Source organism: Cibotium barometz, chromosome 27 (genome assembly GCF_041138505.1).
Source record: "Cibotium barometz isolate CiBa-2024 chromosome 27, ASM4113850v1, whole genome shotgun sequence".
Taxonomy (NCBI): domain Eukaryota; kingdom Viridiplantae; phylum Streptophyta; class Polypodiopsida; order Cyatheales; family Cibotiaceae; genus Cibotium; species Cibotium barometz.
In genome coordinates this window covers 45,266,819-45,338,907 of record NC_141072.1, presented here as the reverse complement: position 1 = coordinate 45,338,907, position 72,089 = coordinate 45,266,819, and the positions used below count along the sequence as shown (strand labels likewise).

The 72,089-nt window shown below is 44.3% G+C and overlaps 1 protein-coding gene across 1 annotated transcript; it reads right to left on the bottom strand.

Moving 5' to 3' along the window:
• Positions 1-16,667: 16,667 nt before the first annotated feature.
• On the bottom strand, positions 16,668-54,039 carry LOC147623437 (beta-amylase-like). The gene is made up of 9 exons (XM_086821584.1): positions 53,670-54,039; positions 52,658-52,999; positions 52,363-52,467; positions 51,815-52,213; positions 51,459-51,623; positions 51,022-51,291; positions 18,048-18,257; positions 17,707-17,946; positions 16,668-17,178 (listed from the first exon to the last, which is right to left on the bottom strand). Exons 2-9 carry the CDS (start codon positions 52,964-52,966, stop codon positions 16,825-16,827), a joined length of 2,052 nt encoding a protein of 683 aa, XP_086677710.1. The 5' UTR covers positions 52,967-52,999; positions 53,670-54,039; the 3' UTR covers positions 16,668-16,824.
• Between the last annotated feature and the right edge of the window lie 18,050 nt (positions 54,040-72,089).

The window sequence follows — 72,089 nt, the reverse complement described above, 5'->3', positions numbered from 1 at the left end:
GGTGTTTTGTGTATGTGAGAAAGCACCCTAGAGGTGTGCAATCTCCCTCTCTCTCTCATGGAGTTTTTAGTGTGGTTTAATCCACCTTAATCTTATGCTTAATCTATGTCTATCACCATGATCAATCCTATTTTAGGATTGTTAACAGCTATGGTGATGGCGATGAGAATGGGAGGTTACATGGCTTATCTAGCCGAGAAGTGGCTATGGCTTAGCTAGCCAAGCAGTGGCTAAGGGACGAGTAGTGGCTATGGCGATGAGAATGCTTGGTTCCAAGGCTTAACTGGCCATGGCATTCAATCGTGTTGAGCAATGCTTATCTGGTCATGGCGTTCAATCGTGCTCAGATAAGCCTTGGAGCTAAGCATAACATGGCCAGATAAGCCTTGGAACCAAGCATAGCACACAACTATGATTTTTGGTTGTCATGAAGTAGAGGAGGTGATGGGAGGCATGTAGAACACAAAAATTGTGGGCAGATAGCAAGATTATGATGATTATAATGCCCTGTAGTACAGAACCGGCGTGTCGTGTAGGTCAAACCAATCTCCATAAGCTGGGTTCCATGGCTTATCTGGTCATGGCGTTCAAGCACACTAAAAGCGCGACTGAATGCCATGGCTAGATAAGCCTTGGAACCAAGCTTCTCTTGCTTTGCTACAAATGATAAACTCTTTGCTACACCAAGATTATTGCTGTTTCAAGCAGCACACATCCACCAGCAGCACTGTGCTTTTTGGTTGTCTCATGATGAAGCAGCGGAGGTGATGGAAGGCATGCATAACACATAAGAATTGTGGCCCCTATTAAGCACTTTCATGAGAGCATTAGAAGCTCCTTCACAAGGATTAAGTAGAATTGATAATGAGATTGTTGAAATATGCAAGTGAATGGGTGTGTGTGGGAACAAGCCCTTAGCAAGAGACTGTAAAAGGGAGTCTGTAATTAAGTGGGTAGCAGTGAAAAGGTGAGAAGAATCTACTGATGAGAGAATCAAGGGTAGCGTGAGTGAATATAGGGGTATGGAAAGATTCTAGGAAAAGGTGCCCCAAGATGTAGGGGAGGTGGCACAAATCAAGGAGAAATCAGTGGTGGGATTAGATGCTTGGCATCTTGTGGATGTAAAACCTATTAATTGAGACATTGGCCTAATGAGAGAAATTGTTAGTTTTTGAGTATCCATGCCTACATTAAGCTATTAGATTAATTGTGCTCTAATCTTATCTTAATCACCTTCTAATCACCTTCTAATCATGTTGATCTTTGTATTTGATCCACCATAGCCCACTCTTACTTGTATTTCAACTTGGTATCAGAGCTATAGTTTAGGATTCATCTAGTTTTTAAGCAATAAATTACCTTGCTAATCATGATTAGGAGTTAATCACATTTTTAAAGTCTTTTTCACCAACCTTTTTGCACCCCCAGCTGGTGGAGGGGCTTGATCTCCCTCCAGCCTCAACATTAGCCCAAGAGCTTTTAGCCACAGCTAGCCACAACCCCCATGCTTCAGCCCATCAAGTTAGCACGTCAAACCGCCGTCGGATTCAACAGAAATTTGCGAAATTGCCAGCGTCTTTTTTTCTGAGTAAAACTATAAAATTGCCTTCATGCCTTGGAATTGGAGCTATTGGAGCTAGCCCAAAGGGTTTTTGGGTGTGCTGAACATGCTGGTGATCTCAAATTTGAGAAATTTCTCAAGGAGAAGTGGCATCAAGCTCTGCATCAAATTTGCAAGTGACTTTGGTAAAATAGAGATTAAGCATTCAATGTTTAGTCAAATCTTTTGTTTCCTGCTTGATTCTCTACTAGAATAACAGCTATTGATACCCTTGAAAGGATCTGAGCTCATTTGAACTCTAAGGCACCAAATCTAGCCTCCCCGTACACTCTATTTTTGCACACAAAACATGGGATTATTTCACTAATCAATGATTAATTAACACTAATCACTGTATTTTGGTGCAATTGATGGTTCAAATTTACCATTGGGTATCTGATATAGATCTTTATCACTTTAGATTGCAATTTTGTGTTGCTAAGTGTCCATAGAGCCACCATCACACCTAGTGCCCCAACTCCATCCCCAAATCCAGTGCTAAAGCCCAATGTCATTCCATATGGAGGCACATGTTATAAGTGTGTATTCGAACATGCATCCACACCATCACTCACCCACACAATCCCTAAATATGAATCCAATAAAGAAGAAGATAAAACATACGAGCTACTCCAATCACAAGAGCAAGAAGACTAAAACTCAATTGTGAGAATAGTAGTATCCCTTTTCTCATTATTCAAAATGTCTTATATATAAGAGGGATCTGCTCGAGTTTTCTGCTGAGGAGGCCTTCTCGAGGTGGTAGCACTTTGGTAGCTAGGGTGTAGGGATCTCTTCCCATCCTTCGACAAATGTAGAGGACCATGCTGCTCCAAACTTGCTAGCCAGGTTTGTGCAGATGTTGTCGAGTTCATGATTTAAAAGGTCAACCTAATTCAGTGGCAGACCTTGCTTGAGGCAGGCAAGGAGGGAGAGGTTGCACTTGATGTACCTTTCTATCCATTCGAGGTTGGTTAGTATGGTAAGGACTCGAGCTTGGGTAAGCAGGTCAAGTCGAGTAATGTCCTCCCATTTGACTCCATCTTTGATGATTGGGTCCCTAATGATGTCCTTGACCATTCCTTGTGCTGCTCCGCTCAACTTCTAGTAGGGCTCTGTAGCTCGTAGGTGCAAGGCTTTATGCACCACATCAACTGTGAGGACCAAGGTCAAGTTAGCACTAGTAGCATCATAGACTATGCTAGTATTCAGGTGGGTGTCATATAGGAGGATATGAATCTAAAGCAAGTGCTGAGGTTTGGGCCCTAGGCTTGAAGAGATGCCAGCCCCTCTGAGTCCAAGTTTGTGTAGGTGTTCCATGACTTTTAGTCTCCTAGCAATCTAGTAGCACTGTGTGTGGTAGGTGAGCTTGTGCTTCACCTTCTTGTTGGACTAGATACAGCTGGGAATCATGTGGTCTCGTCGACTAGTAGCTCCACTCCCAGTGGGGAGAAGTCGGTGGTAGCTACCTCTGGAAATCCAAGAGCTTTGGTGGCCTTCCTCTTATTGGTAAGTGTGAGAAGCATAGTATCTGAAGAGGTTCCAGATGCCCCTGTGCTGTAGCAGTCACCATGAGAGGATTCAAAGGGTCGAAAGCTAGGGAAGATTTTGGATAAAATTGGCAAGAGTTTGGCTAGATCAAGAGTGAATAATTTATTCTAGTCTTAAAGTGACTCCTCTAATATACCTCCCACCTTTTTCCTTCTATTTGCATCCATTATGAGGTGGATTTAAGCTCCTCATTTTTTTAAAAGGTAAGCCATTTTTGAGTATGTCTACCTTAATTAGATTCCATCCTTTTTTGGAGAAAAAATTTAGTTTTTGTGTTTCTCATAACATGTCATTTCCTTCCATTTTTGTGCTTATATTCCTCATTTTCCTTAATTCTAAACATTAATAATCAATAAACCCCTAGTAGAAGAGATAGGTTTGAAGAAACTTGAAAGTGCAACGTGGGGGTTTTTACTTTTAAGTACCATTTTTTTGAGCTCAAAAATACCTTTGTGTTGGAAATAATCTATGTATATCAACCAGTGGTCTTCCAATATCTAAAAAGTGTGAGAAATATGGAATGTTTCTTACTAAGTGTATTATTTTCTTGTGGTTGAAAAATGTTCGAAAGCTATTTTCTCTTTGACTATATGTTTAATAGAGAGGATTATGTGCTTCCTTATCGCCATAGAGTGATGAATATTTGTTATCATTTCACCTAGGATGTCATTGTTATGGGCTACCACACCTCCCGAGAAGGAACTCTAACATTCATCATTGGAAGAAGCAATAGATCACAACTTACCAATGCTTCGAGCTCATGTCCCTTGAACAACACGAGAGCAGAATCTCATGACCCTCGAGCTATGGGATTTGTTAGGTCAACCAACACTTCTAGCTCATCCTGAAAGAATTCCATTCACACAAGACTTTGAACATGGGCGGGTACTTTGAACATACAATGTTTATTGAAACTAACCCCCTTACTTGCAAGTTTTTTGTGGTTGAGTATGTGTTCGAAGCAGATGTGATCTTTGGGCATAAATGGACTATTGGTGCCCAAGCACCATTGTGCTTTGCTAGCAATAGGGTCATCATGACGGTCAACGACACAGAGTTGACAATATAATACTGCATGGAAGAGGATCAAACCCTAATGAATTTCTATGACGCTGAACGCAAAAGGTTACAAGCCTCTTCCACAGAAGCCCCTCTACACAATGCAATCAACCGCTATCCCTAAAGAAGATCCCCAACCGAAACCATCTATCTCAAAGAAGGAACTCAAGGGAAAAGCCCCAGAGAAAATGCCTCTTCATCATCAACTAACCTCGCCAAAAGAGGGGGTTGCATGCTCAAAAGCATCCACATCAGTAAAACCACCACTTTGCAAGAGACTCAAACCTCATCATCAACAACACCCACCATGAGTCTCAAACCTATAGCCTCAACGCCAACCAATGTGAAGGAGGGCCCAAAACCTTCCACTTCTACCAAAAAGAAAAATCCACCAAGACAACACAGATCAAGATATCTTAATGGTATCAAAATGTGGATGGAGAAGCAGCTACTTGTAGCTCAAGGCTATTATAAAGGGGCCAATCAAATGTGGGTGCCTTGACAATCAAAGCCTCTTCCTCAATGCAACACTCAAAGGCCAAGGAAAAAGAAAGGTACTCCAAAACACCGTCTACAAAAGCCTATGTGAGTTCCTCAACAAACCCCAACATCTCAACAAGTGTGGGTACCAAAAAATTTATTGCAAGCACAAGGGTACTACCAAAGTAATACCAAAGCTTGGATTCCCAACCGCATCAAAAAGTCCCCTAAGCTTGTATAAAGAAACAAACCTCAGCACCAAAGGCATCAGCCACCAATTTAAGATGGGTGCTTGTGCACGTGTTTCAACAACAACGATACTATGATGGTAATCCCATCATATGGTTGCCAAAATCGAACAAAGTGAAGACAGCCTCGCTATCGAATTTAACCCCAAAAGCTTCACCTAAAGCTCAACAAGAATGGAGGCCCAAGCAACACAAGCAAGTCACTCAAACACTCTCATGGTAATCCCATCATATGGTTGCCAAAATCGAACAAAGTGAAGACAGCCTCGCTATCGAATTTAACCCCAAAAGCTTCACCTAAAGTTCAACAAGAATGGAGGCCCAAGCAACACAAGCAAGTCACTCAAACACTCTCATGCATTCAGCACCTATACAAGAGCTTGTGTGTTCATGCAACCTCAATGGTAACCAACCAACATCTTACCCTACCGCCTTAACAACATTTGAGCCAAAAATTCAAGAAAACTCACAATGCTCTTTTCACCCCTCCGGATGTGAAGTGTAAGTGTAGAAGCTACACGGTAGACATAAGAACCTATTCTCTCAAAAAGGAGAGTAGCCACAAGAACTTGTTGCTCGCAAGGTGGTAATTAAAAAAAAAGGGAGTCGCACATATGGCCTACCTAAAAGTGGTAGAATATCACAAACAACTCCCAAGCATCTTAAATAGACATTCCATTTTTGTTAAGCTTATAGCTTACTATTCTTTTGGATAAGTTAATGTAGTAGCTTCTCCATGAGTACATATCCATACTCATGCATTGGAGGACATTTGCACCAAAGCCTCACCCATCAAAAACTTTCCAGGTACATCTTTGTATGGGGTGCGAAATCCTGGTCAATGGTACAACCCATCGCCTAGAATTTTCCTTCAAATTACAAACCTCTCCAAACGACACTACCATCTTCACAAATTAATGATCTCCATTCCTTAGTGAAGATATCTATATTAGCCTCGCAAGTCGATGTAATTCTTTCAATCCTCGCCACAACAAGTGGCTACTTCAACACAGAGCAGTTCAATATAAGAGTCTATATGACTCACTTCTTGTACTTCATATATATCTGCTTCATAAGAGCACTTGAATATACATAAAAGCATAAAAAGCACATGGGAAGAAGCATGCAAGAACATGTCCTACTCAACAACATTTGACAAGAGTCCTGCCACACAAAGGGATACCATTGAAGGCCAATATATTCAAATGGTGAATGTCGCTTTAATAAATCAAATGAGGAATTGAGAAACACAATCTCGTTCTGACGATTGTCTACGTTCCTCCGGATCATTCCTTCTCTTCTTCTCCATTATTAACATATCTTAGGTTCCCCACTAACACAAATCACATGTAACCTTGCTTATGATTGCCAAAAACAAAGTGAGAAAGATCTATTGCCATTATCTTACATCAAGGACTCAAGGTAGATACACCAAAAGGTCATACATTTAAGATATGAAGCAATGGTGTCCAAATCTACAACTTGGACGGGCACCCGTAATGGTTTGACGGAATACTTATGGTAATTCTCGCTTCAAGAGCGTGTGGTAGCAAGTTAGGATGAAGTCCCAAGTGATGTCCTTCATGGATATATTATGAGAGTAATCATTGTAATAGCATTAGGCCTCTTATGAGCCTAAAGTGCCCGACCGGCCATAGTTTAAGTGAGTGTGAACACTTATGGCCATGTATATAAGTGAATATATCTCATAATACAATAGACTCTCCCATTGTGCAATAGAGTCTTTCTCTTGCTAATCTCTCTCTCTAATGCTGCATGTTAGTGAGTGTGTGTGAGTGATGTGAGGTGAGAGGAGAGACGAGAGTACCCATAGTGCAACGCGGCGGTGTGACAACGCTTGTGGGAGGCGTGGTGGAATTGTTTCTTAAGGAGTTGTAGAGCTTGGAGACCTCAAGGGTTGCGAGCTCGACCATTGGAAAGATCCTCATGACAGTTATAGTTCACTAGGTAATCTGGATGTGTTTCAAGGGGGGTTAGGGTAAGCCATAATAGTCATTTGTACAAATAAAACAAACATACACTTTCAACTAGATCAAAAGGATGGTTCTATGATAAAAAAGAAAGAAGTTATCATGTCACAATCATTAACAATGCAGTAGGATGATAGAGATAAAGATAAAGAAGCATAAACACACACAACAAAGCTGCTGAGATATTCTACATCCAAGGGCTAGCATTCAACATCATACAAATGTTGCCCTAAGAGGACCATCTCTTCATCATCCTCGTCAATCAACTTGGAATTTCCCTTGGTGGAGATTCAACGATAATAGAGTTGAATATATGTGATATGGTGTTTTTCGAAGTGAAGTTTGATGAATCACTCGTGCAAATGTGTGAAGCCATAATTAAAAGTATTACATGCACATTCACAACAATACATATTAAGGATATATAAACACAAATTAGAGTAAGATTAATTTGTGTAAATTGACTTAACGATTACTATATATAGAGACTCTAAGGTTTTGTGGATATATGAAGACTCTAAGGTTTTTACCAAACTGTGCACTATTGAAGCTATCACGACATTCAAGAACATGCATGATTTGAAAGGGAGTTAATGAAGTCTTAAACAAGGGAACGGTCTAACGTAAGTCAGAGTTTGACCTTATATATAGCATATCCCAATTTGGATTGAGCCAATTAAGTGTAAGAAATGGTTATGTAGCCAAGTTTGGAACCTTGTAATTAAGATTATTATCCCAACTCATAAACTCTCGATTGAGTAAAGCATCATTTAAAAAGGTCATGGAACTTAGAACCTTTAAGAAGTTGTGGGTAGTCTTAATTGATTTAAGAAAAAATTGGACTCACAAAAGGACCCTCTAAGGGACCAGCGTCGGAAATATGGTTGTAGGAATGCACACACACACACACACACACACACAATGGAGAAGCTCAAAGGAGCACACAATGATATGATAGATAGATAATGAATATGTGCTATGTACAAAGATGATAAGTATACCCCAAGATGGGTTTATACTAGCACGGGGAAAAAACCTTCTAAAGAGGGAAAAAGTGCCTCGGCTGGTCCTAGCGTGTTCACACACATCACTACCAAATATGGCTATAAATCCCCCCTGGGAGTGATGATGTGAACAAGGGGTGAACTGGAACTAGAAGTACATAGATGTTCCAGGCTGTATGAATTGTGAGATAGGGAGCCCAAACTAGTCCCCAAAGGGAAGTAAGTTTAAAGCTTTGCAAAGCTTCAAACTTCTATCGTGGGAGAGCCTTCATGAACAAATCTGCCAAGTTGTCTTGTGTTGGCACATAAGCCAAGATGATTTCCCCACAGCAGATCATCTCTCCCTGACATAATGATAGTGCACCTTAATGTGCTTTGTGCGAGCATGAAAAACTGGATTCCTCGCAAATTGCCGTAGCACTTTGACTGTCAATGAAGATGGTAGTGGCTCAGGACTTGCCACAATACCCAAATCAACAAATAAGGTACTTAAGCCAAATACACTTAATTGTAGTTGTAAATGCTGCCATCATGTACTCAGCTTCACAGCTAGAAGTGGCCACAGTGGGTTGTTTCTTGCTGAGCCGTGACATACATGAATCACCAAGGCGAAAGAAGAAACCAATCGTGTGTCATAACATCCACCCTAATCTGAGTCTATAAATGCATACAACTATGATTTACCCCCCTTGGCATAAAATAACCCAAAGTGGTTGGTGCCCTTTAGGTAATAGAACACCCTTTTGACAGATTGCCAATGGTTTGTACCTAGGCTATGCATAAATCTGCTCAATATTGAGACCACATACTGAATGTCAAGCATAGTGTCACACAAAAAGATAAGGCATGCAACAACTTCTTGATACAAGCTAGCATCAAAAGAGTCATCTGCATCTTCAAGACTTAGTTGTAAACCTAACTCCATAGGTGTAGCCATAGGTTTACAATCTTCAAGAATGAACCTCTTCAATAATGCATCTATGTATTTTCTTTGTAGCATAATGCCATCATTACGCTGCCAAAACTCAATGCCTAAATAATAGTGCAATGGTCCAAGATATGACATCTCAAAAGACTTCTCTAAATCAACTATACAAAAGCTAAAATACAATCATCATTAGGGCCTTTGAGCAGAATGTCATCAATGCATAACACGATGACTAATAAAACATCCTTAGCCCCCTTAATATAGAGGGTATTGTTAGTTGGGCTGTTGCGAAAACCCTATGCAACCAAGTATGCATGTATCTTTTTGTACCATGCTCTGGGAGCCTACTTAAGACCATATAAAGCTTTCTTCAATCAGCATACTTTTGATTCCTGACTTTTCTGAATAAAACCTTGAGGCTAAGATACATAGACATCCTCATGCAAATTTCCATTCAAGAAACCAGCTTTGATATCCATTTGACGTACATTCTAACCTTTACGTGTTGCAAATGCAATGAGAGTCCTCATGGTAGTCATACAACATGTAGGTGCAAAGGTTTCACCATAGTCAATGCCTTTCTCTTGTAAATAACCCTTTGCAAGCCTAGCTTTGTATTGCTCATCAACACTGCCATTTGCTTTACATTTAAGCTTGTAAACCCATTTTGTACCAATGGCCTTCTTGCCAAGAGGCAAGTCTACCAAATCCCATGTATCATTTTTGAGTATCGAATCATACTTAGATTGCATAGCACTCATCCAATTTTTAGATTCATTTGCTTCATCAAAGGAGACAGGTTCCTCTTCATCACATAAATTGGCAATAAGAGCATAACCTTCATCAACATCAGATGCATGATGAGAACCTACACGAGCCATTTTGGCATACTTTTTGACTCCACAATTTTCCTTCTTTCCTCATCAATTGCATCATCCACATTTGCCTCATCAATGGGCTGATCAGTGGGTTGAAAAACATGCTGATTTGTAACCTGTGTGGGTTGATTTTCAGCATTTCTTGGATTACCCAATTGCTCTATATCAATGCATCCTACATTGAGCAATGGAAGGAGAGTGTCGAATATGTTATGCGAACATACATTTTGCTGTTTTTTACATGAAAGAAAGGGCTGAATTGCATCTTCCACAAATACAACATCTCTACTCACAAGAATCCGCTTGGTAGCATGATGATAGAGATGGTAACCCTTACTTTTCGAGTTGTATCCCACAAAAATACATTTAACAGCCTTATCATCGAGCTTGTTGCAAAGTTGCTCAGGTGTAAGTGCATAAGCAAGATAACACAAAATGCATAAGTGAGCCACAGAGGGCTTTCTGCCATTCCAAGCTTCAAAAGGAATAATTATATGCAAAGCCTTTGTAGGACACCTATTCAAAACATATGTTACACAATGACTACTTCTAGCCAGAGACCATGAGGTAACTCTTGACTTTTGACCATACAAAGTGCCACATGAGAGACTTGTTTTTACGTTTAGCTACACTATTTTGATGGTGCTAGTAAGCACATTCCTTCTCATTGCAGTTTATTCTCATCACTTGAATCCGTTCCATAGGGAAACATTGTAACATGTGCAAACAACTCCTCATATCTTATAAAAGAAGTTGGTGAAATTGTTCTCATTGCTGCAAATGGTGGAACAATCATGCTTTTAGATGTATTATATGTACCAAGGTTCAAGAATAACTTACTATTTGTCTCTGCCATTACTAAGGCTGGCTTAGTGGTTCAGTTTGAGGATGACAGATGTATTTTTCATGATTGCAGTGAGGGAAAGACAATTGTTGCTTCTGGTACTTTGTCACATGGCCTTTATAGGTTAGATGCATATGAAAGACAAAGGCATGTTGCATGTACATTTTCTACCCACCATAAAGGCAATGGGTGATGCTAAGCTAAAGCATGCACGCCTTGGTCACTTGAACTTGAGCAATTTGTTGCGTTTGTATAGCCATGACATGGTGTCTAAGCTGCCACATCCTGAAGCCCCCATCAAACATGTTTGTGAGGGCTGTATTCTTTGAAAAATGTAGCGGGCATCATTTTCCAAAGATGGTTCAGCTAGAATTGTCCAAAAATTGCAGCTTATACACAGTAATATATGTGGTTGTAGGAGGACACCATCTATTGGGGGTTACCTCTATTTTCCAAAGATGGTTCAGCTAGAGTTGTCCAAAAATTACAGCTTATACACAGTGATATATGTGGTTGTAGGAGGACACCATCTATTGGGGGTTACCTCTATTTTGTCACATTCATTGATGATTATTCTAGACATCCTGTCAAAATACCCGACATGTACATCTGTAAAACAACCATGCAAACATCCTTATGCAAAGGGTCATAACTACATTCCACAATGAAAGCCCAATCATCATGTGTATAGTTTGTAATTTTTTTTGTTTTCTATATTGGATGATGCATTAGCTATTATAGCCATATCTGAGTCTTTCTTTTTTTCCTTCTAGCCATATCTGAGTCTTTCTTTTTTTCCTTCTTTGTTTCCGGCACTCATTAATGTAGTGACCAGGTTTCCTGCAACAATTGCATTTGTCCTTTTTTTTTTTGGCTTGTTGCCTCCCTTGTCTACAGGCTTGCTCAATGACTCTGATTTTGGCTTATAACTACCCTAAGGAAAGGATTTACCTTTGTCTCTTTGTTGACTAGCAGCAAAAGTCGGATCTCTTGTACGCATGACAGTTTTGTTTTGCCTAGATTGCTCTTCTTGCAAGATCATAGAAACCACCACCTCAAACTTCAAGGCATTTGGATAGCCTTTCATCATGAGTCTAATGGTAGAAGCAAAACCTTGATACAAGTTCGATAACACACAGTAGGCACCAATGAATTGTCATGATATATTTCATCACAACACTGGCCAACTGTTCCTTAAAATCCTTGATTTTTGTAAGGAAACTATCCATGGAGTCTCCCTCATCCATATGCTTTGACTCTAATTGTTTGCATATATAGGCAATACGTGCTTACATACCTGGTACAATGAGACAGGTTCACCCCAATCATGTTTAGCAGTCCTGCATGACTGAATGTGAGGAATGATACTCCTCTTAAATGAAAAGGCAAGCAACGCATATGCTTACCCATCTCTTCCATACCCTTTTTTTGTTCATGCATAGGAGGTATGATATGCTGTGTTAATACACCATTTGAAACTGAGTCTGTGTCTGCAGATGTGTCTTTTGCATCATGTTCATTAAAAGAACCAAGACATTTCTCAATGCTGGACCACAACATTCCATAGCCCTTTGGCACATCATATAGGACCATAATGGGTAGTTGGTCTTGTCAAGCTTCCGAAATACATCATTGTTTGCCATTTTTGATAATACCCAAGCAAGTAATCACACAACTTGCAAAGTGCTAAGTGCTCTTTGATGCAACCAAGATGGCTGCTATTAACAAGGTCACTAACAATGGAGACCTACAAATTGTATGAAAGAAATGCACAGTATAGTGAGTAGAAATTTTACTCATAAGATGCAGCGATCGATGTCACTGAAGTGAAGCCCATAGATTCTTTCTTGTGTATCTGCACACCCGTCTGAAGTAGATATGACAAAACTACTCCAGAATTCGATGAAGAATAGTGCAAATCCAGTCCCCAAAGATGTCTGCAAACCAAAAACTATGCGAACGGCCCCCAAAACGCGCCCGAAATGAAAATATGACCGAAATTTTTTAGCACAAATTACTCCACACTTCATTGTCCTCTATATTCTCCTAGAAGGGCTTCTTGATCCGATTCAAGAAGAAAGGCGACTCGGGGTGAAGGGTAGGCAGCAAGACAGGGGTGAGGAGCGTATGCTCTCATACCAAATGTTGGGTTGCAAGACTGCGCGCGCGTGCGCGCATGCACACACACACACACACACACACAGTGGAGAAGCTCAAGGGAGCACACAATGAAATAATAGATAGATAATGAATGTGTGTTGCACAAAGATGATAAATATACCCCAAGGTGGGTGTATACTAGCACGGGGAAAAAACCTCCTAAAGAGGGAAAAAGTACCTCGACTGGTCCTAGTGTGTTCACACACATTACCAAATATGGCTATAGCCAGGGCTTTCTCTCTTTGTCTAAAATCAAGTGAATCAGAGTATTCTCTAGCTTTCCCTCTGTCTAAAATCAAGTGAATCACAATATTCTCTCTCTTCTTTTAGAATCCACTATCCCTTTCCAAAACAGAGACCAATCTCATCAAAATCTAAAAAGCTTAAAATTATTTTATTTTAACCACAAACATTTATTGTACTCTCAAAGTTACTCTTCTAATGTATCTCCTTCCTTTTTCCTTCCATTTGCATCCACTATGAGGTGGATTTAAGCTCCTTATTTTTTTTAAAGGTAATCTATTTGAGATTTTTCTATATTGAATCTTTTTTTCTTTGACTCACTATTCCTCCATTGTATTTTTAAGTCTTTTTTGTAAGTTTTTTTCATTGCTTTTGAGAGTTTCTAGCTTTTCTAGATTCTCTATCTTTTTTTGAGAAAAAAAATTAGTTTTTTGTGCTTCTCATAATATATCATTCCTTCCTTTTTTTTCCGTATATTTCTCATTTTCTAAGTTAATGAAGTCTTAAACAAGGGAATTGTCCAACATAAGTCAAAGTTTAATCTTATATATAGCACAATTTGGATTGAGCCAATAAAGCATAAGGAATGGTTATGTAGCCAAGTTTGGAATCTTGTAATTAAGATCCAACATAAGTCAGAGTTTGACCTTGTAGATAGCACAATTTGGATTGAGCCAATTAAGCATAAGGAATGGTTATGTAGTGAAGTTTAGAACCATGTTAATTAAGATTGTTATCCCAACTCATAAAGTCCTAGTTGAGTAAAGCATCATTTAAAAAGGTCATGGAACTTAGAGCCTTTAAGAAGTTGTGGATAATCTTAAGTGATTTAGGAAAAAATTGGACTCACAAAGGGCCCTCTAATGAAGAGTAAATCAAAGTATTCTCTCTCTTCTTTTAGAGTGCACTGTCCCTTTTCAAAATAGAAACCAATGTCATCAAAATCTAAAAAGCTTAAAACTATTTTATTTCAACCACATAAATTTATTCTTCTCTCAAAGTGACTCCTCTAATCTACCTCCTACCTTTTTCCTTCCATTTGAATCTATTTTATGAGGTGGATTAAAGCTCGTCATTTTTTTAAAGGTAAGGCATCTGAGATTTTTCTATCTTGTCTTTTTTTTCTTTGACCCACTAATCCTCCATTGTATTTTTAAAGTCTTTTTTAAGTTTTTTTCATTGCTTTTTGGTATTTCTACCTTAATCAGATTCCCTCCTTTTTTGGAGGAAAGAAATGGTTTTTTGTGTAATCCTCATAGCATATCATTTCCTTTCATTTTTGTGCTTATATTCCTCATTCTTTTCATTCATTTTGAGTATTTCTACCTTGAAAAATTCCCCTCCTTTTTTGGGGAGAAAAAAAATTGGTTTTTGGTGTTTCTATAACATATGATTTCCTTCCATTTTGTGCTTATATTTCTCATTTTCCTCAATTCTAAGCATTGGTTGAGATATCTTCATAATTGACAAGCCTCTAGTAGAAGAGATGGGTTTGAAGAAACTTTAAAGTGCAACGTGGGATTTTTTACTTTTAAGTACCATTTTTGGAGCTAAAAAATCCATCTTTGTGTGGAAACAATCTATGTACATCAACCAATGGTCGTAAAGTGTGGAAACAATCTATGTACATCAACCAATGGTCGTCAATATCTCAAGAGTGAGAGAAATAACGTTGAATTATTTTATATACGTGGTATGTTTCTTACTAAGTGTATTATTTTCTTGTGGTTAAAAAATATTCGAAAGTTGTTTTCTCTTTGTTGACAATATGTTTTAATAGAGAGGGTTATGTGCTTCCTTATTGACATATAGTGAGAATATTTGTTTTCATTTCACCTAGGATATCATTTGTACAAAGAAAAAAGATATACACTTTCAACTAGATCTAAAGTATGGTTTTATGAGAAGTAAACATGGCACGATACGTAACATTGTAGTATGTTCATCTTTGGTTAGAGAGTGCAATATACTCAATATACCCCCTCACTTATCAGCCTCCTTAGTTTTTGAGATTAAGAAGTTTTGTTAAATATGTTTGTGAGGACCATATTGGTTCATTGGGATACACTAGAAGGCTTTTTGATTAGTTGTACAGTTTCAAAGTTTATTGCAAAATAGTGATAAAGGGATTAGATCACTTGCATAAGAGCACATGAAGCTCTCAAACTCATTAAACACAAAGGAAACAAATTGCAATAATTTGATAGACATAGTCCCATGAGGTGCAAGTTCAAAATGCCCAATTGTCTACCAACATTGATAATGTGGAGAAAAAGCATAATAAGTTGCAAAGCAAAATTGAATCATTACATATCATTGAGGCCTCATGAGCATATGAAACAGAGGAAGCCAATTGAAAGACGTGTCATTAGAGGTGGTCAATGGAAGTATCAAATTAAAGCGTGCATGGCATTTATGATTCTTCTTGGTACATAATTACATGAATAAATATGGTAAGAATAGTATATTTTTATCTCAAGAACATTAAGCAAATGTTCATGACTTCAAGCAATAATATGGATTGCTCAATTGGGAGCCAAAAGACATGGTAAATCTCCCCTCCAATGCCCTTAGATGCTAAGATAACTAGTTGTTGTGTAAAGTGTTGTAAGTTGTAAGAGATCTCAACAATGAAATGTGAATAAGCCAAGAATAGGAACCAAGAAAAGATTAAACAAATTCAATATATAAGTAAGTGTCGTAAGTTGTACGAGATCTCAACAATGGAAAGTGAATAAGCCAAGAATAGGACCCAAGAAAAGATCAAACAAATTCAATAAGATTTTGAATGGGAGCTTAAGGTGGTTGCAAAGTATCTCAACAATGTGGATAAGCCAAGAATAGGAACCAAGGGAAAAATCACAAAAATCCAATAAATAAATAAGATTTTGCATTAGGTTGGACATTTTAACATCTTGAAGGTTTTAATTTTAAAATCAATGATTTGATAAAACCATTCAATTTCCATAGTACAAGTAACCTATTTGCTTTGCCTTTTTTAATCACATCACTCCATGTTGTTTATGTTATCTTCACAACCTCTTCAACAACTGCTTGTATACATTTGGCTTGCCCTTCCTAGATATGACTTAATTAGACTCTAGCTTCTAGCTAGTGACTCACTTGGCTACCAATATTATCTGGTTATCATTTTTCACTTCCATCTCTACAATGAAGCATTAAACCATTGCTTTGTCAGGGGGGGAGAGAGAGATTTACATAGAAGCAAGATAGTCCATATTCGATCTAATTCAAGTGGCAACAGCAAGGAAAGGACTTCCTTTTTCATGTAACATATAGATGATGTTTGGAATATCCTGTGAAACATAACTCTTAGTAACCCCACACAAGATATGTATCCATTGCCTTCACAAGATTAGAAGAGTTTAAGCCCAATAAAGGGAACCCCCATCGTGTGTGTGTGTGTGTGTGTGTGTGTGAGAGAGAGAGAGAGAGAGAGAGAGAGAGAGAGAGAGAGAGAGAAAATATACCCATTTCTGCACCGTAGTGCAAAGAATGGGACTTGAACTAGGGATCTCTCAATTACAAACCCAATGCATTAACCACTCTGTATGTGTGCGTGCGCGAGCACGCGCATGTGTGTGTGCGCGCGCGTGTGTGTGTGTGTGTGTGTGTGAGAGAGAGAGAGAGAGAGAGAGAGAGAGAGAGAGTCCCTTGAACTTGGAAATCAATCAATGTATATCATTTCATTGTGTGTTGTCAAAAAATGGTGGCTGCTGCTAGAGCGATGCTTCAACCATTTATGTACATGATGGCCAGTGTGGCATGTGTAAAAAAATACATATTACAGCCATAAACATATACGAGGAGTGTAAACCTAGAGAGAGAACCCGGGAAAATCATCATTGCTGGTAGGATCATCCATCAGAGTGGCATTATCAACTTCTTGTGTGAATTGGCTGGTGGGCCTCGAATCCCTCCATAGCCATGCTACTAAATTGAAAGGAAATGGTACAGAAACATCTTCCACTTGGGCCCCCAAACCCCCTCCTGGTGCATCCTGAGAGAAAAAAGGTTCTCTTTTTTCCTTTGGGGCAAGTGGCACATGATACTGATCCAGTGGCACCGAGGCCACAGGTACAGCTGGCTCCTCCTGAAAAGTATCTAGAGGTTTTGAGCGTTTAAGAGGTACTCTCGGATGGAAAAAATTCTCGGGTTCTGGGTGATAATCCTGGAAACATCACACACTGAATAATAAGCTTCATCCTCTCACTTGCCAGGCACTTGCTGCAGATTCATAAGCATAGTTTGGATCCCCCACCCCAATATTGTCTGCATGTGCATGTGCATATGTGTTCCGGCAAATACGTTCAGAAATTCAAAAGAAAAATGTGCTATGAATGCGTGGATGTGGTAATATTATATGTGCACAATCTCATGCTTGGACCAATTTAACAAGTGCATGCGTATGTGTGTGTGTTTGCTGAAACACACACACAAAAATGTTAGTGTGAAGGCATCAATGCAGAAATTTTGCATGTGCCCATGTGCGTGTGAATGCATCATCTTCACACTCAGCAGGCACACTCTGTAGATTGCAGAGCACAGTTTAGATCCCTGGGCCCAATCATGGCGCAGCACTGTCACATGTGCATGCATATGCAAATGCCTACGTGTTATCTTTCTACACACTCATTCCAAGGTAGAATGAAATTGCAACCATCGTTTAATGATACGAAGGCATCTTGCAGATACATACCAGACCAGCATGCATTCGCCGTACAAACAAGATAAATTCCCTCCAGTTATTTTCTTGCATCAGGTCCTGACCAAGCCTCAGATAGGTAAAAGAGTAAACCCTTCTCTTGGGAGGACTCTCTTTACTAATACCATCTGGCCTTGCGTTCCGCAAAATCTGGTCAAAGGCCGCCCGATCAAAACGTGGCAATGCATTCTCACAAGACACTTCAATCCCTTGCTTCCATCCAGCATTCAAAACCTGCAGGTCATACAAATGTGATTAATCATTAGCCTATCATGCTCATAACAATACATTAAAAATGATGATGATAAAATGCCTCTGTGACTTCTGTACTCTACCTGTCTCACAAGACCCTCAGGTCCACACCTGGCTGCCCAATAATGCTCCTCATCACGCATCTCAATACATGTGAAATTCAGATTGGCTCTGTGCCGTGCAAGCATCTTTGTGATAGGCTTGTATCCATCTCTTTCTCGAAGATTATAATATCCGGCAGCAAGCTCAGCAGCATGGTTTCTAGAGTTATACCACCAGTGGATACCTGCTATCTGCCATGCATACACGTTTCACATCTGAATTCACCATCAACGATGGTATATTGACACTGTGCAAGAAAGCTACAGAGTTGGGGCCTTCAAATGCAGAGTAAACGTGTGCGTGCATACACAATGTGTGTGTGTGTGTGTCAGAGGGGGGGGGTCCGTTTTGAAATACGATATGGGAAGGGAACTACAAACATTGTGGCAAATGCCTTGAACCTATTGGATATTTCAGAGTCTAGTAAGTGTCCAGTGGTGTGCAAACACTTTAGGTGTGAACACCCTCTTATTAAGAGAACATAAGATAGGGCCTTGGTGCCTATATAAAGCATTGTACATGGTGGAAGTATTATCATAATACAATCATTCTTGTGCTGTGCAACAACTCTCTCTCTTGTGTGTTATCAACTCTCTCTCTCTCTCTCTCTCTCTCTTTTCCACCCATCCATCTCTATGCACCAAGTCACCATGGCTTGATCTCTCCATCCCTTCTTCTGCTCACACTTTCTCATGGCTGAAACCATGTTCACCTACATGGTAACAGAGCCACCTTTGCTATGTTTCATGTGCCATCATCACTCCTTGTGCAGCACCAGCTGGTCGGAGGCAGCTGCCATTCCCAAAACACAAGCATCTACAATCAGTCCATACTAGCAAACCCTCATAGCTGTCTCCGACCAGCACCAGCCGGTCGGAGGCAGCTTCCATTCCCAACACACAAGCATCTACAATCAGTCCATACTAGCAAACCCTCATAGCTAGATAATGCAGCCTTCCATCCACTATTGGTCACCACCTATGTTGCCGCCACCTCTGCCTGCTGCATTTTTTTCTGAACTGTGTGTTTTCTTGCTGCTGCCATCATCTTTGCTGCATTTTTCTCCTATGCTATGCATTTCTCATCAGTGCAGCCATCTCTCACCATGAGGGACCCCTCAGCCATAAATGCAAGCTACTGAGAGGCCTATTGCAGTTGACAGCGGCTATGAAGCAAAACCCAGGTCTAACCAGCCTGTAGAAGCATAAACACACATCACAAAAAGCTGTCCAACAGATGCTACATCAGAGGGCCAGCATTCAGCATACAAACGCCGCCCTAACAGGATCATCTCTTCATCATCCTCATCAGTCAGCTTGCAAAGTCACATCAACTTCAGAAGATTTGGAGATTACCACACACGTGGTAAAATCAAAGCTCTCGTTCATCAGGTTTGCAGATTTTTTTTTAATTTTTCAATAAATGGAATTTGGGGATTTCACATAAATGCTGATTAAATCCTCAAATCATAGGCATTGCCTCAGCAAAAAATTGAGGCTTTCCCCAAATTTGGAAAAAACGAAAAAATTGAAGCTCTGGAAGCCACAAGAAATTGGTGCTTTCCACCAAAAATTAGGGCAAAGTTGGCCTAGTTACAACTTCCACCCCATTTGAGAATTTGGGAGTTTTCTCAAATGTTGAGAAAATCATCAAATTGAAGACCCTACACCGACAAATTTTTGGGGCTTTTTCACAAGAAAGCCGCCTTCATCAAATTGATCATGCTACATCAACAAAAATTTGGGGATTCCTCATTACAACTTCCAAATCGAGCGTCAACGGGTACTTTGCCTTGGCCCTTGAGCCTAAAACGATAGCCCAAGTGTCAACCACTTGGCAATAGCATCAAAATAAGATCTTCATTGACATTGCACTAGTGTGGGGAGTTTTTCAAACTTCCAAAATCATCTTCTAGTTATGTACGAGTCATGGGTTCTTTGCTCGGGAAGTCTCCCAAAATCTGAACATTTTGTAGTCATGGGTTCTCTGCCCGGGAAGTCCCCCAAAATCTGAATATTTTGGATGTCTTTTTGTAAGCCTTGTTTCTATAAAAGGCTTGGTTACTTTTTATCATACTTTCCCTACTTAGAGCCATGGGGTTTTGTCTATGAATAGACTGATGTAGGCATTATGTATGGTCAAGCTCTTGTATCAGGCCCGACATGAAGTGTCGGCATCATTGCGTTCTTTTGTATCAATAATTGCAGTCTAAGAGCCCAAATCATCTTACTGAAGGTGTCTCTCTTAGATGGCACTCCTTCACTCCGACGGGGGGTTTGTTGGATATTTCAGAGTCTAATAAGTGTCCAATGGTGGTGTGTGAACACTTTAGGTGTGCTCTTATTAAGAGAACATAAGATAGGGCCTTGGTGACTATATAAAGCATTGTACGTGGTGGAACTATTATCATAATACAATGATTCTTGTGCTGTGCAACCTCTCTCTCGTGTGTGCTATCACATCTCTCTCTCTCTCTCTCTTCCACCCATCCATCTCTATGCACCAAGTCAGCATGGCTTGATCTCTCCATCTCTCTTCCACCCATCCATCTCTATGCACCAAGTCACCATGGCTTGATCTCTCCATCTCTTCTTCCACTCACTCTCTCACGGCTGAAACCATGTTCACCTGCGGAGCCCTGGCTTTGTGAATATGCCAAGTTTCACAAAAATTTACCCTCGTATTTACCATTTGCTCAAGTCTTTTGTAGAGATGATTGATCTTTTGGAGACATGGCTCGAGTCCAAGGGGCAGCCCCAAGAGGGTAAAATGACTCACTTCTAGGTGGAGAAGAAAAGGATCAATATACAATTCGGAATGGATTATTATTCCAAAAGGAAAAAACTTGTGTCCTAGATGTTCAATATGTAATTAAAAAATCACTTGTCAAAAGTCATGACAAGCATTGCTTGACAAGAGTTCAACTAATGTTGAACTTGCTCAAAATGGCCAACAAAGCTAACAAATGTAGAGCAATATGTGTTTGGTTGTCAGCAATGCCAAGTCAATAAGGCAGAAAATTTGAAATAGGGAAGGTTGTTGCATCCATTAGAAATCCCTCGGAAGAAGTGGCAAAGTATTTCCATGAATTGCATTCTTGGGCTGAAAACTTACTGATGACGGTTGACTTAGGATTTCCAAACATAAGGATGAGGTAGACCAAACATCAGCAGAATAATCAAGCGGACTGAAGACAACTATGAAGCTACTTCGGAAGCCTTTATGCACATCCAGATCTGCTGAGGAAGATATAAGACTAAAGGTTGAATGCTGAAGAAGACTTTGGGATGCCTCGGACTGAAGCACAATGAAAGTAGGGACGTATCTCAATCCTCGCCCCACCGCAACAAGTCCATAGCAGCCCCACTCAGCAGCTACACTCTTGCGCGTCCAACTGTACCGGCATTGAAGTCTTGATGTGGCATGCTAAAGCATCATTGATCAAAACCCCCTTTTTTGGAAACCCTAATTTTTTCCGGACATTATCTATAAGGGATTAGATACTGGCATAGAAAACTCTCCTCTGTTAAGACCTTTATAGCGTATCATGGCTACCTACATGCTCATTGAAAAGTTCAATGGGGAAAGTTTCCACACTTGGCAGACTAAGCTAAAGTTTAGTCTCATGAGGGAGGGCCTGTGGCCTTTCATTGAAGGGGAAGAGAAGATAATCGAGAATGAAGATGCAGCTCAGAAAGCATGGCTTAGAGATCAAAGAGCCTTTGGTCTCATAGCCCTTGGTCTCTTTGATAATTTTATGCACCATGTTGTAGATCTCCCAACCTCCAAAGAAGCCTATGAGAAGTTGGACGAGCTTTTTGTGGCTCAAGCAAAGAACTCCAAAGTTTCTTTGCAAATAGAGTTCTATGGTCTTATGGTGCAACCACATGAGAGCTTTAATGCTCATGTGAACAGGATGAAGTCCTCAGTGAAGCATCTTGCAGGTCTAAAGGTACAAGTGGAAGATGATGTGGCCCTTGCAGTACTCATAAAGTCCATGCCAAAAGAGCTTTCCGGGAACCTCATCACCACACTGAAGAACCTGCCAAATATTACCTTGAAAGAGGTCATAGCCTCCTTCAAGGAAAAAGAAAGGAAGATTAAGAACAAAGCGGAGGGGGACAGCTCCTTCACAAAGAAGAACTTCAAAAGTATAAAGTGTTCCCTTTGTGGTAGAAACAATCATGCAGAGCAGGATTGCTATTTAAATACGCCTTGCAAACATTGTGGGAAAAAAAACCACAATGAGAAGAATTCACAAGAAAGCACTGACCAGTCTTCATACTCTGCAAAGTTTGTATCTTCTTTGTAGGTTTCTTCTTCCTGTGTGACGGCTTGACTACCATTGTACTCTACTCCAAGTACATAACCAAATACAACTTCTAGTGAAACTATGTCATAGACGTAGATTTATCCAAATGAAGTGTGTACTAGGATAACGCTTGAGGGGGAATGTTGGAGAACAAGCCTTATCCAAGTACAAAAGAATAAAGATGTGTGAATAGCCTCTATAAGGGCTACATGTGTATGTGCGTGTGAACCCACTCTTAGAGTGGTTTATATACCTATAATGACTTAAACAATGATGTCATACAAGAGAGGCCCTAACTTCTAAGCCAATAAAATCATTGTACTAGATTGAAGTAAAATACAAGTCACATCATTGAGTCGTGCAATCTCTCTCTCTTTGAGTACTGTCTTTCTCTCGCTAACTCTCTCTCTCTCTCTCTCTCTCTCTCTCTCTCTCTCTTCTCTCTGTTCCTCATCAAATTTCATAGCCATGTTTGTCTTCAAGTCTCCATATCTCTCCATTATGCATGGCTGCCAAGTAGTCTGCCAATATATGTGGGTACTCGTGGAAGAACTCCTTGTCAAGCCAAATGGCTTCGTGAGTGCCTCGGCCCTTGAACTTGGTATAGAACTCTCTAACATAGACACAAGAAACGCCGTTCCCTGTGGTTTGGAACAGCAGAATGCTATTTCCCTTTCATATGGAACGCTAGAACGGCTCGGAACGGGTGCTAACGTGGCATGGCCTAGGGAACGGTTCTTGCCATTTCATGAATGGCGTTCCCGTTTCTTGAACGACGACCTGGCATGCAACAACCGTCTTGCTGCAACTTAAGGTACCTAATATAGTACCTAAGGGCATTGCAAGGGCCAAGATAGCCAAGGGGAAAACTTCAATCAAGGTGAAAAATGTAGTCAAGATTCTATCTTTATTTTCTAATTTACATCATTCTAATAAAGCAAATACACTATTCATGGCGGGGACCCTACAGAGGGTATTTGTGACCCAATAATGTGTCCTCTTCTCCCTCCCTCCCTCCCTCCCTCCTTCCCCCTCTCTCTCTCTCTCTTTTTTTTTTTCTCCCCTCCCTCCCTCCCTCCCTACCCCCCCCCCCCCCTCTCTCTCTCTCTCTCTCTCTCTCTCTCTCTCTCTCTCTCTCTCTCTCTCTCTCTCTTTTCTACACATCTACTTCAGTTTTGTGCATTATATTCGTCCGTGAAAGATTTCTGAATTCTGAGCATTGAAGTTACCGATTCGACCATGAAGCTTCCGCATGTTACATTGGTATCAGAGCCTTCTTCAAGTGTGAAGATTTAGCCAGAAAAACCAGAAAAAAAGAAAGAAAAGTTTTTTCTCGCTTGTGTGGTTGGTTTCTAGACTCCGATGGACCACCCCTTTTGGTGTGACTCTTGTCCCTTGAAGGACGGTTGGTTTTCAGTCTCCGGAAGCCTCCAGAAGTCTCGAGACCGCACACATAGTGGATGGTCAGATTGCCCTCCGAAAAGGAAGTGCATTTTCATGCTATGGCGATCCACGTCGATGAGAGAGAACGACAACCTTGGGAACAAAGTGCACCAGGCAGTCCTTCTAGGGCGGTAGGCATGGGTGTACAGGAGATGTTCTAGCAGATGATGCGAGCAATCGCAGAACAGGGTACCAAATTGAAAGAGTAGAAGGCGCAGATCTTGGCCCTAAAAGAGCACACCATTCTCCAGCTCCTATTTTTCCATCTCCTATCTTTTGAAAGGGTACGACCACAACCGAGTTCAATGCTCAAGTTGTAGATGCGAGCAATGGAGATTCGACAGATGGAAGATCATGCGGCAGTAGCCCGTGCTGTTGCACATGACGACGCCAGGCGACGTGTGAAACACAAAAGATACCTTGCGGCTTTGGATGCAAGAATGACACCAGTAGCTTCCTCGAGTCTTTTCTTGAGAAAATGAACTTTAGTAAGTATAACGGTAAACTCAACCCCCCAACTCTTTAGTCCTGGTTACATCAGTTTGAAGCTTATTTTGCCGCAATTAGAAAAAGTGATACTGACAGAGTGATCTTGGCTAGTTGGTACTTGGAAGGTGAGGCCATTCCTTGGTGGACCCAATGGACTCATGCCCACACCAGATTAGGTATGGCGGCTTATGTTTGGGGGACGAGTTTGTCCTCGACCTTACGCGGCGGTTTCTACCGCCTCACTACCTTGAGCAACTTGAAGATGAGTTTAGGAGAGCGCGTCAAAATGCACAACCAATCCTTCAGTTTGCCAATAAAATTTCAAACTTATGTTTGCAGTTGGGCTTATCTGACAAGGACAATAAAGGTTATGGCCTTGACACGCAAATCCAGTGGGAGGTGCATAAGTTTAGGCCAGCCACCTTCGAAGGCGCACTCTTGCTTGCGCAGAGTGCCGAAATGAAGCACATGTTGTGAAAAATGGGAGAGACAAAGCTAAAACTGAAACTGAAATGAGAGCAAGACTAAAAGGAAACACAAATCTTAGACATACCTTGAGATGAGTGTAGACAAGACACAAGATTGATGCTTTCATTGATGTGACACCTACAATATATAGGTGAGAAGTACAAGATTGAGTAGACTGACTTATGGGATAAATGTAGAGGTGCCACATGGCACTAGACTCAAGACACAAAGACTCAACTGAAACTAGACTAGAGAAATAGTACACCTAGTGTGCACTTATTTCCAACACCCTCCTTAAGTGGACACTAGGAGGAAGACAAAAAGACAAGACTATGACATGACAAAAGATAAAACCAAGACAGAGAGACTAGACAAGGATTGAGAGACAAGCTAGAAGACAAGATGGACAAGACTAGAAGACAGACATAAAGACTGATAGACTGAGAGACAAGACATGAGAGACAAAAGATCCTGAGACACCCCTCCTCAAGTGATATCCTCATATGGGTCCACAAGGGTAGGGACAAGAGTGGATCATAGACAGACAGAGAGAGAGACAATCAGCCAGTAGAGTGGTCCCACAGAGAGAGAGAATGTCAGATAGACATGAGAGAGACTGACAAATAGAAGATAAATGGGGACATAGACAAAAAAATGCCAAGATAATGTGGGTAGCTAATCCACAAAAGAGAGACATATAGACTGATAGACAGAGTGTCAGAGACATGTGACTGTAAGATCACACAAGATAGACACATAGACAGAGAGACTGACTGATTGTAGATAGACAGAGAGATGGACCTAGATAGATAATCCCTCCTCAAGGTCAATCCTCCTGCTAGAGTGGGTAATGCAGGGGTGCCTCTTGGATAGGGACTAAGATAAGTCCATGTAGACAAATAGACATGATATTACCCCATGATCTACATCATTGGTGATCAATGGTGGTAGATAGCATGAAAGCATAGACAAATATGAGAGAGATGGGAAGGTCTTACCATATTTGGCAGTGTCTAATCCCGTACATGAGAGACAGATAGATGAAGGGAAGGTCTTACCACTTGCTGAAATGCAAGGGCAGTGTCTAATCCCGTACAAGATAGAGAAGTAAATGAAATTCAGTATTGAGATTTTTATTTTTTATTTTTTATTTTTTTATTTTTTTTATTTTTCAAGAGATAGAGAGTAGACTGAAATAGAACACAACATACACTTGATTGCTGATTTAAATTTGCTGCTGCAGGTCTGGCTGGTCCAATGGACAGCTAACCCACATGTGAAGATGGAGAGGAAATGGGTAATAACAAAGGGGAAAATGCCTTTTGCACAGATGTTGCAAATCAGGTCCAAAATCAGCATTGGAGTTTACCTTCACAAAAGGAGGTGTCGAGCTGATGTCGAGAAGACCAGAGATCCAAAAATGGCGAGTTGTTGCATGAGTTGAATATCCAGGAGGTCCACGACTTGAGAAGACATGTCAACCAGGAGAGACTCCAGCTATGGAGGGTGAAAAACATCCATTGTGGTGAATGGATAAGAGAGAGAGAAAGAAAGAAAGAAAGAAAGATTTTATTAACGTCTTCCAAAAGACCGAACTCGGCCTATGAGACAAATCGGAGTACCTGTATGGGGTATCCTCTGTCATCCCAACAAAATGAAAAAGAGACAATCTCAAATGAAAGAGACAATGGTTGCAGCACGTACAATGATAATAGATTGATGATGGACAGGAGTAAGCGGGGTGCGAGCAGGTGAGCAGTAGGCACGAAGAGGTGGGTGACCTGCTGCAGCAGCAAGTCGATGAGACAGACAACAAGCAAAGGTGGCAGTGACTAGGTGGGCAGCGTTGCAGCAAAGCGACGCAGCATTGTGATAGGTACAGGTGGGCTGCAGTGGCGCTAAAAGATTTGATGGCAGCAGACGTGCCTTTATTTTGGTCAGCGGAAAGAATAAAAAACACACAGTGGTTTCAGTGGCGAGGCAGTGATGAAGCAGTTCAGAAAATGGAAAGAAAAATGCAGCATAGTAGCACTGCTCTGATACCATGTTGTGAAAAATGGGAGAGACAAAGCTAAAACTGAAACTGAAATGAGAGCAAGACTAAAAGGAAACACAAAGCTTAGACATACCTTGAGATGAGTGTAGACAAGACACAAGATTGATGCTTTCATTGATGTGACACCTACAATATATAGGTGAGAAGTACAAGATTGAGTAGACTGACTTATGGGATAAATGTAGAGGTGCCACATGGCACTAGACTCAAGACACAAAGACTCAACTGAAACTAGACTAGAGAAATAGTACACCTAGTGTGCACTTATTTCCAACAGCACAATGGCGGGCAACTCCCAAGGCAACTGCCTCGGGGGAAAAGGCTAGAACCAGACGAGGTCTTCCCCAGGACAGAGCACGGGAGCCTCTAGCTCCAAGAACTCGAACAATGCGCCCAAGCTTACTCCAGACCAAAAAGTTCAGGCAGGCAAGACCGGTGGCAAATTGAGTGCTAAGAAGATAGCTCAGTGCAAGGAGGGTAGGTGCTTCTTTTGTTATACAAAAGGACACACTTCTAGGGAGTGCACTAAGAAGATTACCACTCCACAGACAACCACCCCAACCTCCATGGTGAGCCCAGCTCCCACACAAACCCCAATGTGACTATCCCTAGCTCTTCGGATCCTAGTACTTCGGTTGGTGCAATCATTATCCGGGAGCTTGAAGATAAGCACAAGGGCACCCAAGACTAGGAGTATGAGCGCAATGAATTGCTCGAGACCTTTGGCTACATAGGTAACCAGAGAGTCGTTGTCTTGTTTGACAGCGGCACAGAGGATGTGGTCACGCAACAGGCCGCTTAGCGAGCCCGTTTCGTCTTGACTTCGGTGGACAAGAAAGTAGAGGGTTTCCTTGCCCCTCTTGTAGGAGGGGCAGACATAATTTTGGGAATTTAGTAGTTTCACAAGTTCCAGCCAGATATCGATTGGGACAGGCACACTTTTGAGATTAGTCAGAATGTGTCCAAAGCCCCAGTGACGATTAAGTGTGAGCTAGGAATCCCGAACTTTCCTCTCATAAGCCATTTACAAGCTAAACGAGCAATCTGGAAAGGCGCACACTGTGCGATGATTTACATCCAGACTGCCCAGACGGTGGCCAGTACTTTAGAGAAGTACTAGGTTCTCCATGACAAGTTCCAGAAGATTTTTCTGTTAGCACATTCATCCCCAGGTTTCGCCCATATTTGGTGTCCCTTTTGGTCCCTTTTCAAGGCCCTTGATTGTGGGCTGGCCACCCCTTTTATTATATATTTTTCCTAGCCTGGATGTATTTTCCCTAGTCTGCCAGCTACATCATCTCCAGTCGGCCAGTTTATCATGTCCAGTCGGCCAACCCCTCTTGCCTATAAATAGGTGGACTGGCCTGTCACTTTTCCAACTTGCCTAGTCTTTCTTTTGCTCCCTCACTTATGAGACACTTTCTGTCTCTTGCTTGGGACTGTATCACTTCAGCGTATTCAGCATAGTTGCTCCATATCTCTCTCTCTTGCACTCTCTGCTCAGCACGCTCTAGTGCTTATTTGCTTCTGCTCTATGCACTCATTCATGGTATCAGAGCTCCCGGCTTAGCGATTCCCTCTGGTGCCCCAGATTGTGCCCTATCTACAACCCCTTCACCTCTACGTTTTTCTCAGATTTGCAGCCCTCTGGATGCTGCGTTTTCTGGACAGTTGCTCCATATCTCTCTCTCTCTCTCTTGCACTCTCTGCTTAGCACACTCTAGTGCTTATGTGCTTCCGCTCTGTGCACTCATTCACTTTCTTCGGGACAATCTCCCTCCCCAGCTCCCGCCGTCTAGACCGGAGGACCACAGAATAGACCTCCTACTAGGCGCACATCCCCCGAGCAAGTTTCCATACCGCCTTTCCAAGGCAATGGAATCGGAGTTGGACCGCCAACTCTATTGCAATTTCGCTTCATACGTCCCAGTGTGTCGCCATTTGCAGCATCGATCCTGTTTGTCAAGAAAAGGATGGATCTTCTCGATTGTGTGTCGATTGTCGTGCACTCAATAAGTTGACTATCAAGAGTAAGTTCTCGATGCCTCGAATAGATTATATTCTCGAGAGGCTGAATGGGATCAAGGTGTTCTCGAAACTGGACTTGAAGAGTGGGTACCACTAGGTGAGGATTGTTGAGGGAGACAAGATAGCCTTCCGTACGGAACGGGCCCAGCCAAGAAAACGATTAATTCATCTCATAATTCACAAGGGATTGCTTCATTCCGGTTTTTTGATCCTGGAAAAAACTTTTTGATTGGCTCGCTGAAGCTCCCGCCCCTCCCTGCTCGCGCTACCTACACACCTGCGCCCCTCCGCCTTCCTGCCTGCTCGCCCCCTCACGCCCCCCTCATCCCTCGCGCCTCCCCCTTGCCCCCCCGCCTGCCTTCGCTTCTGCGCCCCCCTCCCTCGCTGCACTGCCCGCCGCCCCTCCTCGCCTTCGCGCCCCCCCCCCCCCCCCCCTCTTCTCACGCACCTCCCCTCTGCAGCGCCCCGACCCCCCCCTCCACCAGCTCTTTCTCCCCCCCCACCCCTCTTGTGCGCAGCTCCCCCCCCCGGGCTACTCCTTCGCCGCTTCGCCCCCCCCTACTTTTTCTTTCTGATTTCCGCCCCCAGGGGGGTTTTTCCTTTTTTTCTCCGGCCTTCATCTTCCGCCTCTCTGTGTGCAGCTCGGTTCTTGCAGGATCTCCGCTTTCGCCTCGCCATAGCTTCAGACTCTGATGGAGGCTCCTCCCGCCCCGCCTCAGAGGGACTCCCCCGCAGCCCCCTCGCCCGCCCCTGAGGACACCCCCATCAGGCTTTCTCTTTCGCCAGAAGAGGAAGCGAGCCTCACCGCAGAGGTGGACGCCTCCAAGCTCATTCCACCATCTGCCGTATAGTCGGCACTCGCCCCAGCAGAGGGGAGATCCGGGATCTTCTCCAGGCCCGCCTTCTTGCAGATGTTGGCAAGATCCTGGACGTACAGTTACTGGGCCGTGGACATTACTAGATCGAGTTCGAGACTGCCCAGAGCGTGGCCAAGGTCCTAGCCATGAGTCCCCTTGACATCAGGGGTGCTCGGGCTTTCTTCAGACCTTGGCAGCACAGCTTTGACCCAGCAACGGCGGCTGAGCAGGGAGAGCGCCTTTTCCATGTTACAGTTTGCTTCCCTGGACTCCGCCGGGAGTATCTTCCACTCCTCTCGAGGCTAGGAGCATTGGTGGGCTCGGTACTAGAGACTGGCCCCACAGCAGCTTCAGTGGTGGCCAGAGCAGCTGGGCTACCGTCGGTCAGAGTTTTGGTGTCTGACATCTCCTCCCTTCCTAAGGTCATTCAGCTACCTAGGATAGGGGGGGGATGGATTGATCAGAGAGTGGAGTTTTTGGGGCTCCCGAACCAGTGCTTCATTTGCAGGCAGGTCGGTCATCTGGCCAAGGCTTGCCCTCGCAGGAGACCCCGACCCTCACCACAGCAGCAGGCCCCTGATGGCCCGCCCACAAATGCGGCTCGGCAGGCAGCCTCCGGGCCACCTGCTCAGGCCACAGAGACCTCGGAGTGGCAGCCTGGACAGCGGCGCCGTCGAGGGAGACAGTGAAACCGATCCCGTCAAGTGGGAAAGACTCAGTTGGACACCTACACGTTTAATAGCACAACTTTAAAACCACAAATATGAAATGGACAACTTAAAACAACTTGAAATTTAAATGAACAGAAATGGAAAGATGGACACCAGCACTGGGGCCGGAACGGGCCGACCCCCCCCTCAATATATGATATATTTATTGGGAGTATTTAAAGAATACAATGCTCCATGGGTTCTGAGAACCAGATAATGTCCATGTACATATGAAAACAGTACTAAACGAATAGCTCGAATTTCGATGTAGAAGCTCGAAGCAGATTGACCACTAGTGTGGTCCAATCGCTACGGTCCTGTGCTTTCACTGGACTCCGCGGAGAGCACCACACTGGTGTTCCGAGACCACGCACAGACAGGCGCTCTCGTACTAACGCCTGGCTCTCCCGATCTCAGCACCTTTGGACCGAGGTTCGCCCATATAGCTTGGACAACCCGGCACCGAACGGGTGTAGGCCGAGCGGGACGAATCTTTTACCAGATTTAAACATTAAATGCTTTACTCAAATCTGAAAATCACTTACTTGTAGTTGGTTGATAGAAGACCAAGACTTGTGGAATGATGAAGCCACTCAGGTGATGCGAAGTCTTCCTTGTAGAACACCCGTGGAGTGATGTACCGCCACAAAGGACACAGCCGCCTCTTGCCTGGTTGCTTCAAGTGGGGACAGCCGCCAGTTATCACAGCCGCCTAATGTAGCACCAACTTGTAAAAGAGGAAGACGACTGGTTGCAGTAGTGAGCACAGCCGTCAGTATGAAAAGGTGGCGCAGCAGTCTGGAGGTAACGGCCGCCTGCAGAAGGAAAGGCAGCGTAGCCTTGCTAGAGATAGAACACACAGCCGCCTGTAAATGGGCAGCCGTCAGCCTGTGGTGCAGTCGCCTGTAGAGATGAGCAGCCGCCTGTGGAGAGCAGCAGCATAGGCAGTCTCCTGCAGGTTTCAACGCAGCCACCAGCAGCAGGGTTCAGCCGCCTCTAGAGGGGCAGGCGCAACAGTAAGGAGATGGGTGGCCACCTGCTGTGCAGTTCGCAGCCAGCCGCCTGGGGACAGGTTCGTGCAGATTATAGGAGCCGCCTGCAGCAAGCTAGTCGCCAGCCGAAAGAGCAGCCAGCGCCGGTTGATGAAATTCACCCCGCCAGATAGATGCGATGGGATTAACGCTTGAAGGGGAGATTTCTTTTTAATAAAATTTCATGTGGAGTTAACCTTAGTGTTGTCCTCGCTTGCATGTGGGGGATTAGTGGGGGTAGGTGACCATGCCCACCCCCACACTCACTTAAAAGTGAGGCTCCCCACCTTGGCCCCAAAGTGGGTGCCCAAAGGGGGTGCCCACTTTTAAATAAGTGTGAACCCCTAACCTTATAAATCAAAGGGTTAGAATTTAAAACATTAAAACAACATGTACCATATACTTACCACTTGTTCACATGCACTGAAACTCGTCAGAATACAGGGCAGACTTCACGACTCACTGGCAGGCGTCCCCGCTCAGCAAGTAACACGTCAGGCAGGCAAACACACAAATACATGTCATGCGAAAACAGTTTCAAGCATGCAAAATATGTGTGCATGTGCAAAAAGTAACATGGACATATCTCCCGTTCATGGAACATGTACAAAATATCTGTCGGCACAAAACTGGCACGACATAAAACATAAAAACCTGGTCTTCCTATGGAGTGACAGTCCCATAGGTAAGACACAGTTCCAGGCACGAGTTTCCCTAGGTGTGACAGTCCCATAGGTAAAACACGGCACGAATACTGGCTCTTCCATGGCGTGACAGTCCCATGGATCGAACACAGTCCAGGTCATACACGGGTGGCACTGATCTGGCTCCCGTCCATACGACACCATCCTGCTAACACACGGGTGGCACCAGTCTGGCTCCCGTCCATGTCAGCAAAATACTGGTCTCTTCACACGAGACACTGGCCTGGCCTCAAGTGAACGAGACGCAAAAAGTGGAGATGGACCAAATGGTCGGCCAATTGGTGACATCCCCCCGGGCTTCTAAAGAGTTGACCTCAACTTAAAAGCCTCAAGATATGCCTGCAACAATTGCGGATAATCTGCAAAGTAATCTTCATTTACCCATTTGGCATCAATAGGCAAATAATTCTTAAACTTCACAAGGTATCTCCTGGAAAGCTTTCCTGCAGGTAGCTTTCTCTCCTTGTGAAAAACAATCTGTTCTGGCTGGAGGATCTCCTCAAGCTCTTCAATTTCTGGCGGATCTTCTGTGACAGGCTCATTAGGATCTGGCTCCACATATTTCCGAAATAGACTCACATGAAAAGCATTGTGAATCTTCCAATGACTAGGTAGAGCAAGCCTGTAGGACACTTCATTGATTTTGTGAATCACCTTGAAGGGTCCATAATAGCGAGGAGAAAGCTTAGGATATGATCCTTCTCGTCCTGGCCTCTTCCGAAGCCTAGCCTTCTCAAATTTCAGCAATACCCAATCACCTTCTTTGACTTCCATGTCCCTTCTATGCTTGTCAGCAGCCATTTTATGCTTATCCTGAGATCTTGCAATGGCTGTCCGCACCTGACCAAAGGCAACATCTAAGTCACGAACATATTCATCAGCTGCAAAAATTTCATCCTTTGTTCGAAGGATGGGTGGCAATACCACTCTGCCATAAATAATCTCAAACGGAGCCTTTCCTGTGGAAGCATGGATTGTATTGTTGTAGGCAAACTCAACAAGTGGAAGATACTTCTCCCATGCACTCTTCTGATCTGCCACATAACACTTCAATAAATCCAACACAGCTGAATTCGCAGCTTCACTTTGGCCATCCGTTTGGGGATGATAAGCTGATGAAAACTCAAGCTTAGTACCCATATTATCAAACAAAGCCCTCCAAAATAGGCTAGTAGTCCTGGGATCTCTATCCCCAACAATGGATTTAGGCATACCATGATGCTTGAAGATATTAGCAAGAAAAAGCTTTACCATATGATCAGCTTTAATGGTTTTCTTGACGGGCAAGAAGTGAGCTTGCTTGCTAAACCTGTCCACAATAGTCCAAATAGCATCATTCCCATGCTGGGATCTAGGCAAATCCATAATAAAATCCATCGTGATACTTTCCCAAGGTTGCGAGGGAATAGGCAATGGCTGAAGCAAACCTGGAGGCTTTTGCCTGTCAAATTTCACCTTTTGGCAAGTGATACATGCACGCACATAAGCCTCAATGTCTTTACGCATGCTTGGCCAAAAGAAATACCTCTGAATCATGCGAGTAGTAGGCATAATACCTCTATGACCAGCATAAGGTGGAGCGTGACATTCGTCCATAACCTTTGGACGCAAATCCTTCACCACACATAGGCAATTATCCTTCATGAGATAACCCTCGTTGATAACATAAGAGGCATGTGAATGACCAGCCATCAAATCAGTCCATACATGGCAAAAATCAGCATCCAAATGATACAAATCTCTCATAGCAGATAGATCTCCATGAGAGGCCACTGAGACTGCAGCAATATAAGGCCTCCTAGATAGTGCATCGGCCACTACATTTTTCTTTCCTGGAGTATGCACAATCTGAAAATGAAACATGGAAAGAAAATTCGCCATTCTCATTTGCTTCTCTGAAAGCTTGGTTTGAGATAGAAAGTATCTCAAGCTTTGATGATCTGTCTTGACTACAAATTCAGCCCCAAGAAGATAATGTTTCCAAATCTTTAAGGCGTGAATTACAGCCAAGAGCTCTTTCTCATAGATATCCATATGAAGCTCAGCATCATGCAAACGACGGCTCTCGTATGCAACTGCATGCCCTTCTTGATTTAGGACAGCTCCTATGCAATCACCACAAGCATCACATTCAACCACGAATGACTTGTGCAAGTCAGGAACAATCAATACTGGACCACATATGATCGCATTCTTGAGCTGCAAGAAAGCATCCTGTTCCTTTGAAGTCCATTTGAAAACAGTTTTCTTCTTCGTGAGATCATGTAGAGGAGTGGCAATCATAGCAAAATGCCTTATGAAACGCCTGTAGTACGAACATAATCCCAGAAAACTACGTACTTGATGTACGTTTTGCAATTCGGGCCAATTCCGAATAGTCTCTATCTTTGCAGGATCCATTGTAACTCCATCTTTGGATACAATATGTCCCAGATAATGAATCTCTGAAAGGAAAAACTCACTTTTCTTGGCATTGACGAAAAGTTTATGCTTCCGCAACTCTTCGAACACTGTGACCAAATGAGTTCTGTGTTCCTGCTCATTCTTTGAGAAAACCAAGATATCATCAAAGAAGACTCCTGTAAACTTGCGATGGGATCGGAATATCCTATCCATCATACGATTAAAAGTAGCAGGAGCGTTGGTGAGACCAAAAGGCATTACCAAGAATTCATATAATCCGAAGGCTGTCCTGAATGCAGTCTTATGGACATCTTGTGGCACCACGCGTATCTGGTGATAACCACTCTTCAAATCAAGTCTGCTAAAGCAAGCTGAGCCATCAAGCTTATCCAAGATATCATCAATACGTGGAATTGGAAATCTATTCTTGATGGTAAGCTTGTTCAAAGCTCTATAGTCCACACACATACGGAATGATCCGTCCTTCTTTTGAACAAGAAGTACAGGAGAGCAGTAAGGTGAGGAACTGGGCTGAACCAAACCTTTCTCTAAAAGCTCGTTTACCTGCTTCATAATTTCTTCTTGTTGTGCAGCACTTACTCGGTATGCGGGTTTGTTAGGTGGAGAACTACCTGGAACAAGATCTATGCGATGATCTTCGGGCCTTTGGGGAGGTAATTCACCTGGCAACGAGTCAGCAAAACAGTCGTTGAATGCATTAAGAAAATTCAGCCTATCATTAGACATAGCATCCACATTTTGTTGATTTGGCACAAGACTATCACGCACAAAAACCAAGTACGCAGAAAGACTCTTTTTCATTGCTTTATTAATTTGGATGTGTGATACAACTGGGATGGAATCCCCTTCTTTGCCAGCATCAATAAAATGCATGCGGCCTTTATGCATAAAAGAAATCATATTAGACTTGTAGTCTTTGCGGGGCTCAAGCCTATGATGCCACGGCTTGCCCAACAATACATCACATCCATTCAGAGGAGCAACTAAGAAATGCTCATTGTCAAGGTAGCCCTGTATATGAATACGCAACTTCCCAATCAAAGGGGTAACCTGCACCTCTTTGCCAATAAATGCAGCTTCAGCTTCAATCTGAGGTCCCATGTTTTCAACCTCAATTCCCAATGCAGCTGCCATTTGCATAGAGATGAAATTGTCAGTTGCACAGTCATCAAACATGAAGAGTGCGGGCTGATCCTTGATTTGCCCCCAAGCCTTGCAAACCATACGTTCTTTTGCATCATGACCTGTATTACCTTGCACATCAAGAACTGCATGAACATTTGCTTTGGTGTGCTTGTCCTCGTGCTTTGGTTTGCGATCTGGGCATTGCCGAAACATGTGGTCTTTGCTACCACAAGAAAAGCATTTTCCATCCTTAGCATATTGCTCTCTTTGCTCCGGGGTTAATCCAAATTTGTTCTTTCTTGGGCCCTGTTCTTTATTTTCAGCTTTACCACCCTTGTAGGACTCCCGGAAGTTCTTTTTAGATGGCTGTCCGCCCTTTTGCTGATTTGGGACAGCCTTGTCCTTCGCCTTGGAACCTCCTTGATCCTGCTTGATCTTGAGCACCAATTGCTCTGTAGCAAGGGCAGAAGCTGTGAGTTGTTGCAACGTATGTTTTGGGTGCAATTCAATACCCGATCTATAAGCAGGTTGCAATCCAGAACGAAACTTCCTCTTTCTTTCATCCTCTGTGATTAGCATGAAGGGAGTCACTTCCAGCAACACTTTCCAAAATTTATTAACATACTGTTGCACACTCTCATTATCTTTTTGTTCCAGCCTATCCCACTTTTGAGTGAGAGTTTGCTCTGCATTGGGTGGCAAGAACTGAGCATAAAATCTATCTTTGAATTCCTTCCAAGTAGAGATGGGATCCTTGGTGATCTTTTCGGTGATCCACCAATGGGCAGCAGTGCCTTTCAGAAACATGCTAGCATGGCGCACCTTTGACTTTTCTGTAAAGTCCTCATCGCTAAAAGCAATGTCGAACTGTGCCACAAACGCTAACACCTTAGAAGCATCATGTTCACCATGAAAGACATCAAATTTGACAGATTTATCACCTGCTTTGAACTCCTTGAGCTTCCTGGTATGAGGCTCATGGTCCTCTCTTTTTCTTTTCCCCTTATCCAACGGGGTAGCCCTGTCTGCATGGGCTCCATGGGCCGTCATAGAAGCTTCATGGGGCACGGTGGCATGTGCTCCACGAACTCGAAGCTCAGATGCATGTGACTTACCTGCATATGGCATGGTCTCTCCATGAGACAACTCAGAAGGCAAAATTTTTCTGGAAGTAGTCCTGTCACCATGAGATACATATCTTGCATGCATGTGACTCTCATGCCCTCCATGAGCACTGGCATACACAAATCTATCAGGCTTAGTGCCTTGTGGAGAGGATGCATGACGAGAGGTGACAGTCACCTCTTCCTTTTGCATAAAAGATTTCAGCCTCTGGGATGCGGGATCTCCATGCTTCAAACGAGGTGGATTTCTGAATTTTAGCTCTCCGTCATCCCCCTCTTTGATATCACCTTTACGAAGGAGATAGGCAAGTGCCAACTCCCTTGGTTTCTTGCCCACTTCACGAGCCATTGATTCAAAGGTTACATCAACCATAGCATCAGCCTTCCTGGCTTCAATAGCACTTTGTAGATGTGGATCTTCATGCAAAAACTTCAATTCTTGCTCTTGAGCCTGCAAAAGTTTTCTCATATGTTCCATTTCAGCTTTCATAGCATCAGGGTCTTGTTCAAGCATAACTGTCTTCCCTGGAGACAGTTGACCCTTGGATTCACTATCAAGAACCCTTTCAAGGGGCTTGTGCCTACCACGCAGGGCATCAGACCCACGAGAAGCACTAGAGGGACCCCTCGAATTTGGTACTTCCAAAGGGTTGCCTTGGCTGTCCATTGTGTTCAAAGTTTGCTAAAAGCGGGATGTCCAGTACACAGGTTCGTTTCCCCACTAGGAAGAGGGAAACAACCGTGCTCTGATACCAATGAAACCGATCCCGTCAAGTGGGAAAGACTCAGTTGGACACCTACACGTTTAATAGCACAACTTTAAAACCACAAATATGAAATGGACAACTTAAAACAACTTGAAATTTAAATGAACAGAAATGGAAAGATGGACACCAGCACTGGGGCCGGAACGGGCCGACCCCCCCCTCAATATATGATATATTTATTGGGAGTATTTAAAGAATACAATGCTCCATGGGTTCTGAGAACCAGATAATGTCTATGTACATATGAAAACAGTACTAAACGAATAGCTCGAATTTCGATGTAGAAGCTCGAAGCAGATTGACCACTAGTGTGGTCCAATCGCTACGGTCCTGTGCTTTCACTGGACTCCGCGGAGAGCACCACACTGGTGTTCCGAGACCACGCACAGACAGGCGCTCTCGTACTAACGCCTGGCTCTCCCGATCTCAGCACCTTTGGACCGAGGTTCGCCCATATAGCTTGGACAACCCGGCACCGAACGGGTGTAGGCCGAGCGGGACGAATCTTTTACCAGATTTAAACATTAAATGCTTTACTCAAATCTGAAAATCACTTACTTGTAGTTGGTTGATAGAAGACCAAGACTTGTGGAATGATGAAGCCACTCAGGTGATGCGAAGTCTTCCTTGTAGAACACCCGTGGAGTGATGTACCGCCACAAAGGACACAGCCGCCTCTTGCCTGGTTGCTTCAAGTGGGGACAGCCGCCTAATGTAGCACCAACTTGTAAAAGAGGAAGACGACTGGTTGCAGTAGTGAGCACAGCCGTCAGTATGAAAAGGTGGCGCAGCAGTCTGGAGGTAACGGCCGCCTGCAGAAGGAAAGGCAGCGTAGCCTTGCTAGAGATAGAACACACAGCCGCCTGTAAATGGGCAGCCGTCAGCCTGTGGTGCAGTCGCCTGTAGAGATGAGCAGCCGCCTGTGGAGAGCAGCAGCATAGGCAGTCTCCTGCAGGTTTCAACGCAGCCACCAGCAGCAGGGTTCAGCCGCCTCTAGAGGGGCAGGCGCAACAGTAAGGAGATGGGTGGCCACCTGCTGTGCAGTTCGCAGCCAGCCGCCTGGGGACAGGTTCGTGCAGATTATAGGAGCCGCCTGCAGCAAGCTAGTCGCCAGCCGAAAGAGCAGCCAGCGCCGGTTGATGAAATTCACCCCGCCAGATAGATGCGATGGGATTAACGCTTGAAGGGGAGATTTCTTTTTAATAAAATTTCATGTGGAGTTAACCTTAGTGTTGTCCTCGCTTGCATGTGGGGGATTAGTGGGGGTAGGTGACCATGCCCACCCCCACACTCACTTAAAAGTGAGGCTCCCCACCTTGGCCCCAAAGTGGGTGCCCAAAGGGGGTGCCCACTTTTAAATAAGTGTGAACCCCTAACCTTATAAATCAAAGGGTTAGAATTTAAAACATTAAAACAACATGTACCATATACTTACCACTTGTTCACATGCACTGAAACTCGTCAGAATACAGGGCAGACTTCACGACTCACTGGCAGGCGTCCCCGCTCAGCAAGTAACACGTCAGGCAGGCAAACACACAAATACATGTCATGCGAAAACAGTTTCAAGCATGCAAAATATGTGTGCATGTGCAAAAAGTAACATGGACATATCTCCCGTTCATGGAACATGTACAAAATATCTGTCGGCACAAAACTGGCACGACATAAAACATAAAAACCTGGTCTTCCTATGGAGTGACAGTCCCATAGGTAAGACACAGTTCCAGGCACGAGTTTCCCTAGGTGTGACAGTCCCATAGGTAAAACACGGCACGAATACTGGCTCTTCCATGGCGTGACAGTCCCATGGATCGAACACAGTCCAGGTCATACACGGGTGGCACTGATCTGGCTCCCGTCCATACGACACCATCCTGCTAACACACGGGTGGCACCAGTCTGGCTCCCGTCCATGTCAGCAAAATACTGGCCTCTTCACACGAGACACTGGCCTGGCCTCAAGTGAACGAGACGCAAAAAGTGGAGATGGACCAAATGGTCGGCCAATTGGTGACAGACAGCCACAGCAGCACGCCCAGAGACCGCTGCAGCAGCAGCCACAGTCTCAGCATCACTGGGTTCCTGTGAGGAACAGCTTTGCTCCCCTCCAGGAGGAGACCCCTGCGACGACTGAGGACCAGGAGATGCCAGAACCCCCTCCTTCACCCCCCCACCCCCGTCCCCTCCCACCGCCTCGCTTCCACCTTCGCCTCCGCCCGTCCCCGCTCCGGTCTCGGCAACGGCTCCCTCTCCACCCCCCTCGCCCCCCCTCCTCCCCCCCCCCCTCCTCCCCCCCCGCCCGCCTCACCTTCCCGGGAGGCCCTGGCAGTCCCCTGGCATTCACCTGCAGTCCGGAGAGCGCTGAGCACCGACCTCGCTCGAGCACCACCGAGGAGACCTACCATGCCGATTCGGGCTTCACGGATATCATCTATCCGCAGTCGGCTGAGTCACCTTGGCATTAGACAGCGCTCGGAGGCTTTTGATTACGCTTTCACATGGCTTTTTCGAGCAGAGGGCCCCCATGAGCCAGCACCCATCCGAGTTCATGTAGTGATACCTCCGGCCCGCGGGGAGGAGGCACTTGATTCAGCGGTGGCCTTCTCGTTCCCTCTATGTGGCCCATGCGACCGGGAGTGGACTCTAGAGCTCGCTCTTAGCACTTTGAAGACTCAGGCAGTTGAGTTTTCTCATCATGTGAGCGATCTGGAGGTGACAGATGTGATAGGCCGACTATGGGAGTTGGCTCATTTTTTCTTGGATCCCGGGAGTGTGGATGCCTCAGGGATTCATCATTTGGTCGTTCGCATAGTGGCAGACTGAGCACGCGACCCTGGATATGTATGTATACACGAGGTTACTCTGTCAGAGCGGGAGGCAGTCGCCATGGGCCACAGCCACTGGCACCTGATCCGTGATTCTTGCAGTACACTGGGTGGGCAGATTCGCAGCCGCTCGGATGGGGACTACTCTCCATCCAAGCCGTTTGCGAAGGCCCGCCGTACGGCTGAGACAGCATCCACCTCAGCAGGCCATCCATGAGGATCATCTCATGGAATGTGCAGGGCCTTGGCGGAGCACATTTTATACGCTATCGTGGATGCTTGAGGCAGGAGCTTCAGAGATGCCTGGTTGGTGGCAGCATTGATATTTTGATGATGCAGGAGCACCACTTGGGTGAGAGCAGGATCCGGAGATATGGTTCGGTGATGCCTGGTAGATGGGACACCTTTTGGTCTGCAGGGTTTGGTCCTTTGGGTGGACAGGGAGGAGTATGCATGGTCATTGCAGATGTATGGTGGCAGGCCATTGTGGATCGTGGGATCATTGTGCCTGGTAGAGCACAGTATGTCATTCTGAGGATACATGATGAGCTATTGGGCGTGCTCAATGTCTATGCGCCCAACCATGCTAGTGCCAGAGCAGAGTTCTGGACCCAGGTTACGGATGCATTGCCAGAGGCCGCACATTGGTGTGTCGGGGGAGACTTAAACATGCTTGAGGACCCGGCCGATAGGGTGGGAGGCAGTCATGTTACAGTGCACGGCACGGAGCTTGCAGCTTGGGACCGGTTTTGCATGTCACTAAGGATCACTGATGCATGGCAGCATGGGGCCTTCTCCCGCTCTCAGGACAGTCTTAGTTTCTCTCGGTCGGATCGCCGGCAGGGAGGGACTAATCTATCACGGATTGATCGCTTTTATGTGGGCGACTGGTTAGGGGAGCGAGGGGGCTCCGTCGGCATCCTCGCTGGCACCTCATTTTCAGATCATGCGCCAGTTATCTTGACATTGGAGGAGAGGACACGGGAGCCCAGCTTGCAGTTGAGGATCCCAGAGAGGGTACTTACAGATCCCAGTCTCGCTGAGGACATTGAGAGGATTTGGCATGATAGTCAATGCTCTGACCAGGATGCAGCAGGCCAGTGTGCCCAGGGACTCATCGAGCTTAGCTCTTTTTTGCACGCTGCAGCTTTGACACGGCTGGGAGAGATTCGCGAGCGAGAGCATCGGCTAAGACGCAGCCTTGCTTCGCTTCAGCGCCTTCAGGAGCAGCAGCCTGCATGTGAGTGGGTGGCGTCCCAGCTGAGCCAGGCACGCCAGGAGGTTAGAGAGGCAGAGGAGCAGAGACATGAGTTTTACTATCGTCGTCAGGCCTCTCAGTGGACGCAGCTTGGTGATAGAGTGACTGGGGAGTTTTTTGAGATCACTGGACCCCGCCATGCTCGAGAAGAAGTCCGTCAGCTTGGTAGGCCGAATGGATCGGTAGCTACTGAGCCCGGGGAGATCAGAGCCATTGCCACTGCATTCTATAGAGACCTGCTTTCAGCGGAGCCAGCCACTGAGGATCGGGATGCTTGCAGACAGACTGTGTGGGCCCATGTGCAGAGGGATCGTATGCGTACAGTTCTTGGTGTGCCTCTTTCAAAGATTGAGCTTGCCGAGGCCTTGAGGGTCCTGCCGCGACATAGTTGCCCAGGGGAGGACGGACTAACGCCGGCCTTTTTTATGCGCTATTGGGACCTTTTGGGGCCATGCCTCCGCAGGGGCTTTCAGTATGTTTTGGACACTGGGGTGATGCCATAGAGCTTTTCAGAGGGCTTGATCTTTCTTATCCCCAAGGGGGAGGGAGTATCCGATGATATTCGGCATTGGAGACCTATTACGATCCTCAATACTGTCTACAAGGTCTTAGCCAAGGCCTTGAGTTTGAGGATCCAGCCCTTCCTGGGGGAGTTGATTCATGCTACCCAGACAAGATTCGTCAAGGAGCGCAGTATCCTTGACAACATCTTTACTTTTTGGGAGGCGACCGCCCGAGCTAGATTTCTTGGTGAGGACTTGGTCGTGATGCTTCTCGATTTTGAGAAGGCATACGATAGAGTTGATTGGGGTTTCTTAGAGGGCACCATGCTTCGCCTGGGCTTTGAGCCAGGCTGGATTAGAGAGGTGGCGGCTTTGTATTCCACAGCTCGTAGCCAGGTGTTGATTGCAGGAGGATGGGGGCCGAGTTTTGAGCTGACCAGATCAGTCCGCCAGGGGTGTCCCCTCGCCCCTTTTCTTTTTCTCTTCTTTGCGGAGGCTATGAGCATGTATTTGACGGCAGAGGAGGTTGGTTTGAGAGGACTCCAACTCCCAGTCCGGGGGGAGGACCTGCTTGATGCTGAGTTTGCTGATGACACGGGCTTATTTTTGCATGGCCAAGAGGCCAATCTTCTTCGGGCAGAGCAGTCGCTCCAGGTTTTTAGTGCAGCTTCGGGAGCACTAATCAATTGGCGCAAGACAGTGGCCTTTTGGATCAGCAGCGCTCCCACTCCGGCATGGAGCCCGGACCCCGGTTTTAGATGGATTCCTCCTGGCACAGCAGTGCGGTATTTGGGATGCCAGATTGGACTAGATTTGTCAACTGAGCAGCAGATTGCCCCGCTTCTTCTGAGCATTCGGAAGAAGCTTTTGTATTGGAGTACAGCTCGACTATCCTTGGCTGGGAGGGTGGTGGTGGCAAATCAGGTGCTGTTAGCGACCATGTGGTACATTACGTCTTGTTGGATCTTTTCGAGCTCTTGTATCAGCCAGGTGCAGAGGCTGATCAGGAACTTTCTTTGGTCTGGGCGGGACGGTCAGCCAGCCCGGGCAAAGGTTGCATGGGCAGTTATTACACTTCCGCTGGCTCAGGGAGGCTTGGGCATTATAGATCCAGTCAATCAGAGTAGAGCCTTATTGGGGAAGCTTATTGTTCGAGGGCTGCTTCCAGGCACAGAGCCGTGGAAAGAGCTTCTCTTGCAGCGGCTGCTGCAGGCTCGGGCTCCCCCAACAGGGGGCACTTGGGCACCAGAGATTCGCTGGATCTTCATAGAGATGAGGAGGACAGGCCTCAGTAGAGGATGGGAGGACAGATTTGCTGAGCATCCTGAGAGCTTGGGAGCTGCTGAGACCGGGGCTCTCTCAGCGTGTTGAGGAGCGGGCCAGACAGCCGCTCATCTGGAGCCCAGCTGTTCGCACAGAGCAGCTCCAAAACTACGTGCTGGGCCTGCCAACCTTTAGCGGCAGGCCCAGCACGTAGTTTTGGAGACTGGCAGGCCTTCTGCAGTCTCCCAGAGGAGATCCAGGTGGAGAGGCTGAGTCACTTCAGAGGGGGGTTGATTATGAGGGATGATATTCAGGAGGCACTCACAGAGGAGTGGTTCACGCCTTTCGAGCTAGTGGCCCCACGGTGGATGGGAGCCTTTACACAGTTGGAGATCCTGATTGCTGTCAGAGCTTGCATTGAGGATGGCTCTACTATGAGATTCAGGATGAGGGCAGACTTCAGAGAGTGGAGGTGGAGTCACCTTTGGTTGCAGAGTGCACCTTTCAGAGGATACGGGTAGTGGCCGCCGCTTCTCGAAAGTGGCATATTGACCCCGACCCTGCAGATGTGCTCCCGGATTGGCGTATATGGGCATATGCAGCGCGTCCCTTGGCCCGGCTACAGTGGGACCCTGGGGAGTACGAGTGGCATGATCCTTATGCATCCCTTGAGGCCACAGAGATCACCTTTTTCCAGTATATTGTTCGGCTGGGGCGGCATATTTTGACGGCGAGGAGGATGGTATCTCCAGCTGTAGCGGGGCACTGGCGGCTACAAGGACTCTCACAGGAGTTCCTGGAGGATTTTTGGGCTCCGCTCTGGGCTAGTCGACAGGCCCGCAGGATCTCGACTTTCGAGTGGCTGGTCGCCCACAGGGGCTCAGCAGTTGGCACCTGGCTTGTTTACAGCGGTCTTCCGGCGGCCTGCGTCCGATGCGGCCACCCTATGGAGACACAGAGACATTGCCTATGGGATTGCCCTCAGGCGCAGCAGATTTGGCTGCGGATGCTACGTATTTTGGCCCCCCTCTCTCCAGAGGGTATGTTTACGTGGGGTGCCACTGCTTGGTCGACTTCGTCAGGGCCTGCTATGGGCTATGAGATGGAGCAGGACAGTCAGGCCATCAGATTCATTAGGGGCCAGCCTCACCTAGTTCCGTCACCGGATTTCTCGTCCGCCAGCTGGACACAGGAGAGGGATTTACGATGGGAGCTCCTCAGCAGCCTCACCATCTGGTTCACCTGGAGGGAAGGTGTTTCACGGCCTTTGAGGGGAGACTGGAGCCACCAACAGAGACTGTACGGGGGATTTGGCAGGAGTTGATCCACACCCTGCGAGGACAGTATGACCGCATCCGGGGCGACTCAGATGAGGCGATCTTGCGGCGCCAGGCCTTTCACACCACCTGGCGCAGCGGCCCCTTCTATACCTTACACACGGGATCCCCCCGTTGGCATTACAGGCCACCTGTTTGGCTGTTCCCCCCTCCTATTGTATGATTTAGCCCCTCAATCCTTTGTACTGATGCTTGTATTTTGCAGCACCTAGGGAGAGTCTCCCGGGCTGCCTTGCTGTATTCACTGCTCTGTTTCTCTTATGAGCAGGAGAGATCTTTTGTAGCCCTATGGGCATTTTTATATAACTAATGAAAGGATCTTTTCTCGGGAAAAAAAAAGAAAAAAAAAGGGATTGCTTCATTCCAAGGGCCAGGATAGCCAAGGGGAAAAGCTTCAATCAAGGTGAAAAGTGCAGGTCAAGATTATGCCTTTATTTTCTGACTTACATTATTCTAATAAAGCAAATACACCATTCGTGGTGGGGGCCCTACCGAGGGTATTTGGGACCCAATACTGTGTCCTCTTCTCTCTCTCTCTCTCTCTCTCTCTCTCTCTCTCTCTCTATTTTCTACACATCTACTTTAGTTTTGTGTGTTATATTCGTCGTGAAAGATTGCTGAATTCTGCGCATTGAAGTTACCGATTTGACCACGAAGCTTCCGCATGTTACACATCTTGCCTGCCTCTCGAGTCTCAGCATTCGTGCTTGTGACTGGTCCTTGCAGATTGCATTTTATTTCTTTAGTCTAGTGACTAGTCTCTCTCTTTGTTCCTCCTCATCACTTTCATCTTCTTCTCCTTAAATCATCAATTATTCAATGGAACCTAGAACTTTAGGCAGCAAGCGGTCCAAGAAGCAAGCTACTTGGTCATGGTGGCAAGAGGTGGATTGTGATGAGACATATGCAAGTGGAGGTGCCAAGAAATGGAAGTGCCTACAGGTATTGCAAGCAAGCAAAGACAAGAGGTGCCAATCATGTGCGGCAACTACTTGGTCAGCTCTACAGTCAAAGGGTTTCGTTGATGTCCACCCTTCTTCAGATTCAGATGATGATGCAGTGCAGATGGACATGGGCCATGATAATGAGATTGGGAGCTCTTCCAAAGCAATTGATGATGATTTAGTCGCTGATCTTGACATTTGATATGTTGTACTTTATTTTTTAGTTTTTTGTCATTTGACATTTAAGATTTGCTCATGTGCATTGCATCTATCTTTGTAGCTCCTATACATTGTGCCTCTCTTTGTATTGTTTGAAGTTTCAAAAGTTGATTGTGGAATCTGGATCTATTTCTATTTTTCTTGAGTACTCAAGTCTCATGATGAATGGCTATGTATAATGTATCATGTATCATGTATCATGTTTGTCAAGTTTTAAATGAAAGGTTATATGTACATGTATGTATGTATGTATGTATGTATATGTTAACCTCGCGTTCCCATTCCCGTTCCCTAATCCCTATATGCCGTTCCTGTTCCCATTCTCGTTGTGTTGTGACTATGCTCTTGTCACGTGCATCCCGCACTTGGATGCCACGTAGACATATCTGTACAAGAAGGTGCAGGACCTGGGGTGGAAAACTGGTCCCATGTGAGCCCAGTCCGGGACTAGTCAGCCAGGGTTCCACTCCAGTCGTCCGAGGTCAGGTGTGCATTGTCCTGCGCATGAAACAGTGCCAGTCCGCGCTGTGAGTCTCCCTCTGGAATGATATCAGTGGTTCTGTGTATCTGGTCTGACACTGGATGCCAAACCTCTGTGTAGACAAGTAGGATTTGCACGTAGGGATGGGGCCAGCCCATAGGGCTGCCCCAAGAACAATTATGTGGGCATGGGGGAGGTGTAGAACCACCCCCAAAGTTATGCTTGTATTTTGCAGCACCTAGGGAGAGTCTCCCGGGCTGCCATGTTGTTTTCACTGCTCTTCTCTCTGTTAGGAGCAGGAGAGATCTCTTTTGTAGCCCTACGGGCGTTTTTTACATAACTAATGAAAGGATCTTTTCTCGGAAAAAAAAAAGAACCACCCCCAAAGGGCCAGGAGGGCCTTGGCTGTGCCCACCAGTCATGGGATGGGCTGGAAGGGCTGTCGGCCAGCCCTAGGGCCTCTGGACAGGCAGCCGACAGGGCATCAGGCCCTCTAAAGCCTGTCGGCCAGGTGTGGGCAGCCCACACAGGCTTCCCAGCAGCCCATAACAAATGCGCATGCTGGCCAGACAGCCAGGTGTGAATGCACATGACTTTTCAGCATTTAATGCTATTTAAACAAGTCATGGAGGGAAAAATAACCAGCCGACCAGCATCAGTGAGGGGTATAAATACCCAGGGCATAATTCAGTTCCATTGATCTCATAATTCACAAAGTGCTGGAGCTAACTCAAGGGCCAGGACAGCCAAGGAGAAGCTAATGCAAAAGGGTGAAGAATTGAAGGTCAAGGGCAGAGGATCCTCCTCAGCCAAGAAGGTTCAGGTTCAATCTTTTATTTTCAGATTTGCACCATTCTAATAAAAGCAAATACACCATTCGTGGTGGGGGCCCTACAGAGGGTATTTGGGACCCAATACTGTGTCCTCTTCTTCCTCTCTCTCTCTCTCTATTTTTCTGCACATCTACATTCAGTTTTGTGCGTTATTTTCGTCACGACAAGTGTGCATTGAAGTTACCGATCTCCCCCGAAGCTTCCGCATGTTACAGTGTTATCAGAGCCTACTTCAAGTGTAAAGATTCAGCAAGAAACCAGAAATTTTTTCTCACTCGTGTGGTTGGTTTTCAGACACCAGTGGACCACCCCTTTCGGAGTGACTCCTGTCCCTCAAAGGACGGTTGGTTTTCAGCCTCCGGAAGTCTCCCACACACATAGTGGATGGTCAGATTGCACTCCGGAAAGGAGGTGCATTTTCCTGCTATGGCGAGCTTCGACAACGAGAGAGATCAAGAACCTTGGGACCAAAGTGCACCAGGCAATGGCAGCTTATATTTGGGACAAGTTTGTCCGCGACCTTAAGCAGCGGTTTCTACCGCCCCATTACCTTGAGCGACTCGAAGACGAGTTTAGGGGAGCGCGTTAGAACGTGCAACCAGTCCTTCAGTTTGCCAACAAAATTTCGAACTTATGTTTGCAATTAGGCTTATCTGATACAGACAAGAAAGGACAATTCTTGTATGGCCTGGACACGCAAATCCAGTGGGAGGTGCGTATGTTTAGGCCAGCCACCTTCGAAGACGCACTCTCGCTTGCGCAGAGTACTAAAATTAAGCACAATGGTGGCAAGCCCAAGACTTCCTAACCGGCTACTCCCAAGGTTACCACCTCGGGGGGTCTTCCCTAGGACAGAGCACGGGAGCCTCTGGCTCCAAGAACTCAACCAATGCACCCAAGCTTACTCCAGACCAAAAAGCGGAGGCAAGCAAGACCGGTGGCAAGTTGAGTGCTGAGGAGATTGCTCAGTACAAGAAGGAGGGTAGGTGTTTCTTTTGTTATACAAAAGGACACACTTCTTGAGAGTGTCCTAAGAAGACTACCGCTCCAAAGACCGCCGCCTCAACCTCCACGACTTTCGTGGTGAGCCCAGCTCCCACATAGACCCCAGTGGCTGTCCCTAGTTCTTCGAATCCCAATGCTTCGATTGGAGCAATCATTAGCCGGGAGCTCGAAGATAAGCAGAAGGGCGCCCATGACCAGGAGTATGAGCGCAACGAATTGCTCAAGACCTTTGGCTACATAGGTGGCCAGAGAGTCGTCGTCGTGTTTGACAGCGACAGCACGGAGAACGTGGTCACGGAACAGGCCGCTCGGCCTGCCCGTTTTGTTCTGACTTTGGTGGACAAGCAAGTTAAGGGTTTTAGCACAAGCATGACAACGAGCGTCAAGTATGAAGCTCTAGGTGCTAAGTTAGTTATTCAGGGCATAGAGTTTGTGCGTGATTTTATGGTTGCCCCTCTTGTAGGAGCAGACATAATATTGGGCATTCAGTGGTTTCACAAGTTCCTTCCTGATGTCAAGTGGGACAAGTACACTTTCCAGATCAGTCGGAATGTGTCAAACGCCCCAGTGACCATTAAGTGTGAGCCAGGAATTCCTACCTTTCCGCTCATAAGTCACTTTGTAGGCTAAACAAGCAATCAAGAAAGGCGCATATTGTGCGATGATATACATCCAGACTGCCTAGACGGTGGCCAATGCTTTCGAGAAGTATTTGGCTCTCCATGAAAAGTTCCAAAAGATTTTTTTTCAGGACAATCTCCCTCCCCAGCACCCCTCCCCCCCAATTTAGACCGGAGGACCACAAGATCGATCTCCTCCCAGGCTCGGAACCCCCGAGCAAGTTTCCATATCGCCTTTCCAAGGCAGTGGAATCGGAGTTGGACCACCAACTCCAAGAATTGTTGCAATCTGGCTTCATCCGCCCAAGCGTGTCGCCATTTGCAGCACCGATCCTGTTTGTCAAGAAAAAAGATGGGTCTTCTCATTTGTGTGTCGATTATCGTGCACTCAATAAGCTGACTATCAAGAGTAGATTCCCGATGCCTTGAATAGATTATATTCTCGAGAGGCTGAATGGGGCTAAGGTGTTCTCGAAACTCGATTTGAAGAGTGGGTACCACCAGGTGAGGATTGTTGAGGGGGACATTCCCAAGACAGCCTTCCGTACAGAACGGGCCTACTATGAATTTGTGGTCATGCCTTTTGGCTTGTTGAACGCCCCAACCACCTTCAACCGCATGATGATGCGGGTGTTCCGGGAATTGATTGGAAAGTGTGTGTTCATATTTCTGAACGACATATTGGTATTTTCAGCTACGATTGAGCAGCATGACATTGATGTGGAGAAAGTCCTGAAGTTGCTGGAAAGCAACGAGCTCTACATCAATGAAAAGAAGTCAGAATTTTATTTGTTCGAGGTTCTTTACCTTGGATATATAATTAGTGCAAAAGGCATTTGACTTGATCTGGCCAAGGTGGCCGAGATTGTCAATTGGGAAGTACCACAGACTGCTTATGACATCAGATCCTTTGTGGATATATGCCAGGCATACTCCACCCACATAGACAAGTTTTCTGACCTCTCGACGGATCTCATCGATCTGCTAAAGGGTGTCAAGACAAGAAGGAAACGGATTCGAATGACTCCACGAGCGTTGGAGGCATTCAAGAACCTCAAGGTAGCTTTGTCAGAGGCGCCTTGTCTAGCACTTGCCTCGTAGGACGAGCCATTCCAGGTGATCACCAATGCGAGTAACATCGCAATTGGAGATGTATTACAACAACAGAATGGTCATCCAGTAGCTTACATGTCTCGTAAGTTACTACCCGCAAAAAGAATTACTCAGTCTACGATCGGTAACTCCTCCAAGTTATACAGGCCTTGAAACATTGAAAATATTTTCTTTATGGCTATGACTTTGAGGTTCGCACTGACCATCAGGCATTACGCTGGATTCAGACAATGCCAAGTGCACAGTGGAGTGACCAACAGCATCGTTGGAGCTAGATATTCTAGCAATTTGGTGGTATAATTAAGTACCTTCCAGGAAAGGCCAATCTAGTGGCTGATGCTTTGAGCAAGAAGGGACAAGTGACTTTGATTCAGACCACTAAACTCGACCTTGTTGGTACGGGACTAGACGACATGAAGCACACATACGCGGATTCCGAGGAATTCGGTACACAGTGGGAATAGGCATTGGATGCCACAAGACCATGCCACTTTTTGATACACGATGGTTGGCTTTTTTTTCTACAAAGGCCGATTGTGTGTCATGAAGTCATTCAGGGGGTAGCTCTTCTCCATGACGTCCATAACGCCATTACTGGTGGTCACAAAGACATGAATTCGACTTTGGAGAAGTTAGAACGAGACGAGGCAGGACGAACAACGAGCAGCGGAGAGGCCACCAGCACATGTAGGGGCCAACTAATAGTAGGCACTTTAAGTATGGTTAGTGTGAAAAGTCTTATTTTTTAATCAATGTGCTTTTTTGCTTCATTTATAGCCAAAGGCCTCCGTGTGTGCGCGTATTACAGATGTGGGTATGTATATGTATGTATGTATAGAACACACACACACACACAAAAAAAAAAAAACCAAGACTCTGCATTGTATGAATGGGTGTGTGGGTGTGTGTGTGTGTGCATGTGTCTACATGCACCCGTGCATATAAGCATGTTGTAGAAATGTAGGAAGTATGAATGTATGTAAATGTATTGCAAAAAACTACACAAGTATTACCTTGGCTGCTAGTTTGACCTTACATCCTACAAATATATCCGATGCAGCTTCAAGTATCGTGTCCCCATGTTTTAATAAAACACCTGAATACCACTCCAAGAAGAACCTTCCATAATCCGTTGTGAAAGAGCCATGGTTGCAAAAGAAACCTGTTGCCTGCGGCCAATCATTATAATGGCCAGCATTTTCCGGCCCTGAATAGCCCCACTGATTCTGGCCAATGTTGTTTGCAACTTGCTTGAGATCAGAAAGTAAATACTTATCATAGCACTGAAAGAATTATGTTTGAATCAGTCTTTCCTGCTCATCTACTAAGGCAAAGAAACATTATAAACAAGGACAAAGAAAATACAGAGAGAAGATATACTCAGGAGGGATTCAAAATGTTCTTCTAGGCAGAGCTTATGATGATGTGTTGGATTAGAACAAAATCAGACCTGGAACTCTCCTATGCCCGGGAAATGCCACCCCTGACTCTCCGGAAAGGATGGGTATCTAAGCTCTCCAGCTGGACCAAGCCCCACTTCTATTTCGGTTATCATTTCTGCTTTGAAAAAATCATTCATGTTCTCTCTGAAGCTCCTCATAAAATCCGTGTATGCCTGCAATGAAGCCAAGGAGAATCCAAGGTGATTGGGTCACAGCAGAGGGCTAGTAATTGGGTGGACCATGCACATGCAGTATTGGTATGGGTGCACCATGAGGATTTTTTCTAACACACTTGGAAGGGGAATTTAGGTACAAAAACCCCTGTGTATGTTCTTGAAGCATGCAAAAAACGTGCTATATGTACCTCCACGGCAGTTCGCCCTCTGAGAACAGGTTTATCATCAATACCAAAACTCAGATACTCCTCATTCCTTTTAGAATCCCTGTTTGTGAAGAAAATATCTGGGTTGGATTCCCCTTCCTTGCGGACCCAGTCCGGCAACTGGATGTAGCAACTATCACCTACATTGCCCCCGCACTGATGGAACGACATGATGGTTTGTAGCTTGAAACCATAGCTTTGTATGAGCTGGAAAAGCGATTGGTAAGCAGACCAGTCGTATTGCTTTGGCCCACCCCTTTCCACAATGCCCCACCAGACATCCACCATGAGGCCATCTACATGGGCGGCTTTCAACGCCTGCAAATTTGCATGAAGCAGGTCCACATTCACCAGCACGTTGTCCTTGGAAATTGTATCAAGCTGAATCCAGGATGCCAAAACCACATCAGAAGGAAGAGGTTCCCAACATCAAAGAAAACTTGTAAGTACAATTTCCAGACCATGATATCCTTTTGCCATTACCAAAAGCAAAAAGTTCTTTAAAATGCACTTGAAAAAGATGGTATTACCGGTAACATAACGTACACGGGTATATAGTGTGCCATTAGCACACTGTTTTCTGATCTTTGAAGAGAAGGACGAGGAGCGAAATCATCTAAGTTTGTCTCTTTCACCTGGACAAGACAGGATTGTCCTTAAAAAAAACACCAGTTCAAAGGTTCAAAAGCAGTACATTAAGGATCATGACCAATAATCATTATTGTCATCATACATATGCATACATGTATGTGCATATGCAAGCACGTGCACGCATGCGCGCGCACACACACACGCAATTCTTGTAAAAGAAGACTTGAGTTCTACCTGAAAGGGCTTGGAAGGATTCGAAAGTTTGCTCTCCATCTGAGTAGATTCGAAGCCACCATAGAAAGATGACGAGATTGCATCCCCTAGATGATGATAGGAGCAGTGGACATTCCATTTTCTGGCATGAGAGGGCATTCGGGTTCTATCTTTATGGTCAAATCTATAATGCTTCATCCCAATGCAACCAAGTTCCACATTCCCGCATCCAACCCATCTTTTGTGAAGTCCATCTATAAGATTTAATGGCTGTTTCTCATGAATTATTAAGTCACAGTCCACTGGTGCCCCTTTCAAAAAAGATGTCATTCTCCCTATCCCCAGTGTTGACTCGATACCACCCTGTTGTGCACATCACAGATCTAAAGTGTTAGGCACACCTACCCTCTATTTAGGCAGGCTATGCTTGGGTGTTATCATAACTCTTTTTCAGGAAGCCGCCAGCGAGGGCTTGACAACATCATAACAAGCCCATGAGCCAATGAAGTGGCTGGTTGATAACAGACATAGACATAGATGTACATGGCATGCTCTTATCCACATCATAACAAGCCACTGAGCCTGGATTATAACATACATAGACATAGATGTACATGGCATGCTCTTATCCACATCGATGATGCCAGGCTTAAAGATTGTTGATTCAAGGGTGTAAATAGCACTGCATTCTAAGGCTTTGCAAACATCAAAGAAGACATTACTCAAGTAGGAGGGGACTACAAATTCCATGTGAGCTTCATTATAATAAAAACTTATACTTCCAAGGGTGAAATTTCCCTGGCATCAGATTTAGCTTATCAACATCAGCCTCAATAGAAAATCAAAAGCTATAAGCTATGCGGGTCTCTTCCAATTTGAGGTAGAAGCTACATGGATCTTCGAAAAATGAGAAAGATTACTTAAAAATATTAATCTCTTCATCAGAAACTCATCAATGTGTTAATGACAACGATTAAATCGCCTTAAACATTCCGCCCGTGAGCTTAATTTGAGGGGAGTGTAGAGGCCTTACCTTCTAATTTTGTTGAGGTAGTAGCAGATGGGCTTCTTTTATTTGCTAATCATGCACATAAACGAAGTTTAAGAGCCTGATTTTAAGAGAACCAGGGGGGTAATCGAGAGGAAAATTGTTAATTGACGAAGCCCTTGAAAGGCCTTCAGCTGATTTCCAGGGAAGTGTGCAAAATAGGCTTCCGCCGTTGGACGAGTGGCTGGCGTTGGAAATTGGCTATAGAATATTCCGATCGCGCATTGCTACAGCCACAACCAAGGTTCCAGAAAAGAACTATTCTCTCTCTACAACCATCTCTCTCTCTCTCTCTTTCATATGCACATGCCTCTCTCTATCACGTACACACACTCTCAAATGTTGAAACTCTCTCTCTCTCTCTCACATGCACACACATATATACACCTGCTCTCTCTCTCTCACACACACACATGCACACTCCCTCTCTCTTCTTACACTCTCCCACACATAGAAGCCCTCTCTCTCTTCTACACTCTCCCACACATAGAAGCCCTCTCTCTCTCTCACACACACACACACAAATACACACTCCCTCTCTCTTCTTACACTCTCCCACATAGAAGCGCTCTCTCTCTCTCTCTCTCTCACACACACACACGCACACGCACACGTGCACACGTGCGTATGCACACACACTCTCTCTCTCTCTATCTCACGCACACATACACATATGTAAATATATAGTATATATAATATTATGTTTTAGATACATATACCTATACATAGACACATATACTTATACATATATACATGTATTTAAAAGTATAAATACAAACATCAACATAATTTAATTAATTTTGATTAAATTTTAATGTGCGGAGATGGGTGATAAGTTGTGGTCACTATTAAATATATAGATAGATATATCACACACACATTGAAACACACACACACACACACACATATATGTATATACATATACATGCATACATACATATGTATGTATACATGTATGTATGTATAAATGTCAATAAAAACACACACACACATGTATACACATATATACATATATATTTTTTATTTAATTTATATTTCTGTTTATATTTTATTAAAAGCTACTTTTTATTCTCTCTCTCTCTTTCTCTCTCTCTCTCTCTCACACACACACACACACACACACACTTAAATAGATTTACATATATATATATATATTTAATTAATTAAATTTTAATGGTAGGGATGAGTGGTGAGGTGTGCTCACTCTCAAATAAATGCATCTTACATGTAATGTCTCTCTCTCTCTCTCTACTGATGTATTGTAGGACTAGATACTTAACTTCAGTTCTTTCTTTTCTTTTCCAAACAGTGTATCAGATGTCACATGGTTGTAACTTTGGTCTCATAGGTCACTTTGGCCTTTTGAAGACGTTAATATAACATTTCATTTCTCTCTCTCTCTCTCTCTCACCACACACACACACACACACGCACATGCACACCCTCTTTTTCTCACATGCACTTGCACATGCACACACTCTCAAATGTCGAAACTCTCTTTCTCTCTCTCTCTCTCTCTCTCTCTCTCTCTCTCTCTCTCACACACACACACACACACACACACACACACGTACACACACATGCACATGTACTAATGTAAACACACACTCTTTCCCCCCACATACTCTTACACATAGACTTCCATGTCTCTATCTCTCTCTGTGTTTCTCTCTCTCTCTCTCTCTCTCTCTCTCTCCACTTACACACACACACACACGCTATCTCTCTTCTCACACAAACTCTCCCACATATAAAAACTCTCTCTCTCCCTCTCTCTTACATACATTCATGTACACACACAAACATACTTCTTTCTCATGCTGCACACGTGCACACACATACTCTCTCTCTCTCTCTCATGCACCCACATGTAAATATATATTATCTATAATATTATATTTAGAGACGTAAACCTATATATACATGTGCATTTATAAAATAAATAAACACTCTTACACATTTTTAATTAATATTAAATTTTAATACGTGGGGATGGATGATGAGGTGTGCTCACTCTTAAATAAGTATATCTTATGTACAATATCTTTTGTCTTCTCTTTTGCATACATATGTATGTGATTGTGTGTGCACATACACACGTATGTGTGATTGTGTACTGTCTTCACGCGTGCATGTGTCGTGCAAGTGTCTTGATTGTGTGTGTGTTAGTGTGTATTTGTTGTGTGTGTGTGTACATGGTGTGTATGTTTTTATTTATGTGTATCCATAGCGAGTGTCTACATGTACGTGTATCCATAGCGAGTGTCTACATGTACGTGTGTGTGAGCATGTGAATATACTCATGTGTACATCTATGTGTGTGCACGTGCAGGTGCATATGTGTGTGAGTGTGCACGTCCATCTGTGTGCACATGTACTTGTGTATGTGAGTGTTTTTATGTGCTTGTGTGCATGTATACATGTGTGTGTATATGCAAGCTTGAGTATGTGTGCAAGTGTGCATGTCTCTATGTGTTGCACGTGTGTCCATGCCCGCGAGTGTGTATGTTTGTATGCGTGTCTACACGTATCATGTGCTTGTGTCTGTGTGTGCATGACCATACATGTGTGTGCGTCGACATACATATAAATCTATTTATATATACATGCTTACATACCTATAGATACACATACATACATAATATATATACGTGTGTGTGTGTGTGTATATGTATATTCTCTCTCTCGCACATGCACATAATATATGTGTGTGTGTATATTCTCTCTCTTACACATGCACATAATATAATATTAGAAGATATGTATGTGTGTGTGTGTGTGGAGGAGGGAGGAGGGATGGGCAATTTGCTTTCTAATGTATTATATATATATATATATATATATATATATAAAAGAAACTCAATGAGTAAATGGTTTGATGGTGACAACTAATTGTGAGCCCCAATGCATCTAGGCGTGTGGAAAAGAAACCCCCAAACACTTGTCTACTCTTCTCCTTTCTCCTTTTCTCCCTCTCCTTTCTCCACATAAAGGGGTGGGGACTCTTCCTTTATCTTGTATAGATTAATGTATATTTATTTATGCATATTATGTATTTGGTAGATTTAAGGGAACACGAATTTATTTATCTTACATTCTATAATAAATAATGGGGGGTGGTATTAATTATTGACTAGTTGGGAACCTGTGCTTCGCACGTCTTTTGAGGCTTCCAAAATCAAATTCTACCCAACCTCTTCCTCTCCTTCCCAAACCTCCAAATTCTTGCCACGTGGCAGCTTTGTGAAACTCTTCCTTAAGATAATACTAGTTGGGAACCCGTGCTTCGCATGTCTTTTGAGGCTTCCAAAATCAAATTTTACCCAAACCTCCTCCTCCCCTTCTCGAACCTCCAAATTCTTGCCAAGTGGCAGCTTTGTGAAACTCTTCCTTAAGATAATATAGAGATAAGATAATATAGAGAAGAGAAGAGATATAGAGATGGTGCTCTCTCTCTCTCTCTCTCTCTCTCTCTCTCTCTCTCTCTCTCTCTCTCTCTCTCTCTCCCCCCCCCATCATGCATTTATTTATCTACATCTATAATGGTCATTGGTGATGCCTCTCTCTCTAACAACACCTACATCACTAATGTATTTATCTACTATACTAATCCCCTTCCTCTCTCTCCAGGGCTTGATAAAAGCATTTTTTAAAACCGGTCAGAATAAGGACATGCTTATATATTCTATGCTAAATTCGTATTTTTTGTTGGTATTTTAGCTAAAAACTAGTAAATTTGAATTGTTTTTTATAAGGGCTTGATATATTTCTAGCCGGTTCTTCCAAATTTCAGCCAGTAAAAATACATTGAAATGTTGTTTTTGCTGAGTCCTCTCTCTCTCTCTCTCTCTCTCTCTCTCTCTCTCTCTCTCTCTCTCTCTCTCTCTCTCCCACATCATGGATTTATTTATCTAGATTCTTATGGTGATGGCTCCCTCTCTCTCAACAACACCTACATCATGAATTTATTTATCTACATTCTATACTAATTGTGATGGCTCTCTCTCTCTCTCTCTCTCTCTCTCTCTCTCTCTCTCTCTCTCTCTCTCTCTCTCTCTCTCTCTCTCTACATCATGAATTTATTTATCTGCTTGTTCTACCCTTGGCTCTCTCTAATGTATAAGAGGATTTTACTCTCCCTCATCAGGACTTCATTGAATTGTTTTTGCCAAATTTGTCAAAGCATATGTATCAAGAACTATAGGTGAGTGCCATATTTGTGATAATCTTCTTTCTATACTCCATGACTTGACTCCATAGCAAATTTCTCTTCAAGAATTTCTTGAATTTTGATGTCTTTACATTAATGATACATACATTAATGAAACCCTTCAATGCATTAATGAGAATATCCATGATACACTCTTGAATCACTTACCATTGGTTGGGTAAATGATGTAATGTTTTTTTATTTCCATCTCAACGTCCTTCAAGAAGCTCATGTGGTTGTAAAGCCAAGTATCATGCTCTTGAATAAACCTTATCCTCGATCAACCTTTTTGGTCTCTTCCAAGTTCACCTGAACCACCTCTTGAATAAACCTTATCCTCAGTCAACCCTTTTGGTCTAAGGGGGCATGCAATCCCTTTTTTTTCAAATTTACTATAACTATGAAAATTGGAGGATACATGAAAAGAAAGGGAGCCCTTTATTTTAATTTAGTGAAAATTTTAAAAAAAAAGGTCAAAGACTAGGCTTTTGCACTGAGTCATAAGTCCATTGGTCCTTTGGCACCTTCTTGAGGATGAGGACTATGAGGGATCAATGTACTTGTAGCGACCTCTATGATCAGTGTACTTATAGCCACCACCACCTTGTACTTGTATGCTTTGGTGGGTGTATTTGTAGCCACCTCTATGATCAGTGTACTTATAGCCACCACCACCTTTGGTATTATTTTTTGGGTGCTCAGCCTTCCACTTCTCATATAGCTTCAACATGATCTCTAATGTGTCATACAGCTTCAACATGATCTCTAATGTGTCATAGGCACGTACATTGGGTTAGTCCTAATCTCCCTAGGGGCAACAATGTATTCTTCCCACATCTTGGGATCTCAAAGATAGGGATGCTATGAAGGATCAATGTACTTGTAGCGGCCTCTGGTATGCTTTGGGTGTACTTGTAGCCACCGCCTATGGTATTATGTTTTGGGTGCTCGGACTTCCACTTCTCATACAACTTGTAACCACCGCCTCCTATGGTAGCCACCTCTAGGATTGGTGTACTTGTAGCCACCGCCTATGGTATTATGTTTTGGGTGCTCGGACTTCCACTTTTCATACAACTTCAACATGATCTCTAAAGTGTCATAGGGAGTCTTAAGGGTCTCTAGGCAATTACCTTGTGATATGAGATATAAGGGCCACTTATATATAGGTAAGGACAAAGATGGGTCCTTTCTATTGTTGATAGGTCAATTGCCACACATGTATAGGTAAGGACAACGATGGGTCCTTCCTATCATTTGATCGGTCGATTACCATAAGCTCATGAGTAAGGACAAAGATAGGTACTTCTAGTCATTGTTGATAGGCCGATTACCATAAGCTCATGAGTAAGGACAAAGATAGGTACTTCTAGTCGTTGATTTGTGAGCTCTTCTTGGGTTGCTAATGGTGGTGGCTTGTCATTAAGGTATGAGCCCTCATGGATGGCTTTGATCACACTATGGTGGATCTCACTGGATGAGAGGTGGTTCACTTGTAGAAGAAGCCCTGAAAAAAAGGTGGACTCAAAGTCCAGTGTAGCTGACTCACTAGTGGAGAGTGGGGCATGGCTATAAAGCACACAAGAGAGAGAGAAGAGAAGAGAAAAAAGACAATGCAAGGATCGGTTTGGGGACTAGCATTTAGCCAACCCTAATGAGGGTTAAATCCTCGATGTGAAGCCGCTAGGGGCTCACTCCACCACCACTTGTGTCACTCAAGTGGAGCTTTCCTCGATGTGAAGCCGCTAGGGGTTCACTCCACCAGCACTTGTGTCACTCAAGTGGAGCTTTCCTCGAGCTAGGTGAGGCGCAATGAGAGAAGGAGCTACGGAGAGGTCAAGTCCTACTCAATGCCTTCATCGCATTGATGTCGGCAATCAAGACCAACTTCAAAACCTTGAAATCAGCCTTTATACATGGCTTTAAAGAGTGAAGGTGGGAGAGAGTAAGAAGAAGAAGAAGAAGAAGAAGAAGAAGAGGCAAGCAAAGAGAACATCGCCTACATGCACACAGACACAATCAAGCAAGCATGCATGCGCACAAGCTTACCACCATAGCCCCACAAGAGAGTAAAAGGGGGAGAGAGAGAGAGAGAGAGAGAGAGAGAGAGAGAGAGAGAGAGAGAGGAAAACTCAATTGTGATAATGGGATTGTCCCTTTTCATATTTCATAAGTCACTTATATGCATTAGCTCTCTTTTTACAATGGCCTGCCTCCCATTTAACAATTGCAGGCCCAAAATTTTCTTCTAGCTCTATGTACACCTAGGCTTATGCTCATGGCCGACATTACACAACTCGTAAGCTCGGTCATCCCATATACCTTTTACATGAAGTGCTTAGTGCGGTTTACATAAAAATGAGTCATGAAGCGTAACCACGCTTTAAAATAATGTTAACCAGGTGGTTAACATACTCCCCTCCCTAATTTAGGTGCACCTCGAAGTTGGCAAGAAGAATTCAAGGTAGTAGAGGGAATCTGAGCAAACAAAATTGTACCTTGGGCCTTGTAGCTCATCCAGAATGCCATCTCCATCATGTCTTCGAATGTTTGGAGACACCGGCGGGCATCCACTCGAAGGGCTGCTTCACGGTGGGGCCTTTGTTGAGGTCGAAGGCAAGGCCTTAAGCTCCTTCATGATAATTGTGCCATTGTGGGAATGTTTCCCAAAGGGTGATGATGAGGTTGAAGAAACATATGGTGGCAACGATTGCAGGATCCAGCACCTGATCGTATTTCCCGATGAAAACATGCATTTGAGCGAGTATGCTTTCTTCTGTGCATGGGCTTCAGAATGTAAGAGGGGAGAACCATGGAAAGTTGAATTGGATCTTGAAGTTCTCCTTTTGCTCAATGCAATACAAGTCCCAGGCCTAGCGGCGACGGATGGGGAGGTAAGCTGGATTCATGCAAAGGTTTCAAAGGGCTTTGCAGTACTCCATCCAAATATAGAGGAATGGTCATCACCAAATTGGTTACTCACCCATGAGTTCGAATGTGAGTTCCTTGTGTAGGCACTCTACTACCCAATTGATTGTGTGATGCCTTTGGATCGGGCGAGAGTCGACAGGTTACATCTCTTAAACATGTCTACCTAGTGCATAGTGAGGAGGAAAGAAAGGGTACATGTGGGCATGACAAGCTCCTAGTAGCGAGTGAGGTTCTGCCACTTCACTCTGTCCTTGGTGGTTGGCCCTGGAAGACGTTGCGTATGTGATGCATGACATTATTATGTCACACATGTGATTGCTCAATTTTGGGGAGGTGGAGTGCATCCCTGACAAGATCAAGGCTAAGGTGGAGTGCCTCCCTGACAAGATCAAGGCTAAGGAGGTGGACAGTGTGGGGAGTGCCCTCGTTGTCTAGGACTTGCCATGTATGGTTGGTATTGTAAGTCTCTATGCAAAGAGGCAGTTTAGCAGGTCCAACCCCCATGGCTACATAGTGGGCATTTTGCAGAGCCCTATTTGCTCCAGGCGGGTGACTATAGAAGGGTCCACAATGGCCAGATAACAAGGCTATCTGTAATATGTTGAGATATCGAGCTCATCTAGTGAGGCGGTGGACACTGATGACCCGCCTGGGGGATAGGCCCCACACTTACTCCACTGGCATGGTTGGTGAGATCATGGGTGATATGCAGCTAGTGGGATGACACGCTGTGTGACAGCCATTGGCATAGTTATAGCACCAGCTCATTTAGTTGGGTTCACACTATAGAGAACCCTAGTAAGTATTTGGTTGAGTACCTTTTCATATTGTGTGTACTCTTATCTTTGTATATGGTGTGTCGAGTGTTGAGTGAAGAAGAAGAAGATTTTCAGTCCCTCACCTTGTGTGTTCTCTTTTAGGGTTTTGTGAGTGTGTGTGTGCTTGCAAGAGCTCAAGCTCTCTTCTCCCCTACATCTTTTCATGGTATCAGAGCCTGGTTCATGTTAAGGGCTGAGCTACAAGCAAGAGAAGCACAGGAAGCGGTATGAGGGTAAGAGCTTCATCTACTCTTCCCTATTTGTGTTGGCGACTACACCCTTGTCGTCGGGAGCTCTACGGGAGGCACCGGCAAATGATCTCTGATTGAGGAGCTTTCTTCGCGGGAGTAAAGCTATAGGGCAACTATGTTGTCTGATTGGACAGTATTTTTGGTGTCGAAAACGCATTTTGGGTGCATTATTGGGACCTCCATTTTTTGGAAAGCAGGCGATTTTGAGCACTACAGGTAAGTCATCGATTCTCTGTAGAACTTTGTTTTGAGAACTGCAGGAAGACAGATTGGTTGTGCAGACATTGTGTGTGCTGCAAGGAGGTCAACAGTTGCCATTGGGTGTATGTATGCACATTGAGGTCATTGGTTTGTGTCATTTGAGTGTAATACAGTACCGCTGCAGAAAATACACTCAAATGTCACTGGTTGTGACATTTGAGTGTAATACAGTACCGCTCCAGAAAATACAGTAGTTTGTGCAAGACAAACCACCAGAGTGCTGTTTCTGGTAAATTTGTGTGTCTGGCAAGATGTCAAATGATGGCATAAACCAGATTGTTGCTGAGAAGCTTGATAAGAACAACTTCCATGCTTGGAGGTTCAGGTTGATAAATTTCCTGATGGGAAAGGGTTACTGGGACTACATAGAAGGTGAGCATGAAGAGGCACTGGATCCGACTGGTGCAGATGTGAAAGACTTCAAGGATTGAAACCAAGGAGCCATAAAAGTTATGTATTGGCTCTCTATCAGTATACAAGACACCATGACTGGGCACATACACGATGCCAAGTCCCCCAAGGAGGCGTGGGACACCTTGGTAAAACTTTATGAAACGAATACCAAGGCATGAAAGATACAGTTGAAGAATGAACTTCATACTGTGGAGAAAAAGAGTATGTCTGTGAATGACTATACATTGAAGATCAAGGGTATTGTGGAATCCCTTGTATCTATTGGTGTTTCAGTAGATGATGATGATAAGGTGGAAGTCTGTCTACATGGTCTCAGGCCACAATACAAGGCATTCAAGACGTCTATTCAGACTCGGAAAAACATTCCCAATATCATAGATTTGGTGTCTATGTTGATTATAGAAGAGAAGAGCTTGGGTGAAGACCAACAATCTTAACAAAACAAAAACAATTCAGAGCAACAGGCCTTCTACACAAGTTCAGGAAGAGGACAAGGTAGAGGAGGCCATGGACGCGGTGAAGGAGGTGGCCGAACAGGTAATCAGAATTATGGCCAACAGCAGCAACAACAACAGTCCTAGAATTCACAACAACAACAGTCCCAGAATTCACAACAGCAACAACACGCAGGTGGAAGAGGCCAATTCAGAGGCAGGGGGAGTCAAAGAGGTCGTGGAAATTGGCAAAGGCAGTATAATGATACACGTGGATGCTTTTATTGTGCTAAGCCTGGACATGTGCAGGCAGATTGTTATAAGAAGTAGACTGACATGCAAAATGGAAAATTGCAGCAAAACAACTATGCATCCTTGAGCAGAAACAATGAGGATAATGAAAGATTGTTTGTTATGCAGCATGTCGTTAATGCCATGTCTGAAAATGTTGAAGCAGCACACAAAGATGATGTATGGTACGTTGATTCAGGTGCTTCGAACCACATGAAAAGTCATGGGGAGTGGTTCAAGGAGATGAAAAACCTTGAAAGACCAAGTTTTGTGGAAACAGGGGATGAGACTGCTCATCCAATTGCCCATGTTGGAGATGTGCTATTGTCTATGCGGGATGGCAAAGTGAAGTACCTTGTAGATGTACTTCATGTTCCCAACATAACAAAGAATCTGGTTTCAGTTGGCCAGATGATTGAGCAGGGCCTGCAGGTTCGGTTTAACCCTGATGGTTGTTATGTTGAAGACTTTAAAGACAAGTGCAGGTTGGTTGAAAAAGGCAATAGAGTGGGTAGAATGTTTACATTGAATGTAAACATGCCTGAAGTGAGTGCTGCGATGTTTGCAAATGGTTCAGGAATTGTTGCAAACACAGATATTTGGCATAAAAGAATTGGACATGTGAATGTGTAAAGAATGAAGTCTATGCAGACTAAAGGAATTGTGATAGGGCTACCAAAGTTTAAAGTTGAAGGTATGCAGAAAATATGTGAAGCATGCCAATTTGGAAAGCAAACAAAGCATGTCTTTCCACGTGAGTGACAGAAATGTGAGCAGAAATGCACTAGATGTTGTGCATTCAGATGTATGGGGTCCTATGAAGACCATGTCTATGGGAGGTTGCAGGTATTATGTGACATTTATTGATGACCACACAAGGAAAGTGTGGGTATACTTCATGAAGGAGGAGTGAGGTGTTCACTCATTTTCAAAATTTCAGAGTTATGGTTGAAAAGCAAACAAGGAAACATGTAAAGTACCTAAGGGCAGATGGAGGGGGAGAGTACTTCTCCAATGAGTTCTCTGAATAATTAAAGAAGAATAGTATTCAAAGACAGTTTACATGCAGATACACTCCGCAGCAAAATGGAGTTGCTGAGCAGAAAAACAGGCACATTACTGAAATTGCGCGAGCATTGATGGGAGAGAAGAATATGCCGCATAGCTATTAGGCTGAGGCTGTTTTTAAAGTAGTTTACATCATGAACAGGACGCCAATTGCAGCCATACATGATGTAACTCCAGAGAAGAGGTTTACTGGCAGAAAACTTGATTTGTCTCACCTGAAAGTCTTTGGATGCATTGCATATGTGCATGTGCCAGATGAGCTGAGAAAACTAAGGTGGATCCAAAAGCTGAAAAATGTGTGTTTATTGGCTATTCCCTTGAGCAAAAGGGATACAGGTGTTATAACCCTGCTGAGTTGAGGGTAAGTAGGGATATTGTTTTTGATGAGATGAGCAGTTGGTATGCTGCTGAAAAAGAAGCTGTTGGGGCTGATGTGAGTGGAAATGTGGTTGCACAGAACACAAGTCAGCAATCACAGTCTTTGAGTAGACCAAGAGAGTCCTCATCTAGTGGTTCAGTTGATGGACCATGGAGTGGCAGGTTGCGTCATAATACTAGTCCTGCAAATGTGATTAGTACATCACATAAAGGCAAAGAGAAAGTGGTTGAGCCCCTTAGTATGCCTAACATTTCTACAGGGTATTCTCATGTTGATGGAGAGTCTAGTGGCTCAGAGATGAGCCTTGATGAGGATCTTGGGATACTAGCTATGAGAACACCTGGTGTAAAGAAGGCTATGGAAGCCATGAATGCAAAGCTACAAAGATCTGGGAGAGTGAAGAATCCTATGCAGAGGTTCACCTATGATGGTTATGTGGCACATCACTATGTATACATGGCAAAAGTTGTACATGTTGTAGAGCCCACATGCATTGATGAGGCTGTTGGAAATGTGTGTTGGGAGAAAGCTATCGGGATGAGGAGATGGATGCACTATATGGAAATAAGACTTGGGATTTAGTGCAATTGCTTGAAGGCAAGAAAGCCATTGGATGCAAGTGGGTGTACAAAGTAAAACATAACAGTGATGGAAGCATAAGCGGGTGCAAGGCTAGATTGGTAGCCAAAGGATATACGCAAACATATGGCATTGATTATGAGGAAACTTTCAGCCCAGTTGCCAAGATGGCAACAGTGAGAGTTGTGATAGTAGCAGTGGCTGTGTCAAAGCAATGGTCTTTACATCAGATGGATGTAAAGAATGCATTCTTGCATGGGGATTTGCAGGAAGAGGTGTATATGTTGCAGCCACTTGGTTATGAGGATGTGAGTCACCCCGAGCATGTTTACAGGTTGAAGAAAGCCTTGTATGGCTTAAAACATGCACCAAGAGCATGGTCTGATAAGATTTTTGAATATCTTGTCACTATTGGCTTTCATCATGTAGCAAATGCAGATTCCTCTCTGCATGTGAGACACAGTGATAGAGGGGTTGTGCTTGTTGTCATCTATGTAGATGACCTGATCATTATGGGGGACCATGATGCAGAGATCTTTGATGTAAAGATCTTGCTTAGACAAAAGTTTGAGATGAAGGATTTGGGGGAGCTCAGATATTTCTTGGGCAGCATTGAGGTGATTAGGTCACCACATGGTATTTCTCAGTGCCATTGGATCAGAATGGTAAGTTGAGTGCAGATTCAGGAGAGATTTTGATGGGGGTGGGCCCTTATATAGGTCACCACATGGTATTGGATTACTGCAGAGACAGTATGGCTTGGACATGTCCAAGTATGGTATGACAGGCTGTAAGCCTATCTCAGTGCCATTGGATCAGAATGGCAAGTTGAGTGCAAATTCAGGAGAGATTTTGATGGGGGTGGGCCCTTATATAGGTTTTCAAGGAGGGTACGCCCGTGGATTCATAGAGGAATGGGCGTTCCTTGTTGGAGGAATGATCGTGGCTTCATCAAGGAATGGTTGTGGCTTCAGGAAGGAACGACTATGGATTGTTGACCAATGAACGGCCATGGCTTGATGAACGAATGGCCATGGCTTGATGAATGAATGGCCATTCACTTTGACTTAGAGTTTTTTTTGGGTACCCTATAAATAAGTTTTGTACCCTAAGACTACATGGTCCGCACCCCATTATGGGTTTTGTACTGACTTCTTGTGCAATTGGCGATAGCGAGAAGGCGGGTCTAATTGGGTTTGGGCAAGGTTGTCAGCTCATTGCGTGAAGCCTTGGTGCTTCATAGGAGAGGGATCTATTGGATAATGAAGGGTTGGAGAGGCAAGAGGTTGAGTAGGGATGTATCAGGGGAGTCAGATGATAAGCGCAGGCAGGGTAGCCGAGGTTGATGGGATATCACTAGTGGAGATAGTGCAGCTTCAGCCCTTGATGAATGATGAGATAAATGACTTGATTTGAGCCTTGGGTATTTGTGTGGTCGTGGCTTCTTCCTGGATCTTTGCTTTCCCCTTATATTGCAAGGTGCTCTTGGTGGCAACAAGCTGGGGCTAGCTTTGGCCTCCAGTGGATGTGTTGTGGTACCGTGAGCTTAGGGGCAGGGCGGGTGCATGGCGACAGTCGTGGGTAACCAGATTTGCCAATTTCCTTCATTTAACTTTTGGGCAGTGAGAAGAGGTTTAGGTACCCACCAATAAGTAGTTGCGGATTGAGGAGACGACTATTTTGCAGCGGTGAGGGCCTTCGCCAAAGGTTCTTCCTGACCTTGTGGGCTTGTGGCTACCTTATCAGAGGTCAACATCATGAGGTTTGGCCAATATGAGGAGATATCGGAGAATTTGGGTTTTGCCAAGGTTTGAGGGGAAAGGTTAGATCTTTGGGGGATCCATAGGGTGTTAGCAACCTCATAATAATTTTGGACAACGAGGATCTTTTTGGGCACCCAACAGTGAGAATCAATTGGGTTGGGTGGAATGGTGGCGAGCTGTTGCCTGTTGGTAGTTAGTGGTGTTAGTAGGCTCGGTTAGTGAGGTTTGACTTGCTACAGAGCTGGGTGCAGATGGGGCTCTTTGAGTGGATGGGGTATCTTGGTGAAGGAGAGGCCTCTTTTTGGCTGGCATGTTTCTATGTTTGTTTTGGTAAGTAGGGTGATTGTGGTTGGTGTAGAGGATTGGTCACCCGGTGGAGGTGAGATTGGCAACTCTAGCTCTTCATTTATCATCATAAGGACAGTAACTTTCCCTGAGGCCAGTTGTGGTGTGGCCCTCCTTGCGTCCCAATCAATATGACACCGGTTGTGTCCCATCCATCCTCGTCCCCAGAAGGATCTCTTCTTGCATTGTTCCTACATGCATGACATAGAACTTACCTTCCAAGGGGTTATTTCCAATGTGAAATAGAATGGTGAGAACACCTAAGCATTGAACAAAATGCAAAGCAACAATAGTGTCGTGGCTAGGGTGGGTAGTAAGGTTGGCCTCCCGAGAGAATGCCATCATAGGACATTACATCATGGTTAGCACCCGTTATGAACAAGTGCTAGTTTTTGTGTGAAACTTGTCAGAATGGTCACTCCTACTAACCACAAGAGAGAAACTTTCACTTCCCAGTCCTCTACCTAGGCCATGTTTACTACGATTTATTGGCCTCTAAGTTTTGCTTATCGTTCCTTGGCTTCACGTTGTGTTGTTTTTTTCATCTCATCATGAATGGCCCTTAAGGTGTTCTATGTGAGTGGGCTATAGTAGCGTTTGCTACTATTGACATGACCGACCATCTCGACATCGTCAAGAGTTTCAATGCACATTTCCCCTTGTGGGGTTATTTCAGTCACTTAGGAAAAGTCCTAGTCCTCTATATTGAAGTTTTTTCTTGTGGTTTTTAGTGTTGTAGAGGAGGACCATACCCCCTTGTTCATCTCCTTGTCCTTGAGCTAGTCATCAAACCACTGCTTGTGTCTTAGTTTTTCAACAATCATTCCATACACATCTAGACACATTTCATCTAGTTTCTCTAGCTTGAAGAGCCGATTGCTTAGGACATTGCCAGTGAGCCTTTCCTGTATAGCCACTCTTAAGCTTGGCACCAAGAATTTTATAGGTATAACCACTTCAGTTCCATATGTTACATTGAAGCGTGTCATATTAATTGCAAGTTTATATGCGGTGCAATAAGCCCAGAGTGCAGCTGGCAACTTTTGTTCCCAGTCGTTGGTGACTCGCCTCTACGGTCTTGGTCAAGATAGTGCACAGGGTCTTGTTTGTGATTTTTGCTTGGCCATTGGCTTGGGGGTAATAGGGTGAAGATTTTTGATGCGTGACCAAGAAGTCTTGTAGCAAGAATTGTATTACTTAATTAATGAAGTGGCTGCCATTGTCACTAACAAGCTCTAGGGGCACCCAAAGCGAGTGATAATCCAGTCGTAAAGAAATTTGGCATTGGACCTAGAGTCGGTTTTTCTTGTAGCCCTAGCTTTGACGCATTTTGTGCAATAGTCCATGGCCACATGATGTACCGGGCTTGGGTGTATCGAGCAACCAAACTAATTGGTCCCATGAAATTAATGCCCCATTTCTCAAAAGGTTGTAATAAGGACATGACATGGTATAGGGGCATTTTGTCCTTATTGTGTGGAATCACTGATTGTTGGCACTCTCGCATTGTTTGACGTATTTAGTGGCATCTCTAAACAAGGTTGGCCACCACATGCCTGCCAGTAGGATCTTTCGAGCAAGGGTATTTGCGCAAAATATTTGCTTGTGACTCTAGAATGGGCCTGCTCTAAAATAGAGACGTAGAGACGTACTCGTCCTCACAAACATAGCATCTCATGATTCCACCCTTTCCTTGTTTGTAGAGTTGCCCTGCAATCAACTCATGGGGGGGACTTTTTTGATGAGGCATCTTGCCCGATCCTTGTTGATTGGTGCTTTGGTGGGTAGGCCATTAGCTAGGAAGTGTGCAACTTCCTCTCCCCAGTTCAGGAATCAAACATAGCTAGAACAAGGCGACATATGGTAAGTTGTCATCAACACCCACTGATGGCTCTCCATTAGGTATGTGCATCATATGGTCGGCCAATACATGGGAGCCTTTAGGTAATGTGACGGTAAAATCAAATTCTAGCAAAATTAGGAGCCATCAGGTGATTCTGCCAGTGGCACAAGGCTTGTTTACTAGATAAAGAAGAGCTTGATAGTTTATAAAGAACATAAATTTAGTTGCCAAAAGGTAATGGCAAAACTTTTTAATAGTATAGACCATGGCCAACCCTTCTCTTTCCATGGTGGTATAGTTTCATTTTTCTTTGTTTGCAAATCAAACAAGGAAATCCCTATTGTTTTCTCTAGGTTGAGCCAGCACACAACCAATTGTAAAGGCGGAGGTATCTATGTGGACATGGAATATAATTTTCCAATTAGGGGATCTTAAAATGGGAGTGCCCAATGTCTTTTTCAGGCTGTCATATGCTTGTTGGCACTCCATTGTCCATTCAAAAATCCTCAAGAGTCTGTAAAGGGGTCGAGCTATGTCAGCATACATAAAGATGAAACACTAGTAACAACTGACATGTCCCATGAATCACTGGACTCCTTTGAAGTTGGTAGGGGGTGGTAGCTTAAGAATGAGTCGCACCTTGCTGTCATCTATGGAGATACCATGTTCTGAGACAATGCGAGCTCTCTATTGCTAACAGGTTCTGCACCAAGCAATAGGAGGCTCATTGGCATCCTACTGGCCCCATATTGCTTGGTATCGAACCCCCTTAGGATCATGTTGCTCACGGGGTGAGCACCAAGTGACACGAGTCTCATTGGCATCCTTAATATATTGACCCCCTTTTGAGGTTATTTTTCTCAAGGGGTCAGTACCAAGCGATAGGAGGTTTGTGGGCATCGTACTGGCCCCATATCACCTTGTACTAACTCCCCTTGGGATACGTTGCTCATGGGCTTAGTACAAAGTGACACGAGTCTTGTTGGCATCTTGAAGGCCCTATATCGCTTGTATTGATCCCCTTTTACGGTCATTTTTCTCATGGGGTTAGTACCAAGCGCGAGTCTTGTTGACATGCACCATTTTGCTGGTACTGTCTCCCTTGTGGTCACTTTGCTCTCACATGGTCAGTACCAAGCAATAGGAGGCTTGTGGGCATCATGTTGGCCCCATATTTCTTAGTACTGACTTCCCTTGGGACACTTTTCTCATGGGGTCAATACCAAAACAAGAGTCTCATTGGTATCCCTGTAGGCCCCATACCGCTTGCTACTGACCATCTTTTGCGGTTATTTTTCTTGTGGGGTCACTAACAAGTGATGCGAGTCTCGTTGGCATCCTAGAGGCCCCATTTTGCTTGGTACTGACCCCTTGCGGTCATTTTTATCACAGGGTTAGTACTAATCGATAGGAAGTTTGTTGGCATCCTGTTGGCTCCATGTCGCTTGGAACTGACAACCTTTTGTGATCTTTTGGCTCATGGGGTCAGTACTAAGCGATAGAAGGCTTATGACATCCTACAAGCCCCATTTCGCTTGGTACTTAGAGCGATTGTCGCATGTTGGAGATCCTGACGGTCTCGCCCCTCCATCCTCGTGCAAGGCCAATTGAGAACACTCATGGTGGTCATAACAGGGACACTCGTTCTCGAACTCAGAGAAGAGCAGAAGCACAAGACTAGCCGCCGTCCACAGCAAGATGCCGCATAACTAGAACCTCACGCACAACCGGAATCGGAGGCACAACCACAACTAGAGGCATAACCCTTTGGTTCTGCCAGTGATGGTGTGAATTTTTCTAATGATCTAGTAGATGATGATATAGGCGAAGAATCCAACAGGATTCGTAGAGAAATTAACATTATTGAAGTAGAAAATGTCAGAGAATTAAGGGAGTTGGAGAGTATTGCACTCCTTAATATGGAATTTACAATTCGGGGAAGTAGGCTTATTACCAGCTTAGATGCAGTTGATTTACGTGTTTTGCGATGTGGCGGGATACTGGAAGTCACACACAAAGTCGTGAATGTATCACTATGGTATGTTGGTATGATTGTGGTGCATTCTATTTTCTAATTCTGTTAATCCAATTCTAGGATTAACAAGAGCTACCACCATTATCTTACATCAAAGAGTCACGGTAGATACACCAAAGTGTCATACATTCAAGATATGAAGCAATAGTGTCTAAAGCTACAACTTGGACGGGCGCCCGTAATGGTGTGACAAAGTATTTATGGTGATTCTCGCTTTCAAGAGCGTGTGGTAGAAAGTTAGGATAAAGTCCTAAGTGATGTACTTCATGGATATATTATGAGAGTAATCATTGTAATAGCATTAGGCCTCTTATGAGCCTAAAGTGCCCGGTTGGCCCACAGTTTAGGCCCACAGTTTAAGTGAGAGTGAACACTTATGGCCATGTATATAAGTGAATTTCTCTCATAATACATCATACTCTCCCATTGTGTAATTGAGTCTTGCTATTGCTAATCCTTTTGCTAATCTCTCTCCCTATTGCATGCTAGTGAGTGTGTGTGAGTGAAGTGAGGTGAGAGGAGGGACGAGGACCCATAGTGCAATGTGGTGGTGTGACAATGCTCACGGGGAGACACAGTGGAATTACTTCCTCTCAAGGAGTTGTAGAGCTTGGAGACCTCAAGGGTTATGAGCTCGGCCATTGTGGAAAGATCCTCACGAAAGTTGCAGCTCACTAGTTAATCTCTTTTTGGATGTGTTTTGAGGAGGGTTAGGGTGAGCCATAACATTTTTGGATGTGTTTTGAGGAGGGTTAGGGTGAGCCATAACATTTTTGGCGCCGC

What these genes read in the sequence shown, in the direction of transcription:
- LOC147623437 (XM_086821584.1), bottom strand. Translation starts at nt 52,966, where the DNA reads ATGACATCTTTTTTGAAAGGGGCACCAGTGGACTGTGACTTAATAATT. An exon ending in GAGGGCGAACTGCCGTGGAG is followed by an intron (nt 51,624 to 51,814) that starts GTACATATAGCA and finishes GCTTCATTGCAG; the next exon opens with GCATACACGGATTTTATGAG. An exon ending in AGGTCAAACTAGCAGCCAAG is followed by an intron (nt 18,258 to 51,021) that starts GTAATACTTGTG and finishes TATGCATGGCAG; the next exon opens with ATAGCAGGTATCCACTGGTG.